This window comes from Peromyscus californicus, unplaced genomic scaffold (assembly GCF_007827085.1).
Source record: "Peromyscus californicus insignis strain IS unplaced genomic scaffold, ASM782708v3 Scaffold_19__1_contigs__length_69161282, whole genome shotgun sequence".
Taxonomy (NCBI): Eukaryota; Metazoa; Chordata; class Mammalia; order Rodentia; family Cricetidae; genus Peromyscus; species Peromyscus californicus.
Window position 1 is genome coordinate 8,957,601 of NW_026294491.1, and position 68,210 is coordinate 9,025,810.

At 48.3% G+C, this 68,210-nt stretch overlaps 1 protein-coding gene, 1 long non-coding RNA gene and 1 pseudogene across 2 annotated transcripts; all 3 read left to right on the top strand.

Moving 5' to 3' along the window:
• The first annotated feature begins 1,068 nt into the window (after window positions 1-1,068).
• Window positions 1,069-13,600, top strand: Rrp1 (ribosomal RNA processing 1). The gene is made up of 13 exons (XM_052744542.1): window positions 1,069-1,256; window positions 2,033-2,115; window positions 3,023-3,080; window positions 5,368-5,453; window positions 7,002-7,063; window positions 7,984-8,113; window positions 8,199-8,263; window positions 8,409-8,599; window positions 9,877-9,956; window positions 10,969-11,066; window positions 11,259-11,278; window positions 11,927-12,049; window positions 13,035-13,600. The coding sequence occupies exons 1-13, from the start codon at window positions 1,124-1,126 to the stop codon at window positions 13,223-13,225; spliced, it is 1,320 nt and encodes a 439-aa protein (XP_052600502.1). The 5' UTR covers window positions 1,069-1,123; the 3' UTR covers window positions 13,226-13,600.
• A 5,866-nt stretch (window positions 13,601-19,466) lies between these two features.
• Window positions 19,467-22,463, top strand: LOC128114497 (uncharacterized). The gene is made up of 2 exons (XR_008219782.1): window positions 19,467-19,812; window positions 19,961-22,463. It is a non-coding gene; the product is annotated as an uncharacterized LOC128114497 (long non-coding RNA).
• A 12,206-nt stretch (window positions 22,464-34,669) lies between these two features.
• Window positions 34,670-35,285, top strand: LOC128114496 (60S ribosomal protein L36-like; annotated as a pseudogene).
• The last annotated feature ends 32,925 nt before the right edge of the window (window positions 35,286-68,210 follow it).

Below are 68,210 nucleotides of genomic sequence, written 5' to 3' on the forward strand. Positions count from 1 at the left end.
GACGACTTGAAAATTGTTGCCAATGACACCGATGTGATTTATCAGTTCAGTAAATTCTGGAGTTTGGTCTGTCTATGTTCCTGTAGTAGCTTAGACATGCCCTCCCCACCTCCTGTTGCTCCACTTCCTCTTCTGATGGCTTTGGACAACAGTCCCTCCATCTTCTCTAGTATCTAACTTTTCAAATAAAGCCATCTTCTTTCCCTGTCACTTTGATCCCAGGCTTAGCTGGCCTATGGTGTGGCAACCAACTCGAAATGTTATGGTAACACTAAATCCAAATTTCCGCTGTCTCGTGAATTTTCCCAGCAAGACCTCAGATTTGTGGTGGTCTTAGGAAAACACCATGGTCACATCAAAGAAATCTACAATTGTTCTGTATTCTAATCTGACATTTCAGACGTTGGGCTATATGGAAGCTTTTGTAATTGTGTTCCAAATGGCTGTCATCACGCACTCAAGTTTTGAACCAGGGCACACTCAAGTTTTGCCCACTCTCTCTGTTCTCTGTAGTGAATGTATTCGCCTGTCCATCTTTAGGATAGGTGTTCCACACCTTGTCCCCAAACTTGGGTTATGATGGCTTTCTTGCTTTTCTCCCTGTCCAGAAAAGCGGATGCTCTCCAAAAGGCTTGGCCGGGTGGATTTCCCTGGGGATCCGGATTTATTTGGGCTCCCGGGAAAGGCGCACAGTTCTCGGCGGTATAGGGACAGTATGTTGAGCAAGGGGCAGCTCCACGCAGCCCTCCAGAGATGGGCATTGCAGTTAAGGACAGGAAGGGCCAGATCAAGACCTTCTTGTAATGCAGCCGCTCCTGCTGCGCGCTATGCAGGTTTTTCAGTAAGGAGGAGGGCGAGCCCAAGACAACGCTTGACCCTTCCAAGAATCAGAGTTGCCCCAGCCAAGACGCCAGGATTCCATCTTTCCTGCGGGCTGCAGTTGCGCCTCCTGGCCACGGAGGGGCAGTAGCGTGCGCCGGCATCAGACGGGACGTTTGACGTTTAGCAGAGTTGTGTCGCCGCGGTGTGACGTTCGGTGGTGTCGCGCAGACGTGACGTAGCGCTTGTCGTCACTGGAGCGCCCCAGCGGAAGCGCAGAGTGCGTGGTCTCAGGGTCTTCATCATGGTTCCTGGAGTGCCGCTCCCGCCGGAGATCCAGCTGGCGCAGCGCCTGGCCGGCAATGAGCAGGTGACGCGGGACCGCGCGGTGCGCAAGCTGCGGAAGTACATCACGGCCAGGACGCAGCGGACCGCAGGTACCGGGCGGGCGGGCAGGCTGGGAGCCTCCGCCGCGTGGGCCCCACGGGGCCGGGTTCGCCGGCGGGTCTCCTAGCTCAGGCCGTCCCCGTCGGAATGCACGCTTTTCCTTCCTCCGGAGCTTGCTCGTGCTCTTTGGGCCTTACCAGTGTTCTGTGTGCTTAACGGAGTGGCCTCGAGCTTCCCAGAACATGCCTTCTGCTGAGTGCTTTCAGTGAGTGGGTCCTCGAAGAGCGACCCCCTGCCAGCAGCCTCAGCTTCTCTTGGATACCCCTTCACAGATGAGAATTCTAGGTCCCCTGAGCAGTGCTTTGACCGAGGTCACGGCCCTGTGCTTTAGGAAGCGCCACAGGGCCGTTTTCCACGCTGCAGCTTGAGAGCCGCAATTTAGGTTATGGCCTTTGCTAGCCTGAATGAGTAACTTTCACCATTTAATCTCTGAGATGTAATAGATAAGCTACAACTCCTTGGTCTGACACTGGCTTAATGATCACTGCATTAGCTACGGGCAATCCAGTATGGGTTGAGGTTCTGTGTTTTAACCCTGTGGGACTGATGATACCTGTCTTTAACTGGGGCATGAAGCTACTGGGGGAGCTCCTCCAGTCACAGGTATGGCAGGTCTATTGCAGAGTGTTTTGGGGAGGGGCTGGCTGCCCAGTTCCTGCACAATGATACGATTCTGGGGTAATTCAGGCAGTCATGCTTCCTTCTGCCTCGGAAAGGCAGATTCCAGGGTCCACTGAGTCCACTGACTGTTGCTCTTGTGATTTAGGTGGTTTTACTCCAGATGAGCTGTTGAAGATCTGGAAAGGGCTGTTTTACTGCATGTGGATGCAGGACAAGCCGCTCCAGCAGGTGAGTGCATGGGAAGGTAGCTGAAGAAACTGGACAGGAATGGATGGTGGACTGATGGGCGTGTGTTTATTCCCCTTTTAACATGGCCAGAGACTTGGGTGGAGTCACTCAGCTTATATCCCTTGTTCTGTGTGGCTGGCGGGGCTGTGGTAGGAAGGTCCCGGCATTTAGGAAGGACAGGAATGGTTGGCTAACGAGAGCATCTTAGTGACATGGTGGCAAACAGTGTAGGCCAGGGTGGGCTGAAGTGGATAGTGTCACATTAATCACTGCTTTGGTTGGAAACGCAGTGCTGATGTAATGGAAGTAAGGGCAGAATCCAGGTCTCCTGGGAAGGCATTTCTCCTGCAGGCCTTTTTTTTTTTTTTTTTTTAACAGCAGTTCTCAGCTTGTGGTTTGTTTACACAGTTGGAGGAGCCTTACATGCAGCAGTTTCCTGACCCATATTGTAGTACCTGCTAAAACAACCATCTCTGGGTGGGGGTGGGGGGAGTTCTAGAATCTTAGCCAGGGTACTGGGTAATGCTTAACACTGAGAGACAGTAGATAGTGAGTGATTCATGTGTCTGCTTGACCCCATTTCCTGCTAGAAAGACAGCTGTGTCTCGAGGCTCCTTTCCATCTTGCCATGATGTCTGGGGTGTCACCCTCTTGTGCAGGGCCACTGCCTTAGTGAGGCCAGCACTGACTCCTGCTGTATAGAGGGAGAGTCTGATGGCTTCCACAGAGGAGGCCTTTCGCAGCAAGGAGACATGCAGAATTTGGAGGCCCCTGGACGGTGGAGGCCCCTGGACAGTGGAGGCCACCTGGCAGCTGGTTCTTTGTGTGGAGTGAGTGGGCATTGGTAGTGTGTGCTGTCTGAGCAGTGCTTCAGGGTCTGAGGGTGTGCTTCCTATTTCCCTCACAGGAAGAACTAGGAAGGACCATTTCCCAGCTCATCCATGCTTTTCAGACTACAGAGGCACGTGAGTACTCTGAAGCCAGGCCTGTCGCCGTCAACACCAGAGTCACTGAGATTCAGAGCTACCAATGTAGCAGTCTCTGTTCTCAGACCTCAAGCTACAGGGAGGTAGGCGGCTGTGTGGAAGCTTGTGGTATGGAACACAGCCCAGTGCTCAGCCTGTACTCACCCGTTTACCAAACAGACATGGCTCAGGAGTGAAAGGCGGAGGTATAACACATAGAGAAAAGCTCAGTGTCATGATACTATCATGTTTAGCTGGATTCCACCTGGTAGACACGACACTCATTCTATTTATTTGTTTGTTTGTTTGTTTGTTTATTTATTTATTTTTATTTTATGTGCTTTGGTGTTTTGCCTGCGTATATGTCTGTATGAGGGTGTCAGATCTTGGAGTTACAGTTGTGAGCTGCCATGTGAGTGCTGGGAATTGAACCCGGGTCCTCTGGAAGAGCAGCCAGTGCTCTTAACCACTGAGCCATCTCATTCTTGTAGTGCGCTGATTCTCAACCTTCCTAATGCTGCAGCCCTTTAATACAGTGCCTCATGTTGTGTGTAGCTAAAGTTTTCCTGCCTGGCCCACAGTCAGGACAAATCTCTCTCATCTGCCAGTCCCACAGCCACTCAGACCCAACCAAGTAAACACAGAGACTTGTATTGGTTACAAACTGTATGGCCATGGCAGGCTTCTTGCTAACTGTTCTTACAGCTTAAATTATTCCATTTCTATTAATCTATACCTTGCCACATGGCTCGTGGCTTACCGGCATCTTCACATGCTGTTTCTCATCATGGCGGCTGGCAGTGTCTCTCTGACTCAGCCTTCCACTTCCCAGCTTTATTCTCCTCCTTGTCCCACCTACACTTCCTGCCTAGCCAATGGCCAATCAGTGTTTTATTATTGACTAATTAGCAACACATTTGCCATACAGAACATCCCACAGCAGTTGTGGTGACCCCCAACCATAAAATTATTTTTGTTGCTACTTCATAACTTGTAATTTTGCTACTGTTATGAATTATAATGAAAATATCTGTTTCCTGATGGTCCTAGCTGTAAAGGGGGGTCACGACCTATAGGTTGAGAACCACTGTCTTAGTGTATTTCCCAGCTCTTCCATTTTTCATCCATATCCCTATTCTGCCTGTCTGTTGGAATCACCTAGGCAGCTTTTGAAAATCCTGAGGTCCAGACCCCAGCTCAGGCCAGCCTAGCTCTGGGGCATAGCCCGGCTCAGGCCCCTGTGCTACTCTGAGGGCAGTCCTGACAGAGGAGCTGGAGGCTTGTACTCACGTCCTCAGTGAGCTGGGTTTTAGTTGTATTAGATGGAAGTCGGCAAATTGAGGAGATAGATGCACATTTCCTCAGTTGGGAGAATCCCTCATCCCATCCCTCTGTCTTGGCGACAGGTTCTTACTGTGGAGCTCAGGCTGGCCTTGAACTTGGGGTCCTCTTTCATCACTGATGTGTGCCATGGGGGTCAGGAATATCTCTTTAATTGCATGTATAGATGGAGTGGATCTGAGCTCCCTACTCTTTGCTCTCTAAGAACTGGCAGGAGAGTTGCTTTGCTGGGCACAAAGCTGATCACTTGGTGACCTAGTCACCAGGCCACCATGACTGAGCCGTCTGAAGAGCCCTTTGCTGGTGTAGAATTTGTTCTAGAACCAAGGTTTCCCAGGGCTGGTGCCTCCTTGTCCTGCAGATGGTACCTTCCTCCGATGGGTGAGATTAGGTAGGGCTCACCCTCAGGACCTTCGTTAGTGCCCAAGCACAACCCCTCTGTTTACTCTGGTTACGGTTTGCAATACCAAGGGTTTAGAGCTTCTCCGTAAGATTTTGAGGGCACAGTTCAGACTCTACGTCCTGCAGCTGACTCATCTGTTACCTGCAGGGCTAATGGATCTAGTTGGGCAAGTGCCAAGCCTCTGCCTACAGTCCTGCTTCAGTGACTCCTTGCTAAACATCTGGCTTGGGTGTCAGGAGGTCCTCAGCCCAAGCCAAGGCAGGGACAAAGAGGCCGGGGGTGGGGTGGGGCGCTCTGTCCCCAGTAGTCACTCCATTTCCCAGTACCTTGCTTCCTCTATGTGCGTTTGTTCAGACAACAGAGTGACAGCTTGATTGGAACTGTGTTGTTTGTTTTTTCTGTGGAGTCTGGGGACTTCTACTTGTGAGCCCTGTGAGTGAATACACAGGCAGGGCGTTCCAGGGCCGCCCACGAGGACTTGTGCGGGTGTGCTGCCCTTCCCCACATGGCTCTGGTGTTCATGTGTGTGCTCTCTCCCTCCAGAGCACCTGTTCCTGCGGGCGTTCTGGCAGACCATGATCCGAGAGTGGGTGGGCATCGACCGACTGCGCCTGGACAAGTTCTACATGGTGAGGCACAGAGCAGGGGACCCACGAGCCCTGGGGTGAAGGGGTCAGCAAGGGCTGGTTGGGAATGTACTTGGCTGCAGTGCTGCTACAGCCTGAAGTGTCCCCATCTTGAGGGCCAATAGGAGTTCAGAGAAGGAGCCTTGCCTCAGCCCTCCTCAGGAGTCAGCCATTGTGACTGCCAGTAAACCCTGGCCGAGCACACAGCAGGAGGGGACCAAGTCCCCCGCCTGTGAAGATCCTCTTCTGGCTGAGGGTTGTCTCCTGCTTTCTTTCTCCTGTGTCATGCTCCTCTCGGCCAGTGAGTTGTGTAGGAACATAGACCTGAGTTCTGTGGGCACATCTTGTGCCATGCTGACCCATGCCCTGGTGGAACCACAGACTGGTCAATAATCAGATGTCCTTCCTTGTAGTGCTGGAGCCTACCCATAGAAACAGAAGAAAGATGGGCTGTATGGGCTGTGGGGCCCTGGCTGCATGTGGGGGTCCAGCACCTCCTGTAGCAGGGAGTAGGTCTGTGGGAGAAGGTCCTGTGTGGAGTGGCTATGCTAAGATGTAATCAGCTAGGCTGCTATTGCTGGGTCCTTGGTGTGGTAAATGCTGTTGCTTTCCAAGGCCCATTTAAAGATTTTTAATTACATGTTTTTGTGCGTGTGTGAGTTTTGCCTCTATGTATGACACCACATGTATGCCCGGTGCCCTCAGAGGTCAGAAGAAGGCATCAGATCCTCTGGAAGTATGGGTGGTTGTGAACCACCATGTAGGTGCTGGGCATTGGATCAGGGTACTCTGCAAGAGCAGCAAGTGCTCTTAACCACTGAGCCATCTTTCTAGCCTCCAAGGTCCATTTTATCTTTGTGCCATTTGTGACCAAGTCTTGAGTGTGGCTGACTTTCTCAGAGTTAGTGTAGATAGGCATAAAAGTCAGGTCCACAGTGTCCCCAGGTGTGACATCAGACCTCTGGTGTGCTCCGTGCACATGGCTGTTAGGTTCCATGTGTTGTTGGTTGTCTTGACTGTGATCTGGATGCAGAGTGGACATACTGTGTTAAGATCTAAAGGCAGGAAATCCGTAGAAAACATTGAGCCATGTCAAGGGGTAGTGGGGTGCATGGGAAGGATGCTGAGCCTTGATTGATGTGGCAGTGGTTCAGAGCAGGGTTTGCCCCTGTCTTGCTCTCTGATGGGGAAAGGGGGGCTTGGGAGAGCATGGGGGAAGTTAGGCCCAGCTTCAGACTTGGCTTTGTGGTGACTGCCTGCCGTAGGAAGAGCCCACTGCATGCCTGACCATTCTGGTCAGCTCTGGTTTGTAGTTCCCACTCACTCAGGTGAGCCTGGCTTCCTGCTGCTCACAAAGCCAAGTGCAGAGCTTCCATCTCCAGGCCTAGGGTCCTGTGGGCACAGTGTCATGTCCCCCAATATCCATCCTGTGGGCAGGCGTGCATCTTGAGACATGCTGAGGCCTTACCTTCAGGAGGCTTCTGGGACATGGGGAAGCTGGGTAACTTGTCCACTGTACTCTCACTGACATGAATTTCTTTTATGTCCAAGCTCATGAGGATGGTCCTGAGTGAGTCACTGAAGGCCGTGAAAACCCAAGGATGGGAAGAAAGGTGGGTCCACACTGAGAGTCAGGTTTTTATAAAGTAAAATGGTTCAGGTGATGCTCTCTTCTCTGAACTGCTATCCAGTTATGTCTAGAGTCAGGCAGAATTGTGTACGCTGGTCATAACAGGCATGCAGCTAAAGCCCTCTTCCTTTTTGTGTGTAGTTTGCTTGTTTGTTTGTTTGTTTGTTTGAGACAGGATTTCTCCGTGTTTGTTTGTTTGTTTGAGACAGGATTTCTCCATGTAGCCTTGGCTGTCCTGGAACTTGCCCTGGAAAAAAGGTTGGCCTTGAACTCACAGAGATCTGCCTGCCTCCCTGCCTCCTGAGTGCCGGGATTAAAGATGTGCGCCAAGGCCTCTTTAAGGGGCACATGGGCGGGCAGCTGTGCTGTCAGTGGTCACTGTCTGCCCAGACCTCTTACTTTTGACCACGGTGCTTAGCTGGCTGGCCTGTGTCCCTGAGCAGTGGTTGGCTGTGTTCCTGTCTGACCCTGGCTTCTGTGACAGCAGTGGGTCCCCACTCCGCTGGGGCCCTCATCCTGTCCTTGCCCTCTTGGGAGACCCCAGACCTAGAGGGGCTGCCTGCTCACCTGTCTCCGTGTCCAAGCTGAGTGCAGCGGGTTCCAAGCCGAGTCCTATCCCACAATGTGGGTTTCTGACTGTTTTCATTTAGATTTTTTGTTGTTGTTGTTGTTGTTGTTTGTTTCTATTTTTCAATACAAGGTTTCTCTGTGTAGCCCAGACTGTGCTAGAACTTAGACCAGGCTGACTTTGAACTCGGAGATCCACCTGCCTCTGCCTCTGAGTGCTGGGATTATTAAAGTTGTGCGCCACCACCGCCTGGCTTCATTTAACATGTGGAGGGAGCGGGAGCACCGGTGACCTGTGACTGCGTGGCTCCCACTGCTTTTCCCCTCTTTCCTCAGACAGATCGAGCAGCTGCTGGAGCTGCTCACCACCGAGGTACTGAACCCCGACAGCCAGGCCCCCAACGGGGTGAAGAGCCACTTCCTGGAGATCTTCCTGGAGGAGCTGACCAAAGTGGGCGCTGCAGAGGTAAGGTGGGCTCAGGCGGGGTCTGTGGGGTGTGGTGCATGTGCCCAGCACGGGACACACCTCCCATCCCTGGGTTTCCCCACAGCTCACCGCAGACCAGAATCTGCAGTTCATCGATCCTTTCTGCCAGATAGCAGCCCACACTAAGGAGTAAGTGGTGGGCGGCCCCGGGTCTGACCTTTGTCACGCGTGCCGTCTCAGGCAACAGTGGCCTTTGGCCCTCCATGCTGTGAGGGTTGGCATGGTGTCTGAGAGCCCAGCCCAATGGCCTCTCTGGCCTCTGCTTCCCCCTCAGCTCCCTAGTTTTAAATAAGATCACTCGGAGCATCTTTGAGACGATTGTGGAACAGGCTCCCTTGGCCATTGAAGACCTAATGAATGAACTGGACACACAGAGTGGGGAGGGTGAAGCGTCAGAGGGTGATGAGGAGTCCTCAGACGGTGAGCAGGATCTGCAAGGCACACCACCCAAGAGGCTGCCTGCAGGTGAGAAGTCCAGGCCTGTCCCAGGCCGAGCCCAGGGCTCTTGCTGGATTGTTGTGTCTCCTGGCTGTCCTCTCCAGAGTCCCTTGTAGCGTGGCATAAAATACGTATTTACTCTTTTAAATCTGCCTTTGCACGTGACATCCAGCTACCAGCTCAGTTCCTGAAGGGCTCCTGTCTAAGGCTATAATGCTCCCCGGGTCCTGGGTGGCACCCTGACCTCCCTGTTCACGAGGCAGCGTCTGCCCTGGTTTTGTTCCTGTTCTTAGTGGTGTTAGGATGGAACTTGGGGCTGTCTGCACCAGGCAACTGTTCTGACCTTGAGTCATGCCCAAGCCTTCATCCTGCTCTTCCCCCTGGGATTCTCTGCCTCCATTGGTTGCCTTGTCTCTGCCCCTCTGTGGTCCTTTTCTCTGCCCTGCCCTCCAGTCAATCTGGGTCTGACCACATAGCAGCAAGGAACAGAGGACTGCACCGCACATTCTCTTATAAGTGGCCCCTGAAGGGCTGTGGGTCTGCACCAGGCTTTCTTGGTCTTGAGGCTGTGGTCATGGACCCTCAGGGAAGGGTGTCCTCTTTCAGCTCTCGTGTCAGCGCTGGCAGCCCCTTTCTTGTGGGTCAGCAGACACACTGCCTGGCCATCCTGTGTGTGTCTTCCCAGTCGTCCTCAGTTTCCTGGCAAGTCCCAGTGGTGCCTACTTGAGGTCAGCAGCCACTCTGTATATAGCAAGCCATCCTGCAGCTGCTGTCCTTCGTACCAGAGTGTCCCACAGGACCACTGTCCAGAAGTCCTTCACCCAAAGGCGATGCTGAGTGTGCTGTGGGAGCACATGCCTATGATCTCAGCACTTGGGAGGCTGAGGCAGGAGGGTTGCCCAAGTTCAAGGCCAGCCTGGGCTTTGGAAATACCAGGCCAGCTAGAGCTACATGACAAGGCCCTGTTTCAACTTTGTTCCTACCAAAGGCAGTGCTCTCAGAGTTCTTAGCACACAGCCCAGCTCAGTGTCCTGAGCTGAGCTAAGCAGGCTCCAGTGTCCCTGGCCTACCTTACTGCTAGGACACCTGAAGCTGCCTTTGCTGCCCAAGGTGCCTACTGAGCATGCGCCCCTCTCCTGGGATGCCTTTTTTCATCTCTGCATTCCCCTGGAGACCAGCTGCTTGTGCCCTTTCCAGCCTGTGCCGGGACATAACCAAGAGGGTCCTCGGTTCCTTGGGTGTCGGTATTGGGGTACCCCTACACCAGGCACGGTACCTTGAGTTAGGCTCCATTTTGCTTTTAGGCTCCAGACACAGGGCTGACCCTGAGGCAGACAAGGAGCAGGTGTGGGATGACGAGGAAAACGCTGGCCCTGTCCTCCAGGTAGGCATCCATGTCTGGGCTACAAGGTTGGCCTTTACCCTCTGGCCTCACTGCTGGTAGTGAGGACGGTAACAGGGTTGTACAGATAGCCTTCATGGAGGCTGGCTTTGGGGGAGGGTGGGTGATGGGCAACTGGGCAGCTCTTGGTGGGTGCTGAGAGGTTGATGCAAGGGCTAAGCCAGCCCTGCTGTACCCCATGGCATTCCTTTTGCTTTGAATAGGTGGGCTGCACCCCCAGGTCTGACCCTATCATTGGAGTGTTGGCCTTGAACAGGGTGGCACAGCCATAGTGATCCGCAATTGGGTCATAGTTCTGAGTCAGCTGAGAAATGGGGTCAGGTGGATTGGAAAGGTCAGACAGATGTCAGTAGGCTTTAATACTGACAGCCCGTCACATGAGTAAGTTTGGAGTATTCTGGGTTAAATAAAATGTATCGGACAATTTTCTTTTCTTTTCTTTTTTTTTTTTTTTGTTTTTTTTTTGTTTTTTTTTTGTTTTTTTCGAGACAGGGTTTCTCTGTGTAGCTTTGCGCCTTTCCTGGAACTCACTTGGTAGCCCAGGCTGGCCTCAAACTCACAGAGATCCACCTGGCTCTGCCTCCCAAGTGCTGGGATTAAAGGCGTGTGCCACCATCGGACAATTTTCACTTGTTAACTTCCTACCTGTGTGCTTTGGCTAGTAGGGAATTTAGAGGACTTTAGTCCCTGCACTCCAGAGGTGGCTCTAGGCCAGTCACATAGTAAGACCCTGTCTCAAAAAAAAAAGAAAGAAAGAAAGAAAGAAAGTTGGAGAGCAGGCTGCCTTCTGCAATCGGATGCTGCCTTTGGACAGTGCAGCCCTGGAGCAGGGGTGGTGTAGTCTGTCTGCAGGCCTTGCTGGAAGAGAGCTGAGTGGGTTGGTTCCTGTGGCTGAGCAGAGAATGTCTCCTCAGCCCAGGGAGGTAGGTGGGGTTGTGTGTTCAGGTACATGGACACTGACTGACCTTGTATTTCTTGCATCTTTTTGAAACAGTTTGACTACGAGGCAGTTGCTAACAGACTCTTCAAGCTTGCCAGTAGACAGAGCACCCCTTCTCAGAACAGGAAGCGCCTCTACAAAGTGATCCAAAAGTGAGTCAGGAGGCCTGCCTCACCTCTGCTGCTGTCCTTCACAGCCCCACCCCACTGCCTTTGCTGTGTGTTGTCCTGTGAAGTGGCCTGAGCCAGGTGGGAAGTCCGTGTCTCACCGAGAGGCTCCCCCATGAGGACTGATGTCTGGCAGAGCCACTGCTGAGTGGTGACATTTTCTGTCTTCTCTTTCAGGTTGCGGGACCTGGCTGGAGGTGAGGATCTGGTGGGCACTGAGGTGGTCCCCCCCACAGGCACACGCACACACATGATTTAAGAAGTGCCAGTGCCTGTGGGATGGAGTGGTTCCAAGTGATCCCTTAGGCATGAGAAGTCTGTGTCTTGGTGGGAGAAGGGGTAGGCTCGAAGACTCCATAGCACTTGGTCGTTCTCGTACTTGCCGTGTGGTACTCAGGCTTCATTGCATGCCTCGCCCCTGGAGGCCTTGAGCCTTTAACTGTCCTGCTGTGCCTTGCTTGTGGAGCCAGCCTCTCTTCATTCACCAGAACGTACCTTGATGCTTCATGCAGGCCTTGAACTCGTGTCCAGTGTTTGTAGATGAAGTTCACACTGGAGAGAGTGTGTATTGTGTGTGATGGGTTTTTACCAGTGCCCAGGAACCCCCTGCAGTACAGGACATCAGTCACCACTACACAGCATAAGCCTGTTTGAGGAATAGACCTTGGCACTGTGCCACAAACTTGGGGCCACAAATTGCCTTTCTGGATTTTCCTGGTCCTGAGCTGGGTCTGTGTGGACCTGTGATGTGGATCTCAGCAGCTTGGTCATTGGGATGAGAGTGCGCCTTGCAGAGTGGAGGTGATACATGCCCTCAGCACCCTGACTGTCACCCTGGTTCTCAGGCACTTTCCCTGATGATGAGGTCCCTGAAAAGGCCTACAAGAAGCTGCTGGAAGGGAGGCGGGAGCGGAAGAAGAAGAAGAAAAAGAAGCGTTTGCCCACACTGCAGCCACAGAGTAAGACAGGTAGGCCGCTGGGTGGAGATGAACATGTGGACCGCCTCAGCCCTTGTCTCCCCTGCTCGTGGTCCTGCCTTTGCTTAAGGCTTCTCTTCACGCACAGATGCCCTGCAGGCTGTGGGGACTGCCCCAGACTTCGGTGCCTGTGCTCTGGCTAGCCTACCTCTCTGACCTTGCAGCCTCATGTGTCCTTCTGTATCCTTCAGTGATCCTGAACCTCGGCCACTCATGTCACTGTTGGTGTCGGGTCCTCTTCCCTTCCCGGTGTGTGTGTGTGTGTGTGTGTGTGTGCGTGTGCGCGCGCGCGCGCTAGCTTTTAGCACACTTGCTAAAGACTGCCCAGGGCCTGCTGTACATTGTTGGTGGCCCTGTCTGGAGCAGACAGTCTTTTCATGTGCTAACCTAGGAGCTGTCCTGTGAAGAGTCACTGGATTCACCCTGTCTCCCACCCAGCTATCTCCACATTGAGGCCCATCCACATTGTTCCTAGCTGGGCAGTGTCTTCCCGTCAGCCTGCCCTTGGCCTGACTCCATACTCAAGCCAGATACTATCCTTCAGCTCTGACACAGTGGATTGAGTTGTGTTTTCTGGCCTTGGGGCACCGAGCCATCTTTACCTCTCTTCCTATGCCCTCCTCACACCCTGCTCCACGTCTTGACCCTTCATCCTGTCCTCTGACTAGTCTTTCAAGGGATCAATTCCTGAGCCCAGCTTCTCTAGTATCCTGACACCCAGGATGAAGCTCACTGTCCATACAACATGGGTGCTCCCTGGTCAGCAGCCATGGCTGGTGCTCCCTGGTGCTGGCATTTCGGTTAAAGAGTCAGGTGAGGGGTTGGGGATTTAGCTCAGTGGTAGTACGCTTGCCTAGCAAGCACAAGGCCCTGGGTTCGGTCCTTAGCTCTGGGAAAGAAAAAAAAAAAGAGTCAGGTGAATGACACCCACGGTATTGTTCCATCAGCTTGTTCACAAGTCTTACTGTATCCACAGGGGAAAGCGAGACAGAAGCCTCAAGTACAGGCCCGAGCCCAGGGATAAAGAGGAAGAGGAGCAGGAGGGATGAGAAGGCTGGCCAAAGAGGGCCTCCTGGGAAGAGGAGGAGGCCTGGTGCTAGAGCAAAGGGGGCTGGTGTCCAGCAACCAGCGAGGAAAAGGAAGCGGCCATTGCAGAGTGAGAAGTGAGGTACACGGCCCAAGCCGGCCATCCTTGGTGGCACCTGGTTATTGGGCAGGATACCCAGGCATGCTCCTGGAGCCTCTGAATGCCAGGCTCTGAGCATCCCCTAGGGCAGGGACAGGAGCAGGATGAAGAGGGAGGCCCTTTGTCCAGTGCCGGCCTTCAGAGCCACTGCCTGCGTACCAGAAACTTACTCCGAAGACTCAAAATTTCACCTGGACCCTGTGCAGAGGCCAGAGGATCTAGAGTTTCAGTCCAGCCTGGGCCCAGAGTTCTCCTTCCCCCAAAATAAGAAAAATGAAACCAGATAACTCCGCCTGTGTGGGTACTGTCACCTCTTCCCTGGGCTGCCCACAAATAAACTACAGGTCCTCACGGCACGCGGGCTGCTTCTGCCCTTTGTATGGACATCTGTGTAGGAGTGGTCAGTGCCCCTTCCGGGGCCATGTGTGTATTTTTATCTACTTGGTGTTTACGAGCGAACCTTCGCAGAAGAGCCTTTCCGATGGCTGTGGGTGGGGCTCTGCACTCCCACCTCATGAACTTGCACTGTTGAGGGTTTTTGGGAGGTTCCTGTGACTGAGGTGACAGGGCCATGGCACGGAGGCCTGGCTGCTGCCGTCACCTCTCTCTGGGACACGGTAGTGTGTCCTGGCCACAGCATGTATTGAGACCCAGCAGGGGGCCTGGGCACGACCCGACTGGACTCTCATCCCTCAGTAAAGGAGACTCAGGCCTGCTGCTATGGGCTTGTCCCTCCCTAGGAATCACCACTGGGGCAGCCAGGGTTACAGGCGTCCAGGTGAGGGGCCATGGGAGGAAGGACAGTGCCAAAGCCATCTGCTCCTAGAGGTTGTGGTGACTTAATCATGGTCCAGGTGCAGTGGACTTAGCATTGAGCAGTGAGGCCCACCATTCTAAGGGAGGAGCTGCCATGCTTAGGGCATCCACTGGGTATGGTGACACCCTGGAAGTGTGGTTCCTTTGGTGCTAGGGTCAGTGCTCAGTGGTAGAGTCCCTGCTGTTGAGTGAGGCCCTGGGTGAAGGCCTGGGTCCTGGGGAAGGCCTGCAGCCAGCATCACCAACGAAGCACTGTGTCTGCAGCTTCCCTCTCTTGTAACTGCCTGACTCCAGACATGAGTCACCGAGTCCCCTGCTGGTGACTGTGGCTCCTTCTTGATGGAGATAAGCCAGTATCTGTGAAAGTGGTCATCTTTAATTCCCCGTGTGAACGGCTTTGAAAGCATAGTCCACACCATCACCCACTCTCTCCTTCATGAGTTACTAGGATATTCTCAGAACGGGCGACTGCTACCAGTTAACACATCAGTTATGCCTGGTGTGCTTTGGCTAGCAGCCCTCCCTGTGCTGGCAGCCTCTGGTCTGTTGGGGCTGCCAGCTCCCCTGTCTGCACATGGCAGCCCCTGGTCCATGTCATGGCTGCCGGCTCCCCTGTCTGCACATGGCGGCCCCTGGTCTGTCATGGCTGCCGGCTCCCCTGCTCTGCACATGTCTGCTTGGATTGTGCAGTACATGGCTTTGCATCTGGCATATTTCACTCGGCCTTTCTCGGGGCTCGTGCCTGTAGCATGTGCTGGAGCTTCCTGAGGTAGGTAACCCCGTGTAGAGTGTTTCGCCTGTGGACACTTGGGGTCTGCACTGGGAGACGGGCTGCTCAGATGTGCACAGTCCATTGTGCACATGTCTTCACTGCTCTGGGGGAGACACCCAGGAGTGGAGTTGCCTGGGCAGTTGTTTGAAGACCACCAGGCTTTCCTGTAGCAGCTTGTCCCTAGGGATGACAGCCCTGTGCCCTGTGTGACCCTGCATACAGGTGCCGCGTCAAGGAAGGCTGTCACCTCACCTGTCAGTCCATGACTTGGCCAGGATGTGGGAGTGGACTGGGTGACCCTCTTCACAGTGTGGGGACCCTGCCGTCCCCTGCTGGGGGTGTCAGCTCATGTGGAGGCTCACCTGTTCTACCTTGCCCTTTCTGGCCAGGCCACTTGATCTCAGGAGGTGATGTACCAGTAGATTTGGTTCAACCTCTCTGTGGGTGACCTCAGCCAGAAAACACATGAACACACAGGAGAGGGGGTTCCTTGATACTGATGGGGTGTGTTCCAGGACCCCACAAACACTAAAGTCCCTCTTCAAAAGCTGTCCACACAGAACCTGTGCACACCTTCCTATGTACTGTTGTGTTCACACCTGGTACAAGGCAAAATTCTACACAAAGACTGCCGTACTGTGTTGATGAAGTAAGGACACGGAGGAAAGGCGTGTGCAAGTTCAGTGCAGCCCAAGTTCTTTGATATCCCATAGTTTACATCTGTAGGTGTTTGAGAACCCAGGTGGGAGCCTGTAGTTGGTACAGAGGATGAGCTGAATGAAGGGGTGGGGAGTGTTTAATTTGTAATATTTCTCGTGTGGTAGTAAGGATGATGTGTGAAGAATCCAAGCCCAGGGAGAAGCAGGTGTTATGGCTTGGACTGGACCTGAAGGCTGTTCTGGGAACTACCCACCACACACGCACGCACGGAGGACTACCTGCTTTATTAAGAGCCTACCTGCTGGGTGGTGGTGGCACACGCCTTTAATCCCAGCACTTGAGAGGCAGAGGCAGGTGGAGCTCAGTGTGTTCAAGGCCAGCCTGGGCTATTAAGTGAGTTCTAGGATAGCCAGGACTGTTGGCACAGAGAAACACTGTCTTGGGGAGAAAAAAAGAAAATCCAAAGACTGTCAAACTCCAATGTCTCTTTAAAAGTTGAAAGCCTCTCAACTATAGGCTTCATCCAGTAGGATATGCTGAAGAGGCAGAGACCAGAGGATCATAAGTTGGAGGCCAGCACACTTGTCTTGACTGCCCCAGGAAGGTCACCCTAGAGACAGCTCTGCAGCCTGTGCCCATGAACTTGCACGACTCTGACATCTCCACCCATCTGTCAATCACTCATGCGTCTTTGTAGCCATCCATCTGCCTCCCTACCTTCCCTAACATCCCGTGTGTATCTCCTATCACCCCCACCCACCCATCTGCTCTCCCACCCTTCCTCTATCCCCATGTTCTTATCCCTCTGTCTACTTTCCAGTCCGTCTATTCATCTATAACTAAAGAGGGCAAGTGATTATCACCATCTTGCATTCAAAACAAGCTTCCTTCCAGAGTTATAAAGTTCTCCTAAAGGCGACACCCCTTTGTGGCATCTCCACATGGTGTCATCTCACCCTTAGTGACAGTCCTCTCAAAGCTGAAATCACGGTTGAGCCCCTTGTTGGCAGGGAGCCTTGACCCTGGGGGAGGGACAGGATAGAGGGGAAGCCGGTGGGTTCTGGGTCTCCTCTTGTGTCGGCCCCCACCCCCAACCTTCCAGGTGGAGTTCCAGCGTCTGCCTCTAGGGGCGGCCCGAGTTCTGGCTCATGCTCTGGAGGCAGCTTCCAGCATCTCCAGTTTCTTGAATGCAGGCTGTGGTTTCCAAGGAAACAGGTTCCGGGCTGGCAGGGAGGAACTTTCCTCCCAGTGCCTCTCAACAGCTGAGGTGCTGCCCCTGTTACCTGCGTTCCTGCTGTTAGCCTCCCAACCCCCTCTGCTCCTAACTACGGGCTCCCTGGACGAGTGTTTTCAGTCACTATTTTACCAAGGTCTGGCTTGATAGAAATTAAAGGGGTACCTGAGTACAAAATAGGGGTGGTGTGACTCAGCTTCAAGGACTGAGCTTCTACTGGCTTAAACAGGAAAGGCAATTTCCAGCCGGGCACCTGCACTAAAGCAGAGACCACTCTGATTGGTTCCTGTAGCCCAGATCCCAGCAAGGGGTGTGTGACAGAAGGTCATACCCCATAGCCCTGCCCCGTCATAGTGATGCCCACAGCCTCTGGGAGCCCACTGGGTTGGAGAAGTGCTTCTGGGGCTCTACCAGGTGCAGTCAAGGCAGGAAGCCCAGGTTTCCCCTGTAACAGGTCAGCCCCCTGATCCAAGTGGAGACACAGTGCCCACCCAGAGCAGCAGCGCCACACACATCATTTTCCCAGCCTGTGCCCACCCAGAGCGGCAGCACCACACACATCATTTTCCCAGCCTGCCCATGGACCTGTCTGTTCACCACTTCCTACATCTTCAGTTTCCATTCTGTTGATGCCTTTTCGGTGTCTGGAGGTGTGTTCAGAAAGCCAAGCAGGGGCTGGAGAGATGGCTCAGAGGTTAAGAGCACTGGCTGCTCTTCCAGAGGTCCTGAGTTCAATTCCCAGCAACCACATGGTGGCTCACAACCATCTATAATGAGATCTGGTGCCCTCTTCTGGCCTGCAGGCATACATGCAGGCAGAATACTGTATACATAATAAATAAATAATAAATAATAAATAAATAAAATTCTTTAAAAAAATAGATTAAAAAAAAAAGAAAGCCAAACAGATACAGGAGAGGGAGGTGGATGGGCTGCTTGCTTTACTCTAGGAAGTTGGAACAGCTATTCTTGGGCTGGGTGTGGTGGCGCACACCTTTAATCCCATCACTCAGGAGACAGAGGCAGTTGGATCTCTGTGAGTTCCAGGACAGCCAGGGCTACACAGAGAAATTTTGTCTCAAAAAACCAACTGGCCTCTGGCTTCCTTCTGTATGGTGCCTGTTCCCTCAGGGTGCACCCTTCAAGAAGCATATCCCAGAGCTGGGGTGCAGGCAGGGTCCCAGGACTGGAGCAAGGCAAACGGGAATCCTCCTTAACTACCAAATCCTGCCTCCCCTTCCTTCCCCCATCCCCATGGGCAACATCACAGCAGCCATGGCCTCCATCCTCTTTTGCTTCATACCCCTCTACAGCCTGCCTGTTACTTGTGCAGTCACTGGGAATCAGTGCTAAGAAGTTCACACTGTCTCCTGAGTGGGCACTCATGCTCACCAAGTCACTCAGCTGTGTGCACACCAGCGAAGGGTCATTTAAACTTTTTTAAAAATTATTATTAGTGTGTGTGTGCTATGTGCATGCCACGGCACCCTTGTGGGGAGTCAGGATAATTCTCCAGAGTTGATTGCCCTCCCTCTGTGGGTCTGGGAATAGGTCTCAGGTGGGCCGGCTTTGTGTGGTGGGTGTTACTACCCAGTAAACCATCTTCTCCCCGCGCCTGTCTTAATGGGGGGTTTTCTTTTTCACTAAGTCAGAGCAGCAGGCAAGAAGACAGCTGTCCCTTGTAACATGGCTGTCCCCAGATCTTGAGAGGGGACCCACAGCATGCAAAGCCATACAGGAAAGCTACATGGGGAAGCCTGTGATGACCAGGAGGTAGAAGGAACAAGGGGAGGTGGTGGGGACTGGACTGGTTGGTTTTTGTCAACTTGACACATCTACATGTATCTGGGAAGAGGAACTCTTAATTGAGAAAATGCCTCCATAAGACTGGCCCACGGGCAAGTCTGTGGGACGCTTTCTTGGTTAATGACAGATGTGGGAGGGCACAGATTACTGTGTGTGCTGCCACCCCTGGGCAGGTGGTCCTAGATGGTATAAGAAAGAAGGCTGAGCTGGGCAGTGGTGGTGCACACCTTTAATCCCAGCACTCAGGAGGCAGAGCCAGGTGGATCTCTGTGAGTTCAAGGCCAGCCTGGTCTACAGAGTGAGATCCAGGACAGGCACCAAAACTACACAGAGAAACCCTGTCTTGAAAAAAAAAAAAAGAAAGAAAGAAAGAAAAAGAAAAAAGAAAGAAAGAAGACTGAGTGAGCCACAAGGAGCAAGCCAGCAAGCAGTATTTCTCCACAGCCTCTGCTTCAGTTCCTGCCTTGGCTCCCTTCAGTGGACTATGCCCTGGGATAAGTAAGCCAAAAAACCCTTTTCCTCTTCAGGCTGCTTTGGCCAACGTATTATCACAACAATAGAAACCTAGCTAAGAGGAGGCTCTTGTGTGGTTTCTTTGGGTTGAACAGGTGAGGCAGGGCAGGTAGCTGAGGATGGGCTGGTGTGGGATGCTCCATCAGGCTTGGAGCATGGGCATTGTCCCCAGGTGTCTGGTACCTGCTTGAGGCAATGAGAGAAAGGTAAATATTGCTTAGAAACAGTGGTTAGGTGAGGGCCTAGACACCTGGGTATGAGTGAAAGATGGGCTCTAGGGCTGGTTGGTCACTCTCTCTAGAAAGTCCAGTGCTGGCTGAGCTGTCTCTCCAGGCCAGCATCAACTGCTGAAGCTAGAAAAAAAAAATGCGGTCTTCACAGCCTACCCCCCCCCCACCCCCCCACCCCCCCCCACCCCCACCTCTCCCCCACCCCCCCGGCTTCCTAGGTTTTGCTCACAGCAAAGGACAGGGAGGAAAGGGAGAGAGTCAGGGACTTGGTCCTTCCTCTTCTTACCCATGGGTGTCTCTACATCACTGCAAACAATTGCAGCTCAACCTCCAGCAGGCATCTGGTGCTTGGAAACCAAGTGGAAGCAATGGTCTGATGACAGCCACTGTGGGGAAAGTCCACCTGAGCCCAGAAGGGGGCGCTGCTGATTCGGCTGGTGAAGAGCACCTTGTGGGCAGACAGCAGGTTCAGAACACACAGCGGGACAGACATAGGCCCTATGCAGCATCCAGGCCACTTCAGGCACATGAAACCAGGTCTGGACACCCCCACAAAGCCTAGATGTGGCTTGTGTGGATGCATGTATGTATGGGGGGAGGGTTATCCCCCACTGATTCCACACTCTTTGTTTTTGTTTTGTTTTGTTTTTTGTTTTTTGTTTTTTTTTGTTTTTTTGGCTCACAGTTTTGAGAACTGCAGTCTGTCAGTCCTGGAACCCAATCTGTAGACCAGGCTGGGCGGATGGAGCTGCAGTCAGTCAGCTCCATTATTCTGTGGTCCCCGATGAGTCTGATGATGACGGGAGCATGTGACAGAGCGGAGCTGAGGTAATGTAAAATGTAAAAACAAATAAGCCTAGAGAAAGACATTGCTGAGGCCCCACAGTCCCCTTCAGGGCCGCCCCTCCTGTGACCTGAGGATTTCCCCCCAGGCTCCACCTCTAAAAGGCTCCACCGCTTTTCAAGCTGGGGGCCAGCCTCTGGGGAGCAGGCAGCGTTCAAGTGATATCGATGAAGGAGAAACTTATAGTAAAACTGATGCCATAAAGAATTTACTAATGGATGGGGGCTGGAGAGATGGCTCAGTGGTTAAGAACACTGACTGTTCTTCCAGAGGTCCTAAGTTCAATTCCCAGCAACCACATGATGGTGGTTCACAACCATCTATAATGAGGTCTGGTGCCCTCTTCTGGCCTGCAGACATATATGCAGACAGAACACTGTACACATAATAAATAAATATTTTTTTAAAAAAAATTTACTAATGGCACTGGGCAATGATAGCACACACCTTTAATCCCAGCACTCAGGAGGCAGAGGCAGGTGGGTCTCTGGGAGTTCCAGGCCAGCCCAGCCTGGTCTACAGATTGGGTTCCAGGATAGCCAGGGTTACACCCTATCTTGAAAAACCAAAAAAGAAAAGGGGGGGGGAGAAGGAAGAAAAATAATTCACCAATGAACTTACTCGGGAGATACTAAGTTACACAAGCAGAATTTAGCTAAAGGAGAATGGCCTCCAAGATGACTAGAAGGCAGTGAGCTAACCAGGTTGGCTAGAAACCCCAAGAAAGAAAATTCTGAACCATAACTGAGGTTCAGGGTTGCTGAGAAAGTTTCTGCTGGTGTTTATTCATCAAGATTGACCTGCAGTGAAGCCCCATTCCCATAATGAAAGGAGACATCCCTGACTTACAGCCAGCCAGCCGGGCCATCCTCGTATCAGAGAACATGCCTCTAATGAGCAACACCAGGGGGCAGGGCAGGGTCACAGCCATCTGTAAGCCCTGGTCTGTCCTGAAGTCCCCTGTGTCCTCTCAGGAAAAGCATCATCCTGCCCGGTGGGCAAAATGAAGTGGGGTAGAAACTGTTGAAAAAGAACAGCACTGGTGTACTTAACAGATTCTGACAACACCTTTGCCGTGCCAATCTCCCGTCCGCCTGCGTGGCCAGACTTGCAATCTCCTGTCCCTGTTTAAATTGTTCAACGTGTAACCTGGGGTCGTGGCCTTAAAGATGACTGTGTATGTGGACTGCCGGAACCTCAGGTGTAGATAAAACCTTTTTTGAGGCCACCTTCTCTTTGGGTGTTAGCCAGAGTCAGACATGCGCTATTTTGTAAAAGAGCCTTTTCCTCTCTTAATCTCTAAGTGTGTAGGGTGATTTCTCACTGGGAAGGCGTGGCCCAAGAACAACAGCGCCCACTTACTATGTTTAAACAGTTTTGTTGTGGTGACACACATATGCCCAGTTCACCTGTGGTAGCTGCCCTGCAGGACGGCTGTGACAGGCCAGTGACAAGGACAATGGAGGAGCTCCCAAGGCAGAGGCAGAAGTAGGAGTTAATTACATGCATCATGATGCAGCTGCCGCAGGCGAGGCAGTAGCCGGAGGCTGCTTGGAGGAATGCTAAGGACTTGCTCTCATCTGAGCCCGTGGACAGTCAGGTGATGCTTCAGTGCAGTTAGCATTTAGCACGTTGACAGCATCACATAACCATGACATTCTCACCAAAGAAAACCACACCCATCGGCAGTGGCTGCTCATGCCCCCTCTCCTCACACCCCCCTCCCCAAAACCACAGACTTGCTTTCCATGTCTGTGGATCCTTCTCTTCAGGACTTGTCATAGAACTGGAATCTCATGGGTGGCCTTTGTCCGACTTGTTTAGTTGAACACAAGGTCTTCAAGGTTCACCTAGGTTGACATGTGTCAAACCCCATTCCTTTTTAAGGGTTGTATAATGTTCTCCAGGGTGAATCTACAGTTATGGGGTACCTGAAGAGAGAAACTCCTGAGATGCCTAACTAAGTCATATGGAGTCCTTGTTCACCGCTGAAGGGGCTGTCCCAGTCAGAAGAGCAGGAAGCAGCCTCAACCCCCCATTTGTTTAAGTTTTTAAAGGCAATAATGATGTGGTGGTTTGAAAGAAAATGGTCCCCAAAGGGAGTGGCACTATTAGGAGGTGTGGCCTTGCTGGAGTAGGTGTGGTCACTGTGGAGGCTGGCTTTGAGGTCTCATATATGCTTAAGCCACGCCCAGTGAGTCAGTCTGCTTCCTGTGCCTTTTGATCAAGATGTAGCCAGCACCTTGTCTGCCTGCATGCTGCCATGTCCCACCATGATGATAATGGACTAAACCTCTGAAACTGTAAGCAAGCCACCTCAATTAAATATTTTCCTTTAAAAGAGTTGCTGTGGTCATGGTGTCTCTTCATAGCAACAGAAACCCTAACTAAGATAAATGGCAACTGTCATGTATACAGAAAGGCAGCTCTGGATATCTGCAGCAAGCAAGCATTATTTACAGAAGTGGAGAGACAGCAGTTAAGTAGTCAGGCAGTTAACCTGTAGGTCAGGGTCACATTGTTAAGGAATTTATAGCAGGTCCGTGTGACCAGTTTACCTTAGGAATTTATGGCTGTTCTAAGTGACCAGAGACCAGTCTGCCCAAGATAGTTTTAGCACTTCAAGTATTTTTTTTTAACTGTAGTGGGCTTCTGAACTATAGTTATACTATCTCAGAAAGTAATCTTAAGACTACGTTAAGAGATAGTAATAACTATAGTTCAGTAGCCCACTACGGTACCATGAATTGTCTTCCATTCACCTTTGCTGTTCTGAGTAATGCTGCTATGGATGGGAATGGACGGGCATGCATGAAGAGGCTATTGCTGAGCACTCAATGTCCATTGTCCTGGGTCTGTGCAGGAATGGACTGCTGGCTTCTTTAGGAACCACCAACTTGCCCATGTCTCTGTGTGTCTTAATTTTATCTGTTATCTAAGGTGCACATGTAGAGGTCAGATGATGACTTCAGAAGTCACTTCTCTTTTGCCATGGGTTCTGAACATCAAACATAGGTTGTCAGCTTGTGTGGCAAGCACCTTCATGAACTGAGCCATCTAGCCGGCCTTCGCTTGTTTTTATGTGGCTGGAAGCCTGTGACAGGCAGGAGTATGGGGTAGGGAGGGGACTCTGAAAGACAATGCTCCTGCCTCCAGGAGATGCCATCCCCTGTGGTAGGGTGCATGCTGAGGGCAGGTGGAGTTAGGTAATTCTGCCAAAGGTCAGAGAGGTCATTTCAGTGGAACTATTTTTTTCTTTAACTATTGGTGCCCCAGGACCCTGCTTCCTGCAGGGGTATCATAAACACATCTTTTCTCAGGTATGGGGCATGTATATTCACATGTGTGTGGAAACATGTGCTTATGTGTGGAGGCCAGAGGCGACATCTGGTATCTTCCTTAATCATTCTTTTTTGTTGTTGTTATTGTTGGAGCTAAGGACCGAACCCAGGCCCTTTCACTTGCTAGGCAAGCGCTCTACCACTGAGCTAAATCCCCAACCCAAAATGGAATCCTTTTTTTTGTTGTTTGTTTTTTTGAGACAGGGTTTCTCTGTGTAGCTTTGCGCCTTTCCTGGATCTCACTCTGTAGCCCAGGCTGGCCTCGAACTCACAGAGATCCGCCTGCCTCTGCCTCCTAAGTGCTGGGATTAAAGGCATGCGCCGCTGCCGCCGCCGCCGCCACCACCACCGCCACCACCACCACCGCCACCACCACCACCCGGCAAATATATTTTATTTTATTTTTATGTGCATTTGTGTTTTTGCCATACATGTCAGGGTCCCCTGAAACTGGAGTTACAGACAGGTGTGAACTGCCATGTGGGTGCTGGGAATTGAACTCAGGTCCTCTGGAAGAAGAGTCAGAGCTCTTAACCCCTGAGCCATCTCCCCAGCCCTCATTCTTTACTTATCTGTTGAGGCAGAATCTCTCTCTGTCTCTGTCTCTGTCTCTCTCTGTTTGTTTTTCAATACAGGGTTTCTGAGGTTTTGGTCTGCAGGACACCTTCAGATGGCAGTGTATGGAGCTCAGAGCTGAGCCTCAGTTTTCCTGCACAGTCTTGTCTTCTCTGTGGGTCATTTGAGGATTTGCGAATCAAATGTGAACAGAAGCTCCCTGGCACAGAGCCCCCACGAGCAAGCACCCCTACTCAGGGTTTCTGTTCCCTCCTTTTCTCTCTCTGCTCAGGCAGCGTAGAGCAGCCTTGGGCCTTGAGAGGACATCAGAAGGTGAGTGTGACATCAGCAGGCACAAAGCCACCCCAGAAGTTCCAGCTTGCTTTCTAAGACTGATGGAGAAGCGGCCTTGCTTTCCTGGGTGACAGGCAGATCAGGGGGAGGAGGAATGTGCCTTCCCTGAGGGAAGTGCAATCGCACAGTTTATTTAAAGGAGGTTATATTTTTGGAGCGGCCTCTTGGAACAGGAAAGTACAGTCATCACGTCAGGAAAGGGAGACGGAGTAACTGCTAAGTCGCCAGAGAAAAGTTCATTAGCAAACTGGTCAGCTAATTGTTCTTCAATGTTCTCCTGGAGCTTAAAGGCTGTGTTAGAATAGCAATCTGTGTCTCTCAAGTAGTCGGCTATAAATAGTGGGGCACTCAGAGCTGGGAGCTGGGAGGAGGGTAGACAGTGCAGGGAATAGCAAGTACCTGGAAAGCGAGCTCGTTAGCGCTGAGTGACGGCACGGAGAGGAGCCGGAGTTGGAGCCTTCTCAAGCCCATCGGCTGCCTGCAGTGTCCCAGCCAGCCTGGCAAACGGAGAAACTGTGCCCCAGAAACCTCTCCACCAACTGGCCACAGGCACCCACTCTTGGGTCTGTGGAGGGGTCCAAGTCTGCTCTGGATCATGCCTGTCTTGTCTGGTCCTGAGGTGCCACATGGTAACCTCGTGGCCTTGTGTAGCCTGGCACAGACAGCCCCACCCCAAACAGCCAGGGCACAAAGACTGTGGCACAAAAAAGCACCAGCCCCCCACAAGCTGAGGGCAACTCTCGGCTCAACTTGGAGCCTATACCACACTTTACTTTCTCCCTCCTTCTTTTAAGATATCCATGTCCTCAGCAGCCAGGTCCTGGCCTATGGACAGCTCAGGTAGGCTACACCTGCAGAGGTTAATTCAGATGGGGGATTAATGCAAGAACCAAGCTGTAGGTGGTCAGACATTGCTTCTAGGAAGGAACATGTGCTCAGAGCAGGTGGACTGCCAAAGGCCAGAACCTCAGGGTCCACCAGGGCCTTGGACTTCAGCAGTGCGGCTCCCCTAGGGAGCCCCAAATCTCCATGGAATCCCTAACCCCTACAGGGAGCCTCAACCCTCTGTGGCAAGCCTCGGTCCTCCATGGACCACCCTAACATCCCCGTAGGAGGCCTGACCTGAAGGGCAACCTCAGCATCCACAGCAAGGCTGTCAGAGGCAGGGTGAGATTCCTCTGCCTCCAGAACCTGAGGAGCACACGCCTCCTCATGGGCTTTCAGGAGCATGGACAGCCCATGAGGACTCTGGGCCTGTGAGGTGTACAGTTGGCTCGGTGTCTACCTTGGATCAGCCCAGCCAGGCTCTGGCCCTGCACAGGGGCCATATGCTTATAAGTGATGGAGCTGGGCCATGGGATAGGGCGAGGGAACTGAGGACCAGCTCTGTTCCTTCAGTCTGTTCCCTCTCCAGTTTCATACCTGGGGGTCACATGGCCTCTTGATTCTGCTCCCTGTCATCACAGGACAGCAACTTGGCACTCTAACAGAGGTCACTGGATGTAAGCGCAGTGAGGAAGGGTTTTCCCTGTCTTTGGTCTCCATAGTTAGTGTTCAGTGTGGCATGTGTCTGCCACCAGCCACACTGAGGGCTGTCCCTGGAGGGGGCAGAACCTAGGAGACTGAGTCAGCCTTGGGCCAGTCCTCCTGGCCTGAGTGACCCTGACATGGTCAGCAGTCTCAGGAAGGGTGGTACACACCTTTAATCTCAGCACTCAGAGGTAGAGGATATCTGTGACTTCAAGGCCAGCGTGGTCTACACAAAGAGTTCCAGATCAGCCAGGGCTGTGCAGTGAGACCCTGTCTCAAGCAAGCAAGCAAACAAACCAACAAAGTTCAGTAGGGACCTCAGGACCGGGATGGGACTTCAGTGGTTTCTCTCAGCTTCATCGTGGGATATGATCTTTCTGAGTTTGGGGAGGCTCCGGAAGATCTGGGTGACCAGTGTGTAAATCGGTTTTGTAAAGTGCTTAAGCTAATGAGGGAAGGAGGGAAGGGGGCAGACAACGGGGTCTGTTGGGTCGTGTTGAAGCAAATGCGGCAGATTTCTGCTGAAGTCCAAGGGGAAATTTGTAGACAGCCAGGCCCTGTGCTCATCAGAACCATTCACTGAAGAGGTGCAGTGATCCCCATTGTGTCCACTACTGTGAGGGTAGAGATTCTAGAGGGTGGGAACCTCACCAGCCTCTTCCCCAACAGGTGCCCAAGGTCGCCTGCAGGTGAGGCCCTTGCTGAATTGTAGATTTTTGGGCCCTCTACTAACATACAGAGTGTTCAGACTCCAGTAGACGCTGGGTCTAGGTGTGCCTTGGTTCCTGACGACTTCCTGGGGCATCAGGGGTGATGGGCATCGGCTAATAGTCAATGGTCATGGAGCTGTACAGGGGAAAATGATGAAGCTGGTCCCAAGGTGGGCAATTATTTCTACATGAATGTGCTGTGTATTGGGGAGGTGGTTTGAAGAGCCTGGGGTCCTCTCAGCAGCCAGATGTGGCCCATGGAAAGGCAGTCATGAGTGACAGGACAGGCAAGAGCCTTTTAGACTGGGAGGCTGGGCCAGGCTGAGCAGCAGGAGCCAGCTCTGGTGAGCTCCTCAGTGGTGGGGGGATGGGCAGCAGCCCTGCAGTAATGAAGAAGTTTGAAGAAGGGTGATGGATCGCAGGCAGCTGGGACCAAACACTGCCCCTTTGGGGAAACAACTGCTTCAGGAGCTGGAATGTTTATATGCCGCCCTGGGCCCGCCTGCTTCCTCTCCCTCTTTAAACACGCCAGTGGCTGCTGAGTCCCAAGGACAGTTGACACAGACTTAGAATGGACTGAGGTCACTGGCAGGGATCCTGCCTGTGGCGACAAAGGACCCAAAGTCAAAGCAAAAATCCTTTAAGAATCAGGCTGTTCAGAGTCTGACCCGCAGGGACCCCTGGCGTCTTAGACACCCAGAGCCTGACCGCTGATGACCGAGGGTGTGCAGTCCACAAATGGCCATTTGTCTCTAGAAAAACACACTCTAAAATTTACTACTCAGCAAGATAATGAGAGGCCCACCTGCCCCCTCAGACAGGAACCCACACAGGAGTCCCAGAAAAGATCAAACACCTCCCCCTTCAACTGCTGTAAAAGTATGCCGCCCACCCCCTCGGTGGCAGCACAGTCCCCTCCCTGGGAACTCGATGCTCTCTCACGGTGAATTCTCTCTGTCTTGGTAAAGTATTCTACCTCCTGCGGCAGCGCCCTGCCTGACACTGTTTCCCATGGCATTTTAGAACCGCACAGGGACTTTCCCCTGCCTCCCTGACCTTTCTTCTCCCTAGTGCCTGTGGCTGCTGACTGATCACCCCACGGCAGCTGAAGGTCCTCGGAGCTACTGTACTGTACCTCCAGGCCATGAATGATCCCTTCCCTTTCTTCTTCTTCCGTAAAATTTCATTTTTTATTTTATTGTAACAAGCATGGGCGTTTTGCCTGCATGTGGGTCTGTGTACCATGTGCATTTCTCTGTAGGCCAAAGGGGGTGTTGGATCCCATGGAATGAGTTTGAGAAAGCTGTGAGCCACCTTGTGGGTGCTGAGAATTGAACCCAGGTCCTCTGGAAGGGCAGCTGTTGTTTTAAAAATATTAAGCAGCACTGGTTACCGTGCGGAAAGGTCATGAGACATGACAAAACCCGGTATCAGAGCTTTATTAGGAGGAGGGGGAAAGGGACAGAAGAGAGTAACCAGGTCTGGGGAAGAAGCGCAGGCAGAGAGGAGAGAGAAAGAGAGAGAGAGAGAGAGAGAGAGAGAGAGAGAGAGAGAGAGAGAGAGAGAGGAGAGAACAGAGAGGAGGGAGGAGGAACCTGTCTGGCTTTTTAAGGATTCCCATGCACATGTGCAGGTGGGCTTATGGAGCTATGCCACGCATGCGCTGATGACTGCGTGACCTCGCTGTGCATATTTGTGTGATCACGCAGTGCACTGATGACGTAAGATGTAAGACCCCTTGCTTAGCTATTGAACTGCACATGGCAGAATCCCAACAGCAGCCGGTGCTCTTAACCACTGAGTCATCTCTCCAGCCCCTAACTGATCCCTTTTCAGAAGGCCTTGCTCCATGTTTGAAACTGATAGGCCCTGACCAGGGCTGCTTTCTGGGGATCAGAAGGCAGTAGCAAAGAGAGCAGATGACCCTATTCTGTAAGGACAAAGCCTTATGCCCTTCCTCCTGGGAACCCGCTCACTTTCATGTGGCACGGTTGGCAGCGGCAGTTTGTCCAGGGCTCAGGCATACAGTTTGTGAGGACTGTCTGTGATTCCTTCTCTTCCTTCTTTCTTGTCTAAGCTTCCTGGAGAGGGAGGGAGTAGAGCATGCGTGACTGCTGTTTACGCCCCTGCTGGAACCATAACTGAAATGTACTTTTAGCACAAATTCTAATTGGTCTTAATAGTAAAAACCCCGGAGCCAGATATCAGGGTAAATGCTGAAAGATCAGAGAAGCAGAGCAGCCAGCCACTAGAGAGACTTCTTCTACCAAATCCTCAGCCTGAAAGGGCCCCGCTCCTGTCTCCACCCTGCCTTATCACTTCCTCTCTCTGCCTAGCTGTATCTCTTCCTGTTTTCTCCTCCCAAGGGCTGGGATTAAAGGTGTGTGCCACCACTGCCTGGCTCTTAGTGGCTAGCTCTGCACTCTGATTCTTCAGGCAAGCTTTATTTGTTAAAGCATAAATAAAATATCACCACATTTTCCCTTTTTGTCTAAAATAAAAAAAGGTTATAACATATATGGGAAACTATATGCAATAAATACAAGCAATAATTACATCAACAGTGTCTAGTCCATTAACAATTGACAAATTCAATGAAAATACTCCATATCTATCCTATGTTGGTGAGTCCAAAATGTACCTAATTCACTTTCTATCCGAACTTGCATTACCAAGACTATCTTTTGTTTTTGTTTTTCGAGACAGAGTTTCTCTATGTAGTTTTGGTGCCTGTCCTGGATCTGGCTCTGTAAACCAGGCTGGCCTAGAACTCACAGAGACCTGCCTGGCTCTGCCTCCTGAATGCTGGGATTAAAGGCGTGTGCCACCACCGCCCGACAATGTACAGTATTTACTATCAAAAATAATCTCAAATTTGTATACAATGTACAAAAGTCCAATCCAATGTAAAATATTTAAAACCAGTAGTTGCTTTTTTGGTTTAAAAGTAGATTCAATAATCTATCTTTTTATCCCATTCTATATCTCTCTGTTTCTTTTCAGAGTAGAATCAGTAATCTACTCTTATATCCTATTGTATCTATATCCCCTTTTTTTCTTTTCAAAACAAGAACCCTGAATCTAAACTCCTTTGTTCTGGGAGAGGTAGCTGTATCATTTGTTGTCTAGTCTCTGCATAATGGGAAAGTGCAGCGCTTGTCTCAAGTCCTGGCTAGAGTAGTCTGTGAGGCTGGATCATCTCAGCTAGCCACTTCAAGATTGTCCTGAGCAGTTTGTAGTCCAAAGTTGATCTTGAGGTGGTGTTTGTCAGCTTAGTGGTATTATCATAGTCCATGTGAAATCATTGTTGTGTGACACCATCCTCATTTTGGAGACTTCAAAGGTCGCAGTTAGATGTGGTCATGGTTCATTGCAGAAAACTTAAACATTTTAAATGTCATATGCAGCTGATCTCAAAGAGGTTAAAGGATCAATATTTGTTATGTACATTCAGAGTACAAAAACTTAATTCCTAGTTACCTGATAGAGACTCAAACCTGAAATGATGTACAGGAAGCTAGATGAAGCTTTTTTCTAGAATTAGTTAGTATTCTATATGACCATTAATATCATGACAAAAAGTTTAAAATATATGTATATATATCTTATAAGTTTGAGGATAATGTTTATTCTTTAAGAAAAGCTCTAAAGAGTTAAAATAAAACCAAAGGATTATGAATTCGTGGCAATAAAATAGTCCTTTAATTTTGGTTTTTCTTCTGTCCCATATCAGGTGGCTCTTCTGACATGAGACAGAGATTTTGGATTTCACTTTAACAAGCATGCTTGAGTTTAGAGAAGGAGAAAGCCACATGCCAACTCCAAAGCCAGCTTTAATTTTTTTAATTGGACTGGGACTACAAAAAGACTATTTGTATTATATGTCTGTAGAGAACAGCAGAAACAAACATTAGGAAGGTTTATGAAATTTTATCCTGTTAGATATGTGACATATCAATAGGCCAATTTATTCATTTTCTTGGGACTTTTTTTGTGTGTGTGGATGATTTGTCCTTTTTTTCACATGTCTCATTTGTCTAGTGGTCTTCGGATTCCTTAGTTGGATGCCTTCATTCTCCTGAAAAGACAAAAACAAAATCCTTCCCCAACCCTAACTTTGAGGAGGTTCCCTTTTGGCAAGTTATGTCTGCATTTTTTGGGGGGTTGGGGTTGGGGGGGTTTGAGACAGAGTTTCTCTGTGTAGTTTTTGGTGCCTGTCCTGGAACTCACTCTGTAGACCAGGCTGGCCTCTAACTCACAGAGATCCACCTGGCTTTGCCTCCCGAGTGCTGGGATTAAAGGCGTGCACCACCACCGTCCGGCTGGCAAGTTATATCTGATCAAATGAGAAGCATTTGCTAGGCTAGTCATGTAAGTTAGTTTAGATTGAATGGTCATGCTGGTTGATGAACTATCACCTCTTCTAATCAAGAGATCTCTCTTGTTCAAATCAAACCTTTATCAATTATGATAGTATCCATAGCTTTTCTTCTCCTGAGGAAACAAAATCAAAACCTCTTCCCCAATGTAATTCATATCCTGGTTTCCATTCTGAAGTCAGCACATCTTTAAAGTATACAGGCTGATTTAATTCTGTAGTTTTTTTCTATTATCCAATGTCTCTTCACAGCTGTTGTTCCTTTCTCATTACCATTTAGAAAATTCAAGGTCAATAAAGCATTATGCAACCTATTTCTGGGGTCATTATCATCCCTTTCTGTTTATTTAGCATTTCTGTTTATTTAGCCTGAACTCATGTAGAGTTCAATTTAATCTTTCTATAACTTCTTGGCCTGTAGGATTGTGTGGTATACCTGTAATATGTTCTATGTTATAATAAGCTAAAAATGTTTCATTTTACCAGAGACATATGCTGGATCATTGTCAGTCTTAATTTGTATAAGTATACCTGTAGGCGAATGTTGCAACTCTGGGGGAAAGGTATCCTGACTGTTCAGGGAGCCTAGGACAGCTCAGCTCTGGAGGACTGTTTAAGTCCTTGTCACCATTTAACGTTTTGAACAAATTAATCAGTTCTTGATTTTCTACTTCAGAAGTGGGCCATAGATGGAAAATGTCTCCTAGCAGCAATCTTTGAAAGTCATTAAGAGTCCACAATCAGTCTCTCCTAATTTGCATCTTTTGGGGTCTAATTTTTTGTAGACCTATTTTATATCCTAAGTAAGTAATAGAATCTCCTCTTTGTATTTTTTCAGGAGAAATTTGTAATCCCCCAAAAGGCAAAATTTTGTCTACTTCTTCAAACATTCTTTCTAAAGTATCTACATTTGAATCAGCTAGTCCATGTCATCCATGTAATGGTAAACTATAGATTGAAGAAACTGCTTACATATAATTTCCAATGGCTCTTGTAGAATATATTGGCATAGGGTGGAGCTATTTAGCATTCCCTGTGGGAGAACCTTCCATTGATATCTCTTAACAGGCTGAGAATTATTATAAGTAGGCACTGTGAAGGCAAATTTTTCTGTCTTGTTCTTGTAAAGTTATATTGAAGAAACAGTCTTTTAAATTGATAAGTATAAGAGACCATTCTTTAGTTAACAGAGAAGGCAAAGGAATTCCAGACTGTAGAGAACCTATTGGCTGAATCACCTTATTGACAGCTCTTAGATATGTTACCATTCTCCATTTTCCAGATTTCCTTTTAATCACAAATTCAGGAGAATTTGAAAGGCTGGTTGATTCTTCAATATACTAAGCATTTATGCTGAGTAGTTTCTCTGATGTTAAAGGCCATTGCTCAACCCATACAGGTTTGTCCACCAACCATTTTAAAGGTAGGGCTGTTGGTGCCTTTGAAAGATCAGCAGCTGTTGTGCCCTGTTCTTATACAACTTGAATGATCAGTGACTGGTCTTTATAACAGCTTCTAATATTTTTTCCAGAAACATATATTAGTTTATGGTTTGTTCCTGAGATTGGAGGAATGTTAATCTGGGTATTCCATTGTTATAACAAATCATGTCCCTGTAATTCATTGCTATGTTAGCCACATGTGGCTTTAATTTTCCTCTGTGTCCTTCTGGCCCTATACATTTGACCCATATCATGCTCTGTCTTACCTGAGATAACATTCTAATCCTTAAAAGTTGAACATTTGGCCGGGCGGTGGTGGCGCACGCCTTTAATCCCAGCACTCGGGAGGCAGAGCCAGGCGGATCTCTGTGAGTTCGAGGCCAGCCTGGACTACCAAGTGAGTTCCAGGAAAGGCGCAAAGCTACACAGAGAAACCCTGTCTCGAAAAACCAAAAAAAAAAAAAAAAAAAAAAAAAAAAAAAAAGTTGAACATTTAGCTCCTGAAGAGGCTAATTTGGATGCCAAGATTCTGGTACAATTATTGTTACATCTGTACCTATGTCTACAAGACTTTCAATGACTATGCCATTTATTCATATTTTTAGTTTTGGTCTTTGTTGATTTATGGAAGTTTGCCAGAATATTCACTTTATGGTTTCTCCTGAATTTTTTGTTCTCTCGTCTCTGTTCTATCATCCAGAGCAGTATGGTTTCTTACAATAGGCATTAGGTTCTTTAATTGCCCTAGAAAGGAGGAAACAACTGAACCAAATTTGACATGGGGGCCTGTGAGAGGCCCCCCAAGGTGTTTCCCAATGGCAAAAGGTTACCTTGACTGTCCCTTGTCTACATTCATTAGTTCAATATCTGCTTTTGCCACACCTTCTGCATAATCCAGAAGGGAGGGACATTCTGTTGGGATTTTCTTAGAAAAAGCATTGTTTCTAGGAATGCCTTGTTTAAAGTCCCTTTTTAGGTGGCCTTGTTTACCACAATTGAAACACTTGACATTTCAATTTTTCTTCAAACCTCTGGAAATCATCTCTCTTATGCAAGCATCATGATGGTTATGAGATTCAATATTGATTGTATCTCAGATTCATTCCTCCATTCCTCCAAAGGTGCTGATCTTGCCTTTAATGGCCTGATTACCCTTTTGCATTATGCATTAGCATTTTCACAAGCTAGAGATTCATTTTTTTAAGATTTATTTATTTATTATGTATACAGTATTCTGCCTGCATGTGTCCCTACAGGCCAGAAGATGGCTCCAGATCTCATTACAAGTGGTTGTAAGCCACCATGTGGTTGCTGGGAATTGAACTCAGGACCTCTGGAAGAGCAGTCGGTGCTCTTAACACTGAGCCATCTCTCCAGCCCGAGATTCAATTATTTTTTGTCTAGTTTGTGAATTTGGTATCATTCTATTTACTGTTGATGTCAATGTTTGTAAGAAATCAGTGAAGGTTTCTTTTGCATAGCCTTTGTATATGACTCAATTTTCTTCCCTACTTCTTCAATTCTGTCCCAAGCATTCAAGGCTCTGTGCAGCATAAAGCCAGGGTGTGGTCATCATATAGAGATTGCCTTTCTACATTAGCATAATCTCCCTCTCCAAGAAGTTGATCTTAGGAGATTTCCATACCTCTAGCCCTACTTCATTGTTCAATGGTCTTAGCCTCATCTTTCTACCAGATCCTCCATTGTAATTGAGGACCAGCCTCCAAGACTGTTGTAACCAAGTCTCTTCAGTCTTGAGGGGTAATTCTATCACAATTTACCATGAGTTTAACATCTGCTTCACAAAAGGTGAATGCATGCCATATGAGACTATCACTTCCTTGAATCTCCTCTTACATAGCCTGGAAGATATCTATCATTTGGCAGCTCCTGTGAGGTTACTGGATAAATTAAGGTTGGCTGTTTGAAAACCTTAGGCTCTTCTGTAACCTTATAATGCTGAGATTGGTTCTCCTTTAAATTCCTCTGTCTGGGTCTGAATATCTCTATCATCTGGTTTTTTTTTTTTTTTTCGAGACAGGGTTTCTCTGTGTAGCTTTGCGCCTTTCCTGGAACTCACTTGGTAGCCCAGGCTGGCCTCGAACTCACAGAGATCCGCCTGGCTCTGCCTCCCGAGTGCTGGGATTAAAGGCGTGCGCCGCCGCCGCCGCCGCCGCCGCCGCCGCCGCCGCCGCCGCCGCCGCCGCCGCCGCCACCACCACCACCACCCGGCTTCATCTGTTTTAATAAGTTTTTCTAAAACTTTTATCTTGGCACTCACATTAACCAACTTTTTAAATGATAAAACAAAAAATAATCAAACAGATATTTAGAATTGACATTACATAAACCCATCTAAATTAATTATCCTCTCCTTTAATTGCTCCATTTTCAAACTGTCCAGTGTATTATCATACAGAGATCTAACGCCCTCCATTGTAATAGTGTTTCCCTTTTTTTAATGTGGAAAAAACCTCTTTTTTAACTAATTCCTTCCTTTATGAATTCCCGCCTGTCGTGGCCGCCATCGGAGAGCAGCAGCCATGGCCCTGCGCTACCCCATGGCTGTGGGCCTCAACAAGGGCCACAAGGTGACGAAGAACATCAGCAAGCCAAGACACAGCCGGTGGGCGCCTCACCAAGCACACCAAGTTCGTTCGGGACATGATCTGGGAGGTGTGCGGCTTTGCGCCCTAGGAGCGGTGCGCCATGGAGCTGCTCAATGTGTCCAAGGACAAGCGCGTGCTCAAGTTCATCAAGAAGAGGGTGGGCACACACATGCGCGCCAAGAGGAAGCGGGAGGAGCTGAGCAATGTGCTGGCCGCCATGAGGAAGGCCGCAGCCAAGAAGGACTGATCCTCCACCCCCAATAAACGTTGTACCGCGTTAAAAAAAAAAAAAAAAAAAAAAAAAAAAGATTCCCAATTGTCTCACCAAATCTGCCGACAATGATGATTCAGATGTGAGGCTGACTGCTTCTTTGTAGAACAGTAGAAGCCTGAGTGGGTTTCAAGGCAGTTACCTAGTATGATAGCAGCCCGAGGAGGGGGTCCAGGAAGAGCCCACAACCCACTGGGAGAGAAGTCAAAGAGCCAGCCATCTGCATGGGGGAATGTGTGAAAGTGGCTAACTCCTGTGGTTTTTGGAAACCAAAAGCCCATGGAGTTTGCTGCAGAAGTCTGCAATAGAAACTTAGCTGGCAGGGTAGTGACTCTGGTCTCGTGCAACTCCAGCCTGTGCTGGCGGCTACAAAGCCACAGGCAAGTGGCTTTTTTTGTGAATTCGTGAATTTTGTGAATTGGACACCAGATGTAGCAGAAATTCTTAATAATAAAAATCCAGACTCAGATTATCAGGGTAAATGCTGAAAGATCAGAGAAGCAGAGCAGCCAGCCACTAGAGAGACTTTGTACCTCTACTGAATCCTCAGCCTGAAAGGGACCAAGCTCCTGTCTCTACCCCACCTTATCACTTCCTCTTTCCATCTAGCTATATCACTTCCTGTTTTCTCCTCCCAAGTGCTGGGATTAAAGGTGTGTGCCACCACTGCCTGGCCTCTAGTGGTTAGCTCTGCACTCTGATCTTCAGGCAAGATTTATTTGTTAAAGCAAAAACAAAATATCACACGTACTGTCTTTTCTTTTCTTTTCTTTCTTTCTTTCTTTCTTTCTTTCTTTCTTTCTTTCTTTCTTTCTTTCTTTCTTTCTTTTCTTTTTTCTTTCTTTCTTTCTTTTTTTTTGGTGACAGGATTTCTCTGTGTAACAGCCTTGGCTGTCCTGGAACCCATTCTGTAGACCAGGCTGGCCTCGATCTCAGATGCCTCCTGAGTATAGGGATTAAAGGTGTGCATCATCATGCCTAGTTTCTGTCTTTCCTATCAAAAGGTTAAAAGTCTCATCAAAAAGTTATTAAAGGTTAAAATATTAAATAGGGGTTTAGCCTCCACGGCCATCGACAGCTGCTGTGTTTCTGGTGGGTATACTGAGAGCCACCAGTGGGTTTATTCTACCCAGCAAGGGGCCTGTCAGCTCTAAGGGCTTGTCCTATTAGGCTATTTCATCACAACACCTCTTGTAAAAGCTTCTGATACCTGCGTGTTGTTTGGTACATGAATAGATAACACCATGGTAGATGCTGGGAATAGAACCTGGATCCTCTGCAAGAGCAGTAAGTGCTCTTAACCTCTGAGCCATCTCTCCAGACCCTTTATTCTGTTTCTTAGTCTGTGAAAGTACTTTCTGTTTTGAGATGAGTCACACTGGCTAGCCTGGAACTCACTACATAGGCTGGCCTCTAACACAGAGATCCACCTGCCTCTGCCTCCCCAGCACTGTGATTACAGGTGTGCCACTATGTCCAGCATGAATGAAAATACTTCTTAGCAAAGATTTAGCCAGGTGGTGGTGGCTCACACCTTTAATCTGAGCACTGGGGAGGGGGGGCAGAGGCATGTGGATCTCTGAATTCAAGGTCAGCCCAGCCTACAGAATGAGTTCCAGGACAGCCAGGGCTACACAGAGAAACCCTGTCTCGAGAAACAAAAACAAAATAAAAAAAAGGTTTAGTCAAGAGACAGAGGTTCTCAACCTGTTGGTCGCTGCTCACCTGGGGGTTGGTCAGTGACGCTTTCACAGGGGTCACCCAACACCATCTGAAAACAAAGATATTTACGTTACAATTCACAGCAGTAGCAAAGTTACAGCCATGAAGTAGCAGTGAAAATAATTTTATGGTTCAGGTTCACTGCAACAGGAGGAACTATATTAAAGGGTCACAGCAGCAGGAAGGTTGAGAGCCCCTGCTCTGTGTAGACCAAACTGATCTTGAACTCACAGATCTGTTTGCCTCTGCCTTCTGAATGCTGGGACTAAAGGCATATGACTCCACACCCAGCCCAACCTTGATTCTTTCTCTTTTTAAGATGGGGGTCCCTGACTTAGCCTGGAACTCATCAAGTGTGCTAGGTCCCAGGAAACTGCCTGTTTCTGCTTCCCCAAGGCTGGGGATGCAGGTACACACCACCATGCCCAGCCTTTTCACGTGAATTCTAGGGGTTGAACCCAGGTCCTAATGCTCAAACAGCCTGCACTTTACCCGGGAGCCATCTCCCGGCCCCTCCCTTTTCTCTCTTCTTTCTTTATGTGGGTGTTTAGAGCTGTGATCTTCCTCCCATCCCTCTTCCTTGCATGTAAACTTTGTTATGTTTTGTGTTTGCTTACAGCCATCTCAACTGATCTTCTAATTGATCTCATTACTCTCCAGTCCATTGGTTCAGGGCCTTGGCTGTTTGGGGGGTGTTTCTGAATGCCCTTCTTACAGTGACTTCTAGCTTCTGCATTCTAGGGCTCTGCTGGGGCCTTTCCCAACTCCCTATGGACACCCAGTTCCCAGCGTTTCCTTTGGAGGTTTCAGTCTTGAACAGGAACACTGCCTCAGGCAGCTGCGACATTAAACAGCTGCTGCTGCATATCCTCAATGGTCACCAGGGAAAAGCTTTCCCAGTAACAAAGTCTGAGTCAGGCCAAATAACCATAGGCCCTGCTGTCGGGCTGCAGGATTCTGCCAATGTGGACGATGTTGACGGCCACTTGACCATTGAGGATGAGGCCTCTGGGCAGCAATGGGTTTGTTCTGACCCTCCAGTGGATCTCAGCTGCTAGATTTTGGACTGTCGAAGAGTTTGGAGTGGGAATAGGAATAGAATAAGCCAAAATACCACAACACTAAGAATTCTTTCCTTTAGCCGTCTTTTCCTTCTTATTCTTACTCTTTTTTTTTTTGTTGTTTTAAAGACAAGGTGAGGTGATTCGAAAGAAAATGGCCCCCAAAGAAAAAGGCACTATTAGGAGATGTGGCTTTGTTGAAGTAGGTGTGGTCTTGTTGGAGGAAGCATGTCATTGTGGAGGTGGGCTTTGAGGTCTCATATATGCTCAAGCCATGTCCATGGCTCAAGCTATGCCTGCGAGATAAGATGTAGGACTCTCAGCTACTTCTCCAGCACCATGTCTGCCTGCATGCCTCCATGTTGAACCATGATGATAATGGACTAAACCTCTGAAAATGTAAGCCACCCTAGTTAAATGATTTTCCTTTGTAAGAGTTGCTGTGGTCATGGTGTCTCTTCAAAGCAATAGAAATCCTAAGACGTAAGGTCTCACTATGTAGCTCTGGCTATCCTAGAACTCGATATATAGACCAGGCTGGCCTCAAACTCACAGAGATCCTCCTGCCTCGACCTCCCAAATGCTGGGATCAAAGGTGTGTACCACCACCCAGTGTTAGCTGTTTCCCATGGTTGCAAGTCTTTGGTTAACTTCCAGAGTCCTGAAAACACTAATTTCCATATTTCTCAATGTTCTTAAAGTGTTATGGGGTCTGGTGTATGAAGGTGCCATCCCACTGCTTTGATAGAGGTGGCCCATGACACCCGGATGGCTTTATTTTTGAGTCAGGGTTTCATGTATCCTAGGCTGTCTCCTAATCTGCTACATAGCCAAGGATGACCCCGAACCTCGATCCTTCTGCTCCCACCTTTCAAGTGCTGGGATTACAGGCAGGCATCACCAGCCCTGGTGTGCATGGTGTGGAGGATTGAACCTAGGTTTTATGAATTCGCTATGAGTACACTATCGGCTGAGCCCTATGCCCCCCTCAGCCCTTGTGACTGGCTTTTTTTTTTTTTTTTTTTTTTTTTTTTTTTTGTTTTGTTTTTCGAGACAGGGTTTCTCTGTGTAGCTTTGCGCCTTTCCTGGAACTCGCTTTGGAGATCAGGCTGGCCTCGAACTCACAGAGATCCGCCTGGCTCTGCCTCCCGAGTGCTGGGATTAAAGGCGTGCGCCACCACCGCCCGGCCGTGACTGGCTTTTAAAAGCACTTATTTACTGATTATTTCATTTCATGTGTATGAGTGTTTTGCTTGCACGTATATCTGTACTCTGTATGCATACCTGGTGCCCAATGAGGCCAGAGGAGGGTATTGATTTCCCTGAAGCTGGAGTTACAGATGGTTGTGAGCTGCCATGTGGGTGCTGGGAATTGAACCTGGGTCTTCCGGAAGAACAGCAAGTATTTTTAACTGCTGAGCCATCTCTCCTGTCTCTGATGCTTGGTCTCTGAAACATCCACTACAGTATTAAACTCTGCCACCTGCGGTGGCCTAGCTCTCTGTGTATGACCCATGACCCTTGTCCAGTACTGCTGCCGGTGAGGCCCAGGGCCAGGGGTTGGTAGGGGGACTGTTTGTCTTGAGTCTATTGGGGGAAGGAAAGGGTTTGTTGGGCTTACTCTTCCTGGTCACAGTCCATCACTGAGGGCAGGAGCTGAAGCGGGAACCACAGAGGAAGGCTGCTTACTTGCTCTCAGGTTCCCCTTCAACTACCTTCTTCATACAGCCCAGGCCCACCTGTCTAGGGATGGGACCCCTGGGCTCTTTGACATCAATTAGCAATTAAGACAGTTCACCCCAGACTTGCCCACAGGCCAGCCTGATGGAGGCAGTTCTTCAGCTGAGGCTTCCCTTCCCAGCTGTGTCAGGTTGGCAACCAAGATTAACTGTTGCGGCTTCCTTCTCCATTAACCCACATCTTTTCTTTTTTTAATAATATTTTTTTTCATTTATTTTACATACCAACTGCAGTTTCCCCTCCCTCCTCTCCTCCTGTCCCCCCTCCCCCATCTCCATTCAGAAAGGGGCAGGCTTCCCACGGGCTTGAACAAAGCGTGGCACATCAATTTGAGGCAAGACTGAGCTCCTCCCCTTGTGTCAAGGCTGGGCAAGGTCATCCAGCATGGGGAACAGGTTCCCAGGAGCTAGCTAAGCACCAGGGACAGGTCCTGATCCCACTGTTAGGAGCCTTACAAAGAGGCCAAGCTACACAACTGTCACATCTTGTTGCAAAAGTTTCCAGAGGTTTCCTTTTATGTGGAACGTTCTGGAAGCCCTTGGATGCTCATCGGTACCATCAGGTTGCTTTTTCAGAGAACACTGTCACAGCTGTTTCCTCTGCCCGCAGACAAGGGAAGCCGCTGCTGCTCACACCCTGAGCTCAGGAGGGAGGGGGAGGAATCACAGATCTCTGACCTCTGCTCGTGCAAGGGTCTGCTGCTTTGGGCTGCTCTGGACACAGGCTCCTGGTGATCCCAGAGTCTCTTTCTGAGAGGACAAAAGCTCAATATCTGGGCCTAAAGCTAGGATCAGGTCACTGCCAAACAGTGGCTGGCTGGTCTCAGCTTCCTTGAGTGTCCCTCAAGGGGCTCCCCCCAACACTCAGGTTGCTTCGTGGCAGGCCATGCCCAGAAGCCTAGGTATGGAGAGTGGGACTCCTCATTTCTTACCTCAGAGAAAACCTAACCTCTTGGGAAGTCTCCCACCTGCCATTGGTGGAATATTATGAGAGGCATACGCTGCTCCCCTGACCCCAGTAAGGCCTGTGAGAGCAAAAGCCATTGTCTGGGATGGCGATCTGCAGATCAGTGCTTGCCTTGTGAACTCAGGCTGGGAGACAGCTTGTCATGGGGCAGGAGCCCTCCGCTGACACACCTTGCTCCCAGGATCCTAGCTTCTTGACCTCACTTCAAACATTCAGCTCCTTTTCCTGCCCACAAACAAGCCACCGAGGCCAGTGGCCCCAGCACACCACTCTCTCTCTCCTTACCTACTTGTGAAGTAGAAAGCTAAAAAAAAAAAAAAGACCAATTGTTAGATAGTAATTTATTCAGCAATTTACTTAAAGCTCATTTCCAAGCATGACTTCGCTTGACACCTGGGACAGGAACCTAGAGAAACAGACAAAACAATGAGCAATTGTCCTTAACAACCGGACCGCAAAAGCCTACACCTGTCAACTAATTATGACATGTGCCTTTGAAAACAAAAGGCTGACCTCCACATGCCACATACGCTTCTGTGAAGTCTCACTTGCTTGCCTGCCCTACCTTGTGGTTTTAGAGTATAAAATGAGACCTAGCCAACTAGACCTGGGACCAAAGCATTTCGAGAGCTCTCCTGGCTTGGGTGCAATGGCGAACGCTCTCTTCCTTTCTTATTGGCCTTTATTCCGGATAAATTTCCCCAAACACTTGCTTTATATAATGCGGTTATGTTTGCAGAAGTTACTAACTGGTGGCTGGGGGTGTGGCTCAGTTGGTAGGGTGCTTGTCTAGCATGCATGCAGTCCTGGATTTGAGTCCCAGCACTGCATAGAATGGGAGTGTGGTGGCATACACCCATAATGTACTTGGTGGGGGGTGGTAGAGGCAGGAGGATTGATCACAATTCAGGTTGTCCTTGTTCACATAGCAAGTTAGAGGCCATTATGGGCTAAATGAGACCCCTGTCTTAAAAATAAAGTCAACAAAAAGAAAAGAAGGCGAAATGAAATGGCTAACCGGAACTGGTAATTCCATGGCCATTTGGGGATGGCATCCATCCCTTCCACTCTAGTGAGGTGTAGTGATTGGTCGTTGAACTCAGTATTGCTTGGTGCTACAGGGGTTGTCTGGTATGTGTGAAGCCCTGGGTTCCTGAGCCAGAGCCAGAGATGTTGATCTGGACCCAATGCTTCGCAGAGGGAATCTGAAGTGCTGGCCGTGGGGACAAAGGGGTGCAGAGGCCTGTAAGAAGTGCAGACTAGTCGGGCGGTGGTGGCGCACGCCTTTAATCCCAGCACTCGGGAGGCAGAGGCAGGCGGATCTCTGAGTTCAAGGCCAGCCTGGTTCCAGGACAGCCAGGGTTACACAAAGAAATCCTGTCTCAAAAACAAAAACAAAACGGAACACGAGTGCAGGCATTGAGGTTGAGCATAGTGGTGTATTCCCTTAATCCCAGCACGTGGGAGTCAGGGGTAGGCAGATCTCTGTGAGTTCAAGGCCAGGCTGGTCTGCATGGTCAGTTCTAGGCCGGCTAGAGCAACAGCGAGATGCTGTCTCACACTCAATCAAACCAGAACAACAACAAAAACAAACAAACAAAAGAAAAAGAAATGCAGACTTTGGCAGAACACCACGGCTGCTGGAAGACAGGCAGCTGCTCAGGGAGCCCTCCTGGTGTGGGACTCAGGGCTGGAAGACAAGCTAAGATGAATGTGCTGGTGAGCACTGGTGGGTGAACCGCCAGGGAGCGTGCTCTCCAGATGGATGGACCATGGAGGTGCGGAGTGACCTGGACTGCACAGTAAACCTTCCTGTTTTGTAGTGAACCCAAGGAAATAGTAGAAACGGATGTGGGAGGAAAGGAAGCAGGAAGGAGAGGAAAGAGACAAAGAAAATAGCAGGAATAGGACAGAAAGACGGCACAGGTCGCAAACTCCGGCGGGCCAGCTCCCGAAACCCCCGGGAAGCACGGTTGCCAGCAGGCTGCGTGGGAGGGGTGTGCGTGTCACGGAGTAGCCCGTCCCTTCCCAAAGCCTCACCCCTCTCCCTTCACTTGGCTTTCCAGGGTTGCAGCCACTGTTGAAGGTCAGTTGTCGCTGGTCACGAAGTTGCATCTGTCGACTCCCACCGCGCTGTGGGCTTCCGCCATGGGTGGCTGGAGGAGCCAGGCTGTTCTGAGGGGATTAGCCTGGGTAGGGGGCCCTGGTGTGATAGAATCCTGCTGGCACCCACACTGGTGGTGGCCAAGTGATGGCCGAATTCCCTTTTCTTCTTCTGCATCCCCAACTGAGGTATACAGATGTCCCCAAGACACAGGGGATGAGTTGTGATTGTACCCAACAAACTTAGATGTGTTCTTTTTTTTTTTTTTTGGTTTTTCGAGACAGGGTTTCTCTGTGTAGCTTTGCGCCTTTCCTGGAACTCACTTGGTAGTCCAGGCTGGCCTCGAACTCACAGAGATCCGCCTGGCTCTGCCTCCCGAGTGCTGGGATTAAAGGCATGCGCCACCACCGCCCGGCTAGATGTGTTCTTATAAATGGCTGAGGTCACCTGGCAAGCTTGGGAGAGACAGACCTGGGGTGTTTCCTCTAAAAACTGTGGGTTTTTTGTTTGTTTTGCTTTATTACTATTTTTTTTAATTGTTTTGAGACAGAGTCTCGTTATCTAGACCAGGGTGGCCTCAAGATCCTCCAGCCTCTGCCTCCCGAGTGCTGGGGTCAAAGGCATGTGCCATCATGCTCAGCCACAAGCTTTCTTTATCATTGTTTTTATATCCAAGTATTATATATAGTCTTACTCAATTTTTAAATTATTATGATAAGTGTTTAAAAGCATTAGTTTTGCTCCCCAAAATACTGTGTATAGATTATGCATTTGCTGCACTTTTTGTATTTGTTCCAGACAACATAAAGGCAATTTTTTTTTTTTTTTTGGTTTTGGTTGTTTTATCAACTTGAGTTATCTGGAAAGAGGCCCTCAAGGAGAAAAGGTCTCCATCCCGTTAATCTGTAGGCAAGTCTGTGGGAGCATTTTCTAGGTTAACGATGGACGTTCAAGAGTCTAGATCACTGTGGGCGGGGTCACCCTGGGCAGTTGGTCATTGGTTGTATAAAGAGCAGGCTGAGCAAGTCATAGAGAGCAAGCCAGTGAGCCGTGTTCCTTCATGGTTCCTGCTTCAGTTTCTGCCTTGACTCCCAAAATGGACTTTGAGCTGAAAGGTGTAAGATGAGATAGACCCTTATCTCCCCAAGTTGTTTTGGCCATGGTGTTTTGTCGCAACAATAAGATACCTAGGCTGACCTTGAACTCCCAGGCTCAGGTGATCTCTCCTCAGCCTCCCAGGAAGACTAGAGACAGTGAGTAACCAGTTCTCTGTGTGTGATATTTAGAGTCAGAATCCAAGGCTTCATATGTGGGAGGCAAGTGTTCTACCACCAAGCTGTATCCCCAGCTCAAATAAAATGAGCAATGTTTTGTGTTTTTTTAAGGAGTTAATTTTATTAATTTTTTTTAAAGAAGATTTTATTTTAATTGTGTGTGTCTGTGTTTGAGTTATGTGCACCATATAAGTGCAGTGCCCAAGGAGTCCAGAAGAGGGCATCAGCTCCCATGGAGCCAGAGTTAAAGGGAGTTGTGAGCTGCCTGATGCAGATGCTGGGAACCCAGGTCCTCTGCAAGATCAGCAAGTCTTCTTAACTGCTGAACTGTCTCTCTAGCACCCATTTCATTCTTCAGGGAAAAGCTTCGCCACAGATGTGGATCTGTGTTAAAGAACCTGTCCCGGTGTTCAGAGTTTAAAATCTGCTCTCTGAAGCTGCTGTTGTCTGTGAGTCCTGGCTTCTAGTCTGGCCTCCAGTCCCCACAGGCCTTCTCCTCTACTGCCTGATACTCAACTTAACCGCACGGTGGGTGGGAGATGAAGGCTGGGGCCAGGATTAGTAACTGCCATTTATTACCTTCTGGGTGCTAATTACTACCCTGTCACCGGGGAGCAGAGTCATCCTCCACACGTGGTATAGCTGTGCAGGATACAAAGGCTGCATGTCAGAAGCTGACTCTCACAGGATAACTGGGATGCCAGCTTTGGGGAATTCATTTTTTTTTTTAATTAAATAAAATGAGAAGAAGTCAGAAAACTACACTATCAGGAAACTTAGACTAGTCTCACTACATGAACACACCTGATAGCTTTGACTGATACTCTCTGTGGTATTTTTGTTTGTTTGTTTTTGTGTTTTCAAGACAGGGTTTCTCTGTGTAGCTTTGCACCTTTCCTAGAACTCGCTTTGTAGACCAGGCTGGCCTCAAATTCACAGAGATCCGCCTGTCTCTGCCTCCCGAGTGCTGGGGATTAAAGGCATGCGCCACCACCACCTGGCCCTCTGTGGTATTTTTATATTGATGTAACAATAGTTGACAAATTATAGCGTGGGTATGCATGCGTGTGTGTGTGTGTGTGTGTGTGTGTGTGTGTGTGTGTGTGTGTGTGTGTGTGTGATGTGTGTGTGGAAGCCAGAGGTTGATGTGAGGTGTCTTCCTCCGTTGCTCTCCACCTTATTTTTAAAAATCCCATTATATTTATTTGCTTGGGGTGGGGCAAAGTGACACAATGTGCATGCAGCAGAGGACAGCTGGCAGGTACAGGTTCTGTCTTCCACCGTGTGGCTTCCGAGGGTTGAACTCGGTTGTCAGGCGTGGCCACAAAGGCTTTTCTTGACCTGTTCAGCCATCTTGCCGGCCCTCCGCCTTACTTTGTAAAATTAAATTTACTTTTAGGTTGTGTGTACGCGTGTTTTGATTACGTGTATGTCTGTGCACCACATGTGTACCTGGTGCCAATAGAGGCCAGAAGAGGGTTTCAGTTCCCCTGAAACTGGAGTTGTGGATGGTTGTGAGCTGTCATGTGGATGCTGGGAATCGAACCTGGATCCCCTGGAAGAGCAGCTAGTGCTCTTAACCACGGAGCCATCTCTCCAGCCCCTCTACCTTAACCTACGTTTTGAGACAGGATCTCCAACGGTCCCTGGAGCTCTCAGGCTGGCCAGTGAGCCCCTGTTTCTGCCCCCCCCCCCAGTGTAGGATTGCAAGCATGTACTACCCACCACACCCAGCTGTTATGTGGGTTCTGAGACTCAAACTCAGCTCCTTACGCTTGTGCGATGAGCACTTTACTGACTGACCATCTTTCCTATTCCCACATTCCTTTTTTAAAATCTCTAAAATCTCGACTAGATTTTATGTTCAGAATGGGGAGAAACATCAGGCACTTAACAACTGGAATGCATTCTGAAAAATGTGCTCCTGGGGTGATTTGGTCACAAGTATCACAGCATGCACTTACACAGATGTAGAGAAGTTTAAGTCAACCACTGAGCATGGCCTCTTCATCTATTTACTTATTTTTAATAATTATTTATATTTTGAGATTATAATATAATTACATATTTCCACATCCCCTTTCCTCCCTTTGAGCCCTCCTGTGTACCCCTTTGCTCTCTTTCTTTTGCTTTGTTTTTATGCACACACACACACACACACACACACACACACACACACACACACGTACATACATATGCGTGCATGCACATATATATTCCCAAATACATAAATTTAATCTGTCTAGTCTATATACTATTACTTTTATGTTATGTGTTCAGGGCTGACCAGTTGGTATTGGATAACCAGTTGGTAGTGTGCTCTTTCTTCTCTGGGGAATATTATTTCCCCAGCTCTCAGCATCCTTAGTTGCCCTGTAGTTCTTTGTCTGGGGTTGAGCAAGCTCCTACACTTTAACACTGTCTTATCAGGGAAGATTTTGTGTCAAGGAAATGTAGTGCTGATACTTTTGATGGCTGTGTCAGAGTTCATCCAGATTATATTCCTGTCCACTTCAGATGTGCACAGCTGCTTTCCACATAAATTTTTTGTGCACCAAATTCTGGGGTGAGCAGGTTTCTAGCCTTTGGGGAGTCACGGATAAACTCAATGGGTTAGACTGAGCATTTTGAGGTCTGAACACAGATTGTACTGACTGGTTTTGTGTCAACTTGACACAGCCTGAGTCATCAGAGAAGAAGGATCCTCAGTTGAAGAAATGCCTCCATGAGATCCAGCTGTAATGTATTAGGGATGGTGTGGTGGTTTGAATAGGTATGGCCCCCATAGACTCATGTGTTGAATGCTTAGCCCCCAAAGGGAGTGGCACTATTAGGAGCTGTGGCCTTGTTGGAGTAGGTGTGGCCTTGCTGGAGGAAGAGTGCCACTGTGGGAGTGGGCTTTGAGGACTCCTATCCTCAAGCTATGCCCAGTGTGGCACACAGTCTTCTACTGCCTGCAGATCAAGATGTAGAAGTCTCAGCTTTTTCTCTAGCACCATATCTGCCTGCATGCCTCCATGTTTCCTGCCTTGATGATAAAGGACTAAACCTCTTAACTGTAAGCCAGCCCCAATTAAATGTTTTTCTTTATAGGTGTTGCCATGGTCCTGGTGGTGGTACAAGCCTTTTAATCTCAGTACTTGGGAGGCAGAGACAGGTGGATCTCTATGAGTTCAAGCAAGCCTGATTTACAGAGTGAAATCCAGGACAGCCAGGGCTACACAGAGATACATTGTCTCAAAAAATCAAAATAAATAATTAAGTAAATAGAAGAAGAAGGGGAGGAGGAGGATGAGGAAGAGGAAGGAGAAGGAGGAGGAGGAGGAGGAGGAGGAGGAGGAGGAGAAGAAGAAGAAGAAGAAGAAGAAGAAGAAGAAGAAGAAGAAGAAGAAGAAGAAGAAGAAGCAGCAGCAGCACTTGAGCTCTCTGAGGACCAAGTCACAAGAGGGGTGGCTAGGCCACTGTCCAATTCAGGGACCAGTCAAGCCCTATCACCACTCCTCCAAAATAAACCTAAATAAGTGTTGGCTCTCTTCGCTTCTGCCCATCAGGCATGGGAGTCAGACCCTGAGAAAGACTGACGATCTGCTGAACTGAGCAGGCGTGTCCCATTCAAATGGAAGGGAGCTGGCTGTGGTGCCCGATGGCAGTCTCAACGTCAAGCACACCCTCTTACTTATTTTCACATTGCTGTGATAAAATAACCTGATAAAAACAACTTAAGGGAGAGAAGGCTTATTTTAGCTCACAGTTCCAGTGAGACACAATCCATCATGGCAGGGAAAATGTGGTAGGAGCAAGAAATTGCCTGCTTCTATTCTATCTGCCCTCAGGAAGCGGAATGTGAACAGGAAGTGGGTTGGGCTATAAGGTCTGATGGCCTGCCTCCAGTGACCCACTTCCTTCAGTGAGACTCCACCTCCTAAAGATTCCACAACCTTCCCAAACAGCATCACTAGCTAGCTGTAGGTGGTTAGGGGTGTGGAGATCTGCTTGGGACTGGGTCATCAACACACCCAGGGGAGGAAGACATAAGCTCCTGGTGAGGGGATCTCATCTTCTAGGTCCCTGTCAACAGCCCAGGGCCCATGATTTTACCCACATCCCAGCACGGGCACCACATCTTACCACAGGGAACTTAAATAATTACATCTCGAAATGAAGCTAGTTTTAAATCAGGGGCACATTTCAGTGATCTAAACTGCCCATAAAGCCAAGGATCCTTATGCTTGGAAATCATCCCATCTCTGCCTCAGCCCATGGGCCTGGCCAGGGCTCCGACTCCCAATTACTCTCAGAAGCAGGCACTCCTCACAGCTGCTCTCCAGTTAAGGACAAAAAACTCAACCTTGGCTTTAAATAGACCCCATTTCCTCGGAGGAACCAGGGAAGCATGCTAAACTAGTCAGGATTCCTCAACCACACAGTAAGTAATCTGGGGAACAGCTCAGAAGCATCCCCGTGTCCTTGACACCTGATGTCCTAAGCCTACCCTATCAGAAGGGGCAGAATAAAACCAGAAGTTCTGGCTTATGGCAGCCATAGAGGGTTCTGTTCATTTCCAGTCGGACTTGAAGTACAAGAGAGGTCTGCAGACAGTGGTCCCCTGCAGTGTCTCTTGGGGACCCAGAGCAGTGAGTCATGCTGGGACTCTGACATCTTGGCCAAGGGTGCAGGCTGAGACAGAGATGACATGTTTATATGTAAAGGGCTATGCCAGGGGACCAACAGGCATCATGGAACACGATGGGTGGTTGGCAAAGCCACGCCTGAGTGAGCCTTGGAGAGGCAAAGCCCAGAGAACTACGTGTCCCAGGGACCTCCTGCTGTTACTGAGCATAGCACTGATTGTTGCCTTTATGGCCTCAATAATCTATGGGTTGTATGAAAAATGCTCAGGAGGTTTCTAGCACCTCACTGGGCAGTGTTACTTGGTAGTTAAAATAATAGTAATTTACTTTTTCCAAGCATTGCTGCTGGAGCAGATTAATGATTCAACCACCACCCTTAGAAAGAATTTAGACATGCAGAATTGTTAGTAAGGTTAGGTTAAGGTGTTTTTTTATTAATGGCTTTGAGGTAGAAAATCTTCGGGAACAATTTAAAGTTTAGAAAGGCACATTGTTGAGTGAGGGACTCGCTGAGGTCAAGAAACAAGAATAACGGCAGCCTGGCTATTGCTGGCTGACGTAACTTTCTTGCTAGGATGGTTGGTGATTAGAGGTGATGATTAATTTCTTGTACCCATTTCTGCCCTCGTCTTCCTGATATAAAAAAACTGTTGATGAGGTTGGAAGATGATGGCACACACCTTTAATCCTAGTACTAAGGAGGCAAGCAGATCTTTGTGAGTTTGAGGCCAGCCTGGTCTACAGAGCAAGTTCCAGGACAGGCTCCAAAGCTACACAGAGAAACTCTTGTCTCAAAAAACAAAAACAAACAAATAAACTCCAAACTGTTGATGAGTGGGTGTGCACCGAAAGTTTTAAAATAGACTGGTTGTTTTTCATATATAAAAGTTTAGATTTGTGATTCTTTTAAGATTTTTTTTTTTTTTTTTTTTTTTTGGTTTTTCGAGACAGGGTTTCTCTGTGTAGCTTTGCGCCTCTCCTGGAACTCACTTGGTAGCCCAGGCTGGCCTCGAACTCACAGAGATCCACCTGGCTCTGCCTCCCGAGTGCTGGGATTAAAGGCGTGCGCCACCACCGCCTGGCCTTAAGATTTTTTTATGATTTAAGATAAATAATAAAGTGATTGATCCTTTCTTTGTAACCACAAATGTAGCCTGCCAGTAAAAGAACTGGCTGAGAAAAATCTCTTGCTCTGTTAATCTATAACAAGTTGCTTGGACTTGAGTGTATGTGGGTTCTTAGAGATAGTTTGTTTTTCACCTGTAATACGTAAAATGTTTAATCATGTAAGGGAAATGGAAAACACACTGTTTTTTACTTGTAGTCATTGCAACCATTCACTTAAAAATAGATTGTAACCACATTGTAATTTTTATACCACTTGGAAGATGTTGCTGGGGTATATAAGCTGTAAGGGAAAAAAGAAGTTATTTAGAAGGAAGACGTCAAGAAAGGGACAGAAGGGATACACCTGAATAGAGGTAAGAAAAGAAATAAAGAGAAGAAAGAAGATGATGGAGGGACCCTAAAGGGTGTGTGTGCATTTTTTCCCTTTTTCACCAGCCCCAGAGAGTTAAGTTTTACTCCCTCAGATAGAAAAGTCAAGTCGAGTGATTAGTTCACTGACTCTGTGGATCCCCCTCAACCCCTGAGCTGCTGAAGGCTGCTCCTCATGGCAGCAATATTCACGGAGTGTGTGAGAATCCCTGGTTCTGACCCAACAGCTAAAACCACTAATGCACCCTCGCTTTACATCTCGCTTCATGTTGAAACATAAATCACATGCCACCCCATCATCCATGTTTGTGATGTGTTCCAGGAGAGTCCCAGAGTCCTCTGTTCTGCCCCAAGAAGCCATTTTATCAACAGTGTCATCATCACAGATAGAAACGCTATGTCCACCAGGCGGTGGCGGCGCACGCCTTTAATCCCAGCGCTTGGGAGGCAGAGCCAGGCGGATCTCTGTGAGTTCGAGGCCAACCTGGTCTACAAAGCGAGTTCCAGGACAGGCACCAAAACTGCACCGAGAAACCCTGTCTCGAAAAACTAAAAAAAAAAAAAAAAAAAAAAAAAAAGAGAAAAGAAAAAAGAAAAGAAAAGAAACCCTATGTCCTTGGCTGTCCCTGTCATGCCTCATCTTTCCTTCGAGGAAGGAGTGACCTCCCACCTCCGACTGGCCTGTGTGGACAGTCTCACGGCTGGCTGTGTTCTCAGCAGGCCTTGACTGGAGGAGGAACAGGTAAGGCTGGCCTCTCCAGATGGTAAAACCGCTGTCTTTCTCTTACTCAGACCCTCCAGCTGCTCCCAGTTCACTCACAGTAAAGAACAAAGCCCCACCCCCCACCCCCAGCTGCCACCCAGGCCCCCAGAGTCAACTATCTCAGTGGTTACCCATGGCACTTTGACCCCACCATGCCTTTGCATCCCGGCACTCTGCACCTCAGCAGACACCTTTCCCTAGTCCTCAGCGCTCTCCTGTGCTCTTTTCCCTTTATCTTTGATCCTGTGTGCTGACTGGTCCCCTTTCATGACAGGACATCAGCTCTAGGGTGCAGGGGACTTGGCCTGGTTGCTGGTTGCTGTAGCCCCATCCCTAGTCCATGGCAGTCACTTCCCCAGTGAATCAGTCAGTCCCAGTTTCTTCACCCTGGAATATCTCTGCCCAAGAATGGTTGTGGCCAGAGGCTTGCAGAGAAGCAGTAATAGCACCACACCAAGTGTGCATCAAGTGCCCCTCTCCCCCGGTCAACTGTACCCCCTCATTCCTGTGGACCATCAAAACACACAACTTTATTTAATGCAGTAGATGTTGTTATGGTGTTAGGAGGTGTGGCTTTGTTTAAGTGGGTGTGGCCTTGTTGGAGGAAGTATGTCACTGTAGAGGCGGGCTTTGAGGTCTCATATATACCCAAGCCACACCCAGTGTCTCAGACCACTTCCTGTTGCCTACCTCTCCAGCACCATGTCTGCCTGCATGCTGCCATGTCCCACCATGATGGTAATGGACTGAACCTCTGAAACCGTAAGCTGCCACCTCAGTGAAATGTTCTCCTTTATAAGCGTTGCCGAGGTCATGTATCTCTTCACAGCAACAGACACCCTCACTAAGACATCTACACTGAAGGCTAGCTTCCAGAACATGAGCCCTTGGATTTCAATTCAAATCACAGAAAAAGCATGGCAGGAGCTTTTCGGGCTTAGCTTTGGCTCTGCAGGTAGTGTAGACACCAAAGCTGACTGTGTCAGCACTGGAACTCGCTGCAGGGGAGGCCGGCCTCTGTGGCGGTACTAACTGCAGAAGACTCTTGATGGTACAGATCAGTGGCCGGAGTCTCCCCACCCCAAACTGGTTCAGATATAGACTAAGGACCACAGGCACACAGAGAATGCAAGCAGATTATTATTAACACTGAGACCACAGGGGAAACCAGGGTCCTCCATACATTATCGGGGAGCCACTTCAGAGGTGAAGGAGCTAAGCTGGGAGGGGGCTTAGGAACAGACTCCCCCCGATGGGCAGGGCTTTGCATAGTTGAACCCTCGTGTCAGTACCAAGGGTGAGAGTCCCGGAATAAACTAGTGGTCACAGCTAACCATGGGGTCAGAAAGGACAGCCCTTCCACACTCTGCAGGCCAAGTGGCTATCCCTGCTGTCTGCACTGCTTTTCCTTTTAGAAGATCTTTTGCAAAAAAAAAAAAATGTTATCAAAAATGAATCACAGCCACTGTGGGAAAAGTGTGGCAGTTTCTCAAAAAAGCCACTGTAGACCTTTTGGAGCAGTCCCACGCGGGCATCTACAGCGGAAGGAACAGCATGGGGCACTGAACAGTAAGGGACACACACACTCCTATTCCTGCAGGGCATGCACCACTGCCCAAGGTGGGAGCCGCCTCCCGGTCCATCCTTGGAAGCACAGCATGGCAGGTCTCAGTCTGTCATGTGTCCTTATAAGAAGATACCCGGCACTGGGGTGTATTAGCTACTTTTCTGTTGCTGTGACAAAGTACCGTACCCCGACAAAAGAAACCAAAGGAAGGGTTTATTTGAGGCTCTAGTCCGTTGCTGCAGAGAGAGAGAGAGAGAGAGAGAGAGAGAGAGAGAGAGAGAGAGAGAGAGAGAGAGAGAGAGAGAGAGAGAGGAATGCTGATGTTCCACTTGCTTTCTCTGTTTTTGTTTAGTCCTGGAACCCAGCCCATGGGATAGTGCCACCCATGATTAGCGTCTCAATTAACTTAGTCTTGATACTCTCCGACTGGCACATCCAGAAGCCTGTCTCCCAGGTGATTTTAGGTCCTGTCAGATAGATAAATCAATATGAGCCGTTGTGCTGGGGCATTCGTGAAGTGGAGAGGTTTATGTGGCTCATGACTTTGGCTGCTGCAAGGGTGATGCAGCATGACCAGTGCCCAACATGGGTTCCCTGGCTGCACCACAATGTGGCCAGCGCCATCGATGGGGGGGGAGGGGTGAGTGTGGTGAGCAGCGTGAGCCAGTTCCTATGCAGCTTGTGTCCTGGAAGCCTGGCTAGGGGCAGTGATGGAATGAAGGAAGGACAGACGCCCAGACAAATGTACAGTGAAGCTGACATCAGGTGGGATTCTCTCATGCTAACCCGAGTGCCAAAGTCCAGAACCTGGGTGTGTGTATTAGGTATAGCACAGGGAAGGCATTAGCTAGGCTCCGCTGGAGGTCTCTGTAGGCCAGCAGTCTCAGGCTGTAAAGGAGGAAGGCCTCAGCTGATAGTCCTTGCTTACACTGATCAATTGTCCAGAAACAGACTCAGACAGACTCTTTTTAGTTTGTTTGTTTGTTTGAGACAGGGTCTCTTTCTCTGTGTAGCTTTGAAGCCTTTCCTGGAACTCAATCTGTAGCCCAGGCTGGCCTCGAACTCAGAGATCTGCCTGTCTCTGGCTCCTGAGGGCTGGGATTAAAGGTGTGCGCCACCACCATCCACCCAGACAGATTCTTGAGAATAGCTTTGCCATTTCTTTTGAGCCTGGGCCATTTGGGTAATAACTTTGCCAATTGTCCCATGGGTCCAGGGTCTTGGAGTCCTTGACATGACTGTGTCCGTGCCAGACTATACATGCACTCAGGACTTCACTCACTCAGGGCTTCCTCTGCTCTCTATAAATACAGGGAGGGCAAGTGTTAGACTTCGTGAGAATGCTCTCAGGCAGTGACTGGTCCTATCCTGAGAGGGGTGTTCATCTGTCTGAAGTTCCTGCCCCAGTCACCCGATGACCATCCCCCATACCTCCACACTGTTGTTGGTGGGAATGACTGGACCCTAGAGGTGTGGGGCCCTGGCTTCAAGTACCTGCTAGGTGTGTTGTTCCATGCATTCCTTTGAGATCAGTTCCTCCAAGGACTACAGAGGTACTCAAGTCTCACGGGCATCCTTGACTCTGCAAGAAGCTCTTGGTTGCAGCCAGCTCTTGGGTGCCAACATTGCTAGGTGACTGTCCTCCCAGGCCTATCTGGGTTCCCAAGGCGTGTAGTTTTCTGGCCTAGTCCCAGAGAATGCCCTACCAGGGTCTGGGAATCCCTCATTGTAGGCCCGAGTGCTGTGTTTCCTGTCATGCGGTTTTACACTGACAGACAGAGACAGAAACAGCTGCAAACGCAAGTGGGCGGGGCCCCAAAAGCACGTGCCAGGCTGGAGCCAGGGTAAAGGTCAGACTGCAGAGGCCACAAAGAGGCAGCAAGGAGACGGGGGGGGGGGGGGGGGGGGGGGGGGGGGGGAGTGTGTGTGTGTGTGTAGCAAGATGGGGTGGAGGCAGGAAGCCCCCTTCTCATGGGAGTGGTAAGACAGGTCCTGGCAGTGGAGGGCAAACGGTGTGGAAGAAGAGCCTGGGAGCCATGGGGAGGGTCTGTGCTGAGCAGCTGCTCATGGCTGTTGGCCTGTACTGTAGGTAGAATGATACTCTTGGGCTTCCTGCCTCTAGAACCATGAGTGAAGTTTCTCTACCTCACTCACAGCATCACGGAACTAACACAAAGATGCTTGGCAAAGAGCCAAGAGCAGAGGACGAGTCAGTCCCTCTTACTCTTAGTCATCCTTGGGGTTTCTGGTCCTCATGTGTTCTGCCTTTCCACAGAGCACCCATGTTACTTGTACCTAGTGAAGGCAGGCCTGGCCCCAGGAGGGCTTAATCCTGCTTGTCAGCTGCTGTGGTGTGCACAGTGGGCCTACCTTCAGTACCTGCAGATGTGGCCAGATCTAAGATCAACTTGAAACAGGGAGAGGGTCTGCAGTCTGAAACCATGTCCCCACTGAGATGGCGCCTTTCGGGGAGGTCTTGGGATGTTCTTCTGCCCTTTGGCCAACCCCGGAAACAGCTGACCTCCTCACTAGGCTTGGCCAGGACCCAGGCAGGGACATCAGAGCCTTTTTCCTCCAATGGGCACCATCAGAGCCACCATGGCAGGTGAGCAGCATCCCTAGGAAGGGGGCCTTGTAGACACAGTGACTCCTGCACCTGGGTTAAGGCAAAGCCCTCAGTCCTCCTCCATCCCATCCCAAACAATCCAGGTTTCCTAGGTCTAGTGGGCAGGCCTGGAATCCCTACTCTGGAGCTGAGAATTGGAGGAGCAAAGACCAAATTGATCACTATTGTCCAATTAAACAAGCTGTGTTTTGGGGTGCACCTGCAACTGGCCAGTCGGTTGTCTCACCCCAAGTCAGGATTTGAGAGAGAGTAGCAGCTGCTGGCCTCTTCGAGTCCCTTTCACAGGAGAGATAAGATGTTCACAGGGTGGAGAGAGTTGGCCGTTATACATTGTTAGGAAGATACAATGGAAGGGCAGGAACAGGGGCAAGGATGGACATCATGTGAATGGGGGTCCCAAGCGGTTCCAAGAAGATCTAAGAAACAGGAACTTACTCCTACTTACAAATAGAAAACTTACTTTGCAAGGACTTAATACAGGACAAACGGACAATGCTTTAATTAGGACTTTATTCCAGGGCAAACAGGAACTTCTTAATTACAAGTAGAAACTAACTTGCAAGACAACATAGGACAAGAAGAAACTTACTCTTTAACCAGGATTTGACGCAGGACAAACAGAAACATTTTCTTCGTTACAAATAAAAACCTTGACTTGCAAGACTTAACACAGTACAAACAGGAACTTATTCTTTACTGTCTTAACTGCAAACGGAACCCTTAACCTGCAAGGTCTATTTTTCCTGTTTTGGTCTCCCATTAACTTGCAAGGTAGATTATTTCTGTTTGGGTCTCTTAGAGCACCCTGAACTAGATTGTGTTCAAGGCCAGCCTAGGCAGAGACTGTCCCAAAATTAAAAATTAAAAAAGGGCTGGGGATGGTATGTAGATCCATGGTAGAGCACTTGCCTGGCATGCATGAGGTCTCATAATCAATCTCCAATACTGCAATTTTTAAAATTAATCAACCAATTAATTTTTTTTTTTTTTTTTGGTTTTTCGAGACAGGGTTTCTCTGTGTAGCCCTGGCTGTCCTGAAACTTGCTCTGTAGCCCAGGCTGGCCTCAAACTCACAGAAATCCGCTTGGCTCTGCCTCCTGAGTGCTGGGATTAAATGCATGCGCTACCACCTCCCAGCCCAATTAATTTTTTTATTTATGTGTATTGTTTTGCCTGCATGTATGTCTGTGTGAGGGTGTTGGCTACTCTGGAACTGGAATTACAGACAGGTGTGAGCTGCCATGTGGGTGCTGGGAATTGAACCCCAGTCCTCTGTAAGAGCAACCAGTGCTCTTAACCACTGAGCCATCTCTCCAGTCCCCTTAATACTGCAATTTTTAAAAATATGTTTGTAATAGAAGCCCTGGACAAACTGGACTGTGGGGGAAATGCGCACTTCTCACTTCTACAGGGATTCCTCTAATTCTACAAGTGATTTAATTAAATTAATGTTCTTTAGGAAAGAAAGTATTAAACAGATAATAACCCTGATCTCATTTAGCTGGAGGTAATTTGCATATATACATTTTTTTTTGCACCCGAAGTTCTGGAAAACAAACCCTGTTTTTGACATGATTTCCGTTATGACAGGAGACATTCTCTGGGCACTGAGGTTGTGGCAGGAGATCCTCGCAGGAAGCTGTGCTGTTTTTCGGTCAAGCTAAGACCAAGCAGCCTGAAGCAGCAGCCGCAGCCAGGGGCCAGTGGCTGGTGATGTGGCTCGGCTTCAGAGTGGACCTGGCTTCCATCCTCAGCACGGACTAAAGCAGGTGTAGTGGCACACCCCTGTACTCCCAGCACTTGGGAGGTGAAGATAAGGGACGAGGAGCTCAAATCCATGGTTCCAGGAGACCCCACCCCACACAATGGCAACATCAAACCAAAACAAATTGTGGTAGAATGTGAAGGGGCTTTGAACCGTCCCGATCCATTTGGAGGAGACAGGCAGACTCTTCAGTTCGCTTTTCTTCTTACACAACTTGTTGTTATAACCAGCTGTTCTCACTCAAGAGGAGACCAGGGCGAGCTCTTTATGAGTTTGGAGGTTTTATTGACCCCCACAGACCTGTCTGGGGGCACACACACACTCCTGTGACTACAAGTCCAGAGGCAGTCCCTGAGCTGAGCGAGCGGGGGGCGTTATAAAAGCAAAGACTACGAGCTGGGTACTTGGCGCCAACACAGATGGATTGGTGGTCACTGTTTGGTCAGGGAGGGGAAGAGGAAACCTTGTGGGTGCAGAAGCAGGACAATGGCAGGTGAGTAATGTGTGGTTCCTGTAACTACTAGGCATGTTGGAGGGTCAGGCTGACCTCAATTCCCCAATTTTAGCCTGAGGTCTGGTCGGGTTTTAGCAAACACGTTTTCTTCATTTCACTGTGACCTGAGTTCATTTTCGTTGTTCTTTAAAGTGAACCCTTTATCACAGTGGCTCTCGCACCTGAGCTACCCAGAGGACACCCCTTCCTCCATGCTTGTCAGTTGCACATGGCTGCTCTGTGGTCTTGCTGTTGGACTGGCATGGAGACCACAGCCTCACCCAGGCCTGGTGGTTAGTTATCCTAAGAGCTTCCGGCACAGCAGGGGCTAAGCATGGAGGTGTCAAGTGCTCATGCCCCACCTCAGCACACGGTTAAGACATAGACACTATGATTTTCTCCATCTGAAGTGAGGAAACTGAGGGCCAGAGAGGTGAAGGAACCTGCCAGTAGAAACACAGTCAGCTCGGGGACCAGGATGTAAATTCTGGCCCATGTTGGTGACAGATTACAGATCTAAGGAAGGTGTCCACTGCTTCCTAGCCAGACAGATGAAACAAGAACCCAGGGGTGAGGCTGGGCGGTGGTGGCACACGCCTTTAATCCCAGCACTCCGGAGGCAGAGCCAGGCGGATCTCTGTGAGTTCGAGGCCAACCTGGGCTACCAAGTGAGTTCCAGGGAGACGCAAAGCTACACAGAGAAACCCTGTCTCAAAAAACCAAAAAAAAAAAAAGAACCCAGGGGTGGGGGTGGGGGGGTTGGGGGGGGTGGGGAGGCAAGGAATCTGCTGAGATAAACAAAAAGGATGGAGTTGTAAGTTTTCATCACTTACAGGGGTGGGGACCAGTGGGGAGACTGAAGTTGACTGGCACCCTTTTAGCAGATGTCTGGAGATTCCAACTTCTAACTGTGGGCACCCACAGAAATTCAAACCAGTAGGACAGTGTGGGTTCTCTCAGTAGATAATTATTTATAATTAGCATTGCAGCGCCATGAGATTGTTTTTAATTGCTGCAAAATAGTCTCCAAGGGTTTTGAACATTCCCTGAGTAAAAGTTTAATTTTGATTAATTTGTAACAAGTTGTAACACCATCCAAAAACTGTTTTTCAAAGTGTACATAAATTCTAGCCTGGCCCTGGGGAAGGGAGACATTGAACCTCTCAGCGACTGCTGGCGGTAACTGTGCAGATAGGGAAGGAGGCAGGGGGGCGGAGGGCACCCCAGAACTCTTCCTAACCATTCCGTCAGGGTGACGTTGACCAACCCCAGGACGATGGGAATGTGCAGGCTCTGACCTGTCTGCTTATCAGACGGTCTGAGGTATGGGATCCCCTAAGGTAGCTGAGCCTTGCCGGGAGGGGTCTGGCTCCAGGGTCAGCTTAATGCTCAGTGACCGCAAGCACGGGGTGAGGCACGAATCCAGGGCCTTGGAAAGACTGGTCTTCAGCAGGGCACACAAGCCAGCACCTGCCTGAGCTCCATTGACTGCAGCAGGGGAAGCCAGACAACCAACTAGTCAACCCCAGGTATTTGCTGTCTGGAGAAGCAGAGGGGTGCCAGGTTTTGCAGTCCATTGGTCTACGGGAAGCTTCCGAACGCAAACTCCATCTCCGTCATAGCAAGCATTTGGAGATTTTATTGGGACCGTGACCTCTTGGTTACTTGGATTCTAAAATAAACACTGGCGGGTCACGGTGGGCAAGTGCTGCTCTCTGCAGGTCGCCTGCTGTGTTATTAATGAGAACTCAATTATAGATACCTAGCTTTGTAGGGCTCCCAGCATGCTCACTTCACCCTGCTGGGCCCCAGGGAGGGCCTTCCTCTGCCACAGTCAGCCACCTTCATGCCACAGTGTGCTAAGAAAGTCTGGAATGAGGAGGGACGCTGTGTGCTCAGGCCTCTTGCCAGGGACAGAGTTGGGGCCGGCTCTCCCCTTCTCACGTGACCTCCCAATTCTGAAGGGCTGCAGGGTAGGAATTCAGATCCTTGTTTCTGCAGAGTCCAAACAACAGGCCACAGTTAAAGGCCAGGAAATAGAGAGGGAGGCATGTAGGAATCTGGCCATTTTGCACACAAAGCCAAGAGAGTACATACAGACCCTGGGAAGGAAGAGCCTGGAAAGGGCACCATGCTCACACTGGCCTCCTGCTCACCCACCAGGAGTCAGCCTTGGTCCCGTGTTTGGGGTGGTCCAGGCCAACTTGGCCCTGTGGGGGCTTAAGCCCCAGCACCTCCCATTCAACTAGTAGCCTCTCTAGCCAAAATAACCGGAGGCAGGGAGGTGGCAGGTGGGTGACCCTTCCTACTCTTAGCTTTCATTTCAGTTGTTATGGGGGTAGGGTTGGGGGGGGAGAGGAATGGGACCACTGAGCAAACAAGCTCTATAGGTCAGTCTCACCCTGTGAAACCTGAGTACCCTCATCTGTGACACCCACAGGCGTTCTCTTGGGGCTGCATTGAGAGCCTCCATTAAATATTAGCTGTTGTCATATTATCACTGGTGTCTGCCGCAATCCAGACTTCCTGGGTTGGAGGGATGTGGCTCTCCCTTAGGCAGGGAGTTCCCTAGGTTGGGTGGGCATGGGGTGGGGGTGGTTGAAACACTCCTTTGTTTGCTGTTGTTACTGTTAGTATTCTTGTCTTCTCTTTGCTTCCAGGTCCCCACTTCCTTTGACTCATCCCCAGGAGGCAGCAGAGGCTGAGTCTCAAGAGTGGTAGTGGCATGGAAGAAGGGAAGTGCTGTGGGGTGGTCTTTCTGAATGCTGTGAATATGTGTTGCTCTCATTGGCTGATAAATAAAGCTGTTTGGCCAATGGAGAGGCAGAATAAGGCTAAGCAGTATGTTCAAACTGAAGACAGAGATGAAGAAGGGTGCTCACCATTGGGCATTAATCCACAAAGACCTGATAAAGCTTAAAAAGGATTCTTCTTCTTCTTCTTCTTTTTTTTTCCAGAGCTGAGGACTGAACCCAGGGCCTTGCACTTGCTAGGCAAGCACTCTACCACTGAGCTAAATCCCCAACCCCTTCAAAAGGATTCTTAACGTACAGAAAAGGAACCACACTGGGCCTCCTGGTCTCCCAGTCTCATGCCAGCAGCAGCACAGAGATGTGTCTCCCAACCTGTGAGATGGAGCTGGCCTCCAGCTGCCATGAGCTAAACAAAATGGTGGTCTCCCAAAGTTTCTCCCACAGGCTGTGGTACAGAGAGGTTTCTCACAGCTGCTGCCTGTGGGCTTGAGAGCACAGCCCCAGGCTTAAGAACACAGCTGCACACTATTTAATAGTAATTCCCAGAATTGGGGAGGTAAGTGTGACTCATTGGTACCTGTGCCATGTTGAAAAGCTGAGTGGGGAGGAGCCAGCAGCCGAAGCCACACTTTCATCCTAGCCATGCAGATTAACAGTTTAAAAACTTTTCTGGTCAGAAAAGGACTACAGATAGTCAATAAAGACAGATTCAGATAAAAAAAACCCTCTAAACAGGTTACAAGATGTTTAAAAATATATGTAGGCTTGAGAGAGAAAAGAAAAAGGGTAGAGAAAGTCCTTAAAAAAGAAATAGAGTAATAAAAAATATAATAAGCCATGTAAAGATGGAAAATACACAGAGAGTCTGGATACTGTATATTATTGTGTTGTCTTTGGGATTTTTTTTTTTAACTGCAGAGAGACATTTGATTATAGGGACTGCTAAGTTAAACCAACATATATATCTTAAAGGTATCTTGACTTCAAAATTTGGCTCTAAGGATATGCTGCTTTGGAAAAGAGGTTCTGCTTTTGTTTCCACAGAAGATGAGAACCTGTGGATTGCTTCCAGGCTAATATGGTTTGATCAACAAGGTTCAGATGATCCAACATCCAGAACAGCTTCAAGGCAACTGGCTGAGATGATGCAGCCTTACAGACTACTACAGTCAAGATTTAACAATAATTCTAAATTTTCCCAGGATCCCCATAAGATTACTAGTACCTCCAATCAGCAGCAAGTAGTATGGGAAGCTATGCCTAATTCTTAAAATAGTGTTTATAAATGTTTGTTTTTATTTAAAGGGGGATATGATATAGAAATGATGAAAAAAACATAGATTACTCAATCTACTTTGATCTAAAAAACAACTGTTAATCTCAAAATACTTTACATTGATATGGATTTGGGTTTTTTGATTTATTTTTCCCCCTGGAGCTGAGGACTGAACCCAGGGCCTTGTGCTTGCTAGGGCCTTGTGCTGAGCTAAATCCCCAACCCCAGATTTGGTTTATTGATACAAATTTAAGGTCAATTTTGTTATACTGTATGTCTATTTCTGCTCTTGTTTAAGGTATTATGTTTATGCAACTCATTTAAAATTGTAATGCATAATTAAGTAATACAGATTAATAATTAGTCATCTATGATAATCAAATTTATAGTCATGTTAGTTAAGTTTTCTAGGTATACAAAGATATATTTTAATTAGGTAGGTAAGTCTTCAAACACTTCAAAGACCTACAGAATATGGCATTTAAAATGTTTTAAGAACTTAGACTTTTCTGGACAATGAGAAAATTGTCCATCTGCTCCTGGCAGCACCAATTACTTCAAAGAGGATGATGGGTATCAAAGAAACTCATGGAGTTTGCCTACAAACTTGCCATTTGGGCAAGAAAATGCTCTTACCTGGACTACTTGACAGTATGTTATATAAACTGGACATGTAGGATCCATAGGAAAGTGAACTTTGTCAAAACAGGGTGAGCTGGCCCTTCAGGTTCACAAAAGAAACTGCCAGACATTCTGCAGGACATAGAGAAAAGTGACTGATGAACTTTGCCAAAATAGGCAAAATGGTCCTCCAAATTTCCTTCTTCACTGAAAAATATGCCAGAGACTTTAGGCCTATAGGCTGAAGATGGATGCCCCAATGTTACAGAGGAATTTTGGGTGACTGTCCAGGCAGCCAGATGTATCTATCATTTCTAGAATTTTGGAAGTTGCTTACAATGCACTTCCTGTTTACTCAGGTAACATTATATCCTTCTGTGGTCTTGGATGGAGTTGAAGACTAGACAGTTAAAATTATAGTTTTCCTTAGTTATGATAAAAAGTAAATTAGATATAAAACATTAGACTCACAAAAATAGGATAGATGATAGAGTATTTTCTTCAATTTTGCCAAATACAAATAGACTAGATATTGTAACTATAATTCTTGCTTGGTATCTGTTTTGTTATATATAATTTTAATATGTTAAAATGAAAACCTTCCCTTTTGATTAGCCAGAAAAGGGGAAGTGCTGTGGGATAGTCTTTCTGTATGCTATGAATGTGTGTTGCTCTCATTGGTTGATAAAGCTGTTTGGCCAGTGGCGAGGCAGGATAAGGTTAGGGGGTACATTCAAACTGAAGCCAGAGATGATGAAGAAGGATGGAGTCAGAGCAGAAGTCAGCCTGCTGCCCATGGAGCAACACACCAGCAGACCGGTAATGCCACAGCCATGTGACAAAACATAGATTAATAGAAATGGGTTAAGCTGCTGCAGGCCAGGTGGGACACAGGAAATCTTCCAGTTACAAGGAACCATGAGGGTCTCCAGCTGACCAGGGCAGTCAGTGGTTCCTGAATGCTTCTGCTCACAGCCAGCTCCTGTTAGCACTTTTCTCCCCCCTCCCATGTCTTTGTTGTTTAAGACACATATTACTTTAAGATACCTTTTAGAATCACATAAACAATTCATGTTTGAAACACAAATGTTATTCTGCTGTTTGGGTTGATATGCCTCTCTCTATGTTCCATGAAAAAAGAGCCTTTTCAGAAGTAATTAAGTTAAAATGAGGTCACCAGGGTGGCACTGATCCAACTAACTGGTTGTCCTTATTATTATGTCCAAAGGAAACTCCAATTCCCCACACCCTAAAAGGCAATCCAAATATCTAGAAATGATATCCTGTCAGTAAGTTGTGGTTTTGCACAGAAAGTTTAATCAATAGTATCAAAAAATCACATTGCTCCATATCCCTTTACCAAATCCTGAAACACCAAGGCATATAACTCCTGACTTGCTGTTTTTTCCTTTAAAAACTCTCATACCCCTGAGTCCACCACCACTGCCACATTTCCCTTCAACCACTGCATCAGAGCATAGGGTGGTAGTCCAGGTTTAAACCTGACAATAAAAAGACCTTTTTTTTTTTTTTGGAAACGGGCTCCTTAGTGGTCTCTGTGGGTTTTGAGACACAGGTACAACAGATAGTATTTAAATATTGTCACATGCTGCTCTACTTTATAGAGCTGGCTCTGGAGCTGGGTTATGGCTCCCCGTCTCTAGGCCCAAGCATGCTTGTTCAAAAATTCCTCCCAAATCCCTGTAAGCCCCATGAGCCTTGCTTAGTTGCTTCTGTGGGCCATGCTCTCCCAGTGTTCTCAAACCCTCTGTCCCCCATAGTTGTCCCTCCCCATTTTCCCTGAGCCCCAATATTTAGCTCTTTAAATATTCCTCTCTCTTCTATCTCTAAAACTTTTGCTAAAATATAAACTTTATCTCAAGATTTATAAAAGTATTGTATAAACTTTCTGTATCTCATGATTTGTAAATTTATTGGGTGTAGTTTAAAAAATTTTTGGAAAAATCTGTAACAGAAAAAAGTTAGCTTAAAACGTGGTTAAGAGCACCAACTGCTCTTCCAGAGGTCCTGAGTTCAATTCCCAGCAACCACATGGTGGCTCACAACCATCTGTAATGAGCTCTGGTGCCCTCTTCTGGCCTGCAGGGACACATGCAGGCAGAATACTGTATACATAATAAATAAATCTTTAAAAAAAAAAAAAAAAACTTGTAACAAGGGCCGGGCGGTGGTGGCGCACGCCTTTAATCCCAGCACTCGGGAGGCAGAGCCAGGCGGATCTCTGTGAGTTCGAGGCCAGCCTGGTCTCCAAAGCGAGTTCCAGGAAAGGCGCAAAGCTACACAGAGAAACCTTGTCTCGAAAAACCAAAAAAAAAAAAAAAAAAAAAAAAAACTTGTAACAAAAGGGATTGATCGTTTAAAAAAAATCTGTAGTGTGCTTATAGGTAACTTGGATTCAACTCTTGCTTAGGAAAATAGATTTTTTTTAAAAGGGTGTGTGCCTGACAGGCTCATTTTGGAGTAAATAGTAACCATGTGGCTTGCTGCCATCTAAGGGGATGACTTCATCAGGATGGAAGCAACCATGTGGCTGGCAGCCATCTTTATTAATGCTAAAGAGAGGACATGCCATGTGACTTCAATGCCATTTTGATTAAGATGGCCATGTGCTATAAACCAACTAAAGCAACACCCATAAAACTTCTTAGTCCCACTGAGTCCTCTGCTTATCATTTATATCTCCTTTTTTCAGACTAAGGAGGAAACAGCAGGGCCTCCAAGATATTTTGGATTAGGATGGATATTTGTATGATGATTTTTTTGTTTTGTTTCGGTTTTGGTTTTTGGTTTTTTGAGACAGGATTTCTCTGTGTAGTTTTGGTGCCTGTCCTGGATCTCGTGCTGTAGGCCAGGCTGGCCTCACAGAGATCCGCTTGGCTCTGCCTCCCAAGTGCTGGGATTAAAGGTGTGCACCACTACTGCCTGGCTATATGATGATTTTTGTCTTGAGAGTAAAAAATAGCAGATGAGAGGGCTGGAGAGATCTTCCTGAGGTCCTGAGTTCAATTCCCAGCAACCACATGGTGACTCACAACCATCTGTAATGAGATCTGGTGCCCTCTTCTGGCCTGCAGACAGAACACTGTATACATAATAAATAAATCTAAACAAACAAACAAACAAACAAAAAACAAAACTTGTTTAAAAAACAAAAAACAAAAAACCAAACCAAACCAAACAAAAAACCAAAACCAAAAACAAAAAAATAACAGATGAGAATAAAGCCATGAACAAGGTTCATGGAAAACAGGACATAAAAATAAGTTTGGTGAATAAGGTATGTTTGATGATTAAGATTTATAAATTCCTAAATTATAAAGATCTACTCGATTAAGATTTATAAATCCCTAATAAAGATCTACTCAGTTTAACAGAAACTGACTTAGAGATGTATGTCTAACCACTGTGTTCAACACCAGGCTTCTAGAAAATTTTAGATAAGGAACAATATATGTTTGATAAATAAAGATTATTTTCTAAGGTCTGGTCAGGCTAGTAGAAACTGATTCAAAGCTGTGTGTCTAACCTCTTTGTCTTTATTAACTTTTTTTTTTTCAGAGCTGAGGACTGAACCCAGGGCCTTGCGCTTGCTAGGCAAGTGCTCTACCACTGAGCTAAACCCTCAAACCCGTCTTTATTAACTTTGTTAAGCTTTAGCTATTTGGATAAACTGAGTCATACAAGAAACTGTGATATTCTATAAAGGTTCACTATGAAAGGAACAGAAAAATAAGGTTCTCATAAATCAATCAACTGTATTTATGGTTTAAAGTTTTATTTTGATGCTAAAGGATCTTCAATTCAATTTTTATTCTTTTGGTTTTTTTGAGACAGGGTTTCTCTGTGTAGTCCTGGCTGTCCTGGAACTCCCTCTGTAAATCAGGCTGACCTCAAACTCACAGAGATCCGCCTGCCTCTGCATCCCAAGTGCTGGGACTAAAGGTGTGCGCCACCACTGCACAATCAAATTTTTAAGGCTCAAACTTAACAGGGATAAAACTGTAAAATTTAAATATTTAAAACTACAATCTTGCCAGGTAATGGTGGTGCATGCCTTTAATCTCAGCACTAGGGAGGCAGGGGCAGGAGGATCTCTGAATTCGAGGCTGGCCTGGTCTACAGAGTGAGTTCTAAGACAGCCTGGGCTACACAGAGAAACCCTGTATTGAAAAACAAAAACAAACAAACAAAAAACCAAACCAAGAAAACCATTAGCTTACACTCTGATAGCTAGCCACCAAGATCTATCCCCTTATTTGGCCACTTTCTCCTCCTGAGGCTGACAACCAAGTCCAGCTATCAAAGGATTGAAGTCCAGCAATCAAGAGCCCCCTTTTGACTACCATAATTAACATACTCAATCAAAATTAAACACCTCATCATAACATGGGGTTTCTTGCTTTCTCTTTATAAACTGCCATTTGCCTTTGGGCCATGTCTGTCTCCTCTCTATCCAGAGGCCGTCCTCTGTCCTCTGGGACAAATACCCCTGCTCCCTTTCCATTATTCCCTTCCCCTTTCTCCCTCATCCTCTATCCACTGTCTTTGTCTCTTATTCCCTGCCCTTTGCCCCTCTGGGGCAAATAAATCTCTTTGTGCTGAGAACTTGGTCTTGGGGTATCTTGTGCTGACACTGTTCCTTTTTCAAACAAACACACAAAAACCATAATCTTAAAAAAAAAACTACTAACTTGTAAACTGTTCAAGATAATTAGGACATGCAAGTTAGTAATCAGTTACCTTAAAATGATCAAATTCTTTAACGTGCTCAGAGCTATGCTTGTGGTTATGCTAAGTACAAATGTAATTCATTTATAGGACAAGCTTTAGCCTTCTGTATATGTTGTCAAGTTTAAGTAACTAAAAATAAATAAAGTTTCTTTAAAGTCAAGTATACTTAATACATTAGATGGTGGCCCTCATGGCATTTAAGATGTTTAATGAAAAAGTCTTCTCCTGATAGACAAAAATACCAGCTCTGGCAGCAGCAGCTGAGACCATCTCCAAAGAAGATGGGCAGCAATGGACTCTACCTGGAGTTTATTCAAGTGTAGTAATACTGACTACTGGGCAAAGAACTGCACCATGCCTTGCCTGCCACCAGGATCCTGACCCAACTAAGGCCACTGTTGAGTTGACTGCCCTACTCTGCCTCACCTAGGTAGGTCAGTTTTCCCATTTTCCCCCTCCACAAGAACATCTCTCAGACCTTCTGTATCTGACAGCTGAAGACTGATGACCTCTGTCCCCAACAAAGCCACTGAGATCACCATGGAGGATCCCAGGCTGGCTGTCCAGGTAGTGGGTAAGTCTCTGTCATTTTAATTGATACAGAGGCCATTTGGATTATACTTCTGGCTAAGATTTATACTTCTCATATCCCTGTGATGGTGCTAATAGTGAGCTATGATGATGAACGCTTTATCAGTTTAGCAGCAGCAAACAGATCTTAGCCAGCTCCTCCCACTAAGGGTGCAGCCTGGTCAGTCCATTTCTATAAATGGAGGCTTTTCTTTGTCCTGCCCCATTCCATAGTCACTTCCCAAATTATCACTCAGAGGCTTATATTAATTATAAATTCTTGGCCGATGGCTCAGGCTTATTACTAGCTAGCTCTTACATTTAAAGTAACCCATGTTTTTTTTTTTAAATCTATGCTTATCTATGCTTATCTTTGCCACATGATTCGTGGCTTGTTACCTCGTTTTCTACATGTCTTGCTTTGTTGGTGGTTGACTGGTGTCTGCCCTGACTCTGCCCTTCTTCATCTCCATCCTTAGTTTGATTGCACTGCCTAACCTTATCTTGCCTCACCATTGGCCAAAACTGCTTTATTATCAACCAATGAGATCAACACACACTCACAGCATACAGAAGGACATCCCACAGCATATGTATATATGTAAATATATCTTCTCTAGGTTTCCTGCTGAGAAAGGCAGACTCATTGACAAGTTTACATTGCTGAAGGCTTCACATTGAAAAAGATAAACTCACAAAAAAGGGTTTCAATGTAAAAAC

Excerpts from the sequence above, each read along its gene's own strand:
- Rrp1 (XM_052744542.1), top strand. The coding sequence starts at position 1,124 with ATGGTTCCTGGAGTGCCGCTCCCGCCGGAGATCCAGCTGGCGCAGCGC. Across the intron at positions 5,454-7,001 it reads GCCTGGACAAGTTCTACATG|CTCATGAGGATGGTCCTGAG; the intron begins GTGAGGCACAGA and ends TTTATGTCCAAG. Across the intron at positions 7,064-7,983 it reads ACCCAAGGATGGGAAGAAAG|ACAGATCGAGCAGCTGCTGG; the intron begins GTGGGTCCACAC and ends CTCTTTCCTCAG.